This window comes from Chrysemys picta, chromosome 2 (assembly GCF_011386835.1).
Source record: "Chrysemys picta bellii isolate R12L10 chromosome 2, ASM1138683v2, whole genome shotgun sequence".
NCBI classification, from domain to species: domain Eukaryota; kingdom Metazoa; phylum Chordata; order Testudines; family Emydidae; genus Chrysemys; species Chrysemys picta.
The window spans coordinates 150066997-150127944 of NC_088792.1; the positions used below are offsets into that span (position 1 = coordinate 150066997).

A 60948-nucleotide genomic window follows, 5' to 3' on the forward strand; every position below is an offset into this window, starting at 1 on the left:
CGATCTAGGACTGAGGAGACCTGGGGTCCAGTCCCTGCTCTGCCACAGCTGCCTGTGACACCTTGGGCAAGTCACTTAGCCTCTCTATGCCTCAGTTTCCCCATCTAACAGCCCTGCCCTGCCTCACAGCGGTGTTGTAGGGAAAACTGAGGTGCTCAGTTACTACAGTAACAGGGGACAGATAAATACCTTCGACAGGGAGGTTTAAGCCCCAGAACCCAGTGGAGGAAGATAAAGGCAAGCGGGCCTCTCGCCATGTTCCCTTTCCAACTCCTTCTCCGGCCATGACACCCACTGGAATAACCATATTCTCCTAGCAGTGCCCTGCGGACCAAGGCAGTAAGGCCATTATTGCACAGACAGCCCCAGTGAGGATCTCAGCCACCTCGTGCCAGGCTCAGGATACACAATGTAAAGAGGGTCTCTGGCCCAAAAGTGCTTCTAAGCAAAAATCCCCTTCCCACCGTGCTGCTAAGGGTGGCAGAATTGGGCCCCAGACGAAGGGCATATGGAAATATCTAGCCACAAAGGAAGACAGACGTTTGGCCAATGGAGATCGTGTTAACTGTGGAGCTGAGCTCCCTTGGGAATGCCCAGACAGAGGCTTGTTACTGGGTCTCCGTACGATCAATAAGGCTCTGGCATCACGGGAACCGGAGAGAAAGCGACACAGGGTCACCGGCGAGTCGGAGGCTCGCCAACGTTGGTGAGTGGTATCGTCAAATGCTTGGCCACACTTTGGTTCATTAGGAAATATGCGCAAGAGCCCAAATAACCAGCGTCCGTCAGGTTTATTGATACGGTCCAGGAAAAAGGTTCTATAGGATACCCATCTCCGAGGAGCCATCCCGGGAAGATATGCTACGTTCACCCCATGCAGAAGGTGGGCTCCTAAAGTTACTCCTCTACAACTATCTTTAATTTACGCCCTGCTTGTTTACCAGGAAAAGGTACCAGATATGGCATTTGAAACTAGATCCAACCAATTAGCTTCTGTATTGTTTTTCTGATCCCATGAGGTACCGTTCCCTTTGTTCTGTACCCACCATTCGTTCCATCTCATAATGCATCCAGCACCTTTATCTTTGATCTGGGTAGATGCCTCGCAAGTACTAAGGGCCATCTATAAAACCAGGGAGAGGAGGTTGGCCGATGGAGGTTCCTGTGACTGTGGGGCTTGTTTCCGATCCTCTGTCCGTTCACGTATCCGGGCAGAGTTCCTCTGGGCGGCGTCCACTGGCTCCCTTGACGCCTTTGAGGAGCAGTGGGCGCTGTCTGGGGTTCTCTGCTCGGTGTCCCCGTCAGGTTCCACTTCTTTTGTCCCTTTGACCGCACTCCTGTCCCTGTTTTTACATTAGTTGCCCCCCATAATTATTTGAGTTCCAGGCCCTGTGGATCCTCCCCTTAGGCTGGGGGGGATCCTTTAGCAGTGGGCGGGCTTACACCCACCCACTTCCTGGACCCCAATAGGTACAGCGTGAAATAGTGGACAGCTTTGCAGAAATGGGTTTCCCTACCTGTGGAGGGGTGATAGCATGTATATTCCAATTTTGGCACCAGACCACCTTGCGATGGAGTATATCAATAGGAAGTACTAAGGGGCATGAGGACACCTCCAGGGATAAACAGGCTTGGGAGGGTAACTACCTTTCGGTGGCTATAAGGAACCAAATATATGTTCTGATCCTGACAGTTTTCCAATCTACTTAAGCCAAAGCTTATGTCAGCTAATGCAAAGTGTTATGGGATACTTCGCATAAGTGAACAGGTTTTACAACAAAGGTACAGGCTTTATAGAACTATATAGCCATATAACTGCTATATTAATACTTAATGTGTGTACTTAATACCTATATATGCTAGCCAGCGGACGTTAGTCAACACCAGATGCAAAGCAGATGCTGTTGATCTTAGGCCTTGAAAATGCAAAAAGCCGCTCCCCTCCGTTCCCACGGGGATGGTGGCCAGTGGCGAAAACGGCACCAGTCATGAGGGGGCAACGGGGAGCGGCACATTCACATCCGCTGAGACTTGAGGAATTGGTGGGTTTGTTTCCCTTCTTTTCCCTCCGCCTTTGTGCAAAACAAAAACCCCACAAGCAAACACCGTGCCCAGGGTGACTCGGTCAATGACACAGGGCAGCCGACCCAACACACCGTCCGTGAACTGTACCAGCTGACCCAACGCACTGCGGCCACGCCCGAGCCAACGCAGAGCTGTCTGATGGTGTCTAGGGTAGGTAAAGGGGGGGTTCTTTTTATTATTTGTCATGTATATTGCGGTAACACCCAGGAGCCCCAGCCATGGACCTGGACCCCTGGTGCTCAGTGCTGTACAGACACTCAACTAACATGTGTTTCTAACCTGGACCTAAGCACCATCTCTTCCATAGTGTAGACGCAGATTATCTATCGCCTTTCACCTCCTTTTCACAGGTTAAGGTCAACAATGGGGGAGAGGGGGATGAGCAGCCATGGTACTAACCCCAGTCCGACCGTGGCCTCTTTTCCCACCATAGTGTTGTGGGGAAAGGGGAGGAGAGCTCCAAACCCCTCCATCGCGACGTGCCGTGGTCTGGCTCTGGCAATCAGCCAGGAGTTAGCGATGCTGCGGCTACAGCAGGAGGCATTTCGGGGGTGAGCTGGGCAGGGATGAGGAGAGGGAGGGAGCTGGCAGTTGAAAGCTCGCCAGCTGAGCCCCTGGAACACACATACACACGGTCCCTGAGTTCCCTTTGAGTGACAGAGCTTCCTCCAGTTGGGGCTGGACTCCCAGATAGCCTGGGCTAGCAGCCATCCCTTGTTGCCTGGTGGAGAATCAGCTGTAGCAGTTTGCACCTAGCCACCTGGGCACATATAGCCACCTGGGCACTCTCCCAACTCTGGGACCAGGCCCAGGAGACCGGGGAGGGACTTGGTGTGGCTATGAGATGCCGACACTGTGTTGTGAACTGCCTGCCTCGCTGGGCTCTTACCCAGGCGCAAATCAGGAGTAACTTCGCTGAGAAGAAACAATTGTCATGGCGTGGAACGGGAGGGCGAGAGGCCAGACTCCATCCGTCCCCCGGCTTCGAAATCAGAGCCCTGGGTCTCTGCTTATGCTGGTTTTATATCAGGGTGTCTCCACAGATGTCAGCAGAGGGCCTGTCTTGATAGTTACAAGCATGGGAGAGGCGAATCGGGATCTGTCTTCACTGAGTACAGGCCTGGTCCAGCATTGTTCGGATCACTACGTGGCTGCTATCGGGGCTGCACAGTACAGGGATACACAAGCTGGTCTAGGCTTCCCCTTCTTGGGCGCTGGACACTTGGCAGGCTGGTGCGTTAGTCCCGATCATGCCCCAGCGCGCTGAGCTACGTCCGGACAACGGGATCTCCATTTCCCCGGCGTATCCCCTCCCACACGCGTCCATGACCGGAACCCCACTCCGCACCTCTGGGGGACAAAGCCGATCACAGCTCTGCCCCAGGTGCAGCGGTCAGGTCAGTAACTGGCTCTTAAGAATCACTCGGCCCTTCAGCGAGGGGAACACATCCAGCCGCCGGCTGCTCCCCAGGAGCATGGAATGTGCCAGCTCATTACTCCCAGCTGCCTCCTGCCTCTTTCGCTCCCTGCCCTGCGCCCGCCAGCAGCCTGGGCTGGTATTTCAAGGTGGCTAGCTTGTGGGAAAGGACCCACCCTCTCTGCCCGCCCAGGGCTTTGGGCAGGATCATGCCACTGCTGCAGTGCTGGAGAAGGGCTAGATTGTTTCCCAGAGGGATTTCAAAGCTGACCTTGGGCTTTCCTTCTGGGTCTGGGTCCAGGCCCATCTCTTCCCGCCCCACAGCGACTCTGGGTCATGCTGGGGGTGAGAGTATTAGGATACAAGACCTCCCCCAGCACTCAGGGCTGTGAAGTCCCGGGAGCTCTAAGCGGACAAGAGGCAAGCTGAAAATTCCCGGGCTCCTGGCTCCCAGCCCGTGCACCTTCCCTAGGCCAGAGGCCATTCTGCGAGGGGAGGCTCTGGCTTGCCAAAAGCTGCAGGACAGGGAGGCTCAGCCATGCAGCAGTTGGACCATACCGTGCCACGTGGGGAGGGGCAGCATTGGATCAGAACAAATCTGCTCAGGATTCTGGGAGCAGCCCAATAAGGGACCATGCTCAGGGGCTTAAAGGTACCCCCACGGGCAGCACGGCGCCCGGTCTGGGCTGCAGCACCGCTGTTTGTCAGAGGAGGCCCAGGGGCAAGGACTGTTTGGGCACTGGGGGAGCAGGGTTAGCGGCACAGGCCCGTAGCTCGCCCATTTGGGGAGGGGGTTCGGGGGGCACAGACTGCAGCTCTTTGAAGAGAGGGCTTGGGATACTGCCTAGCCCGGCTGCATTCCCCTCAGCAGCTCTCTCTGCGTTCTTGGCTGCCGAGCAGCCTGGGGCCGTACCCTGAACTCCTGCCAGACTAAACCTTACATAAGCATTTGGGAAGTTTGGGTTGGCCAGAACCAGAGGGGGGGCTGCTGGGAACCAGGGCTGGGAATGCTACCCACAGCCTGAAACTCGAGCTCTCGCCCTCAGCAGGCGAGCGCCCTGGGTCTGCGGCAGGCTCTGTGCTCTGGCCAGAGGGGGGCTGGGGCTCTGTGCTGGGGGCTAAGCCAGAATCTGGGGGCTGCACATTCAGCTCGGGCGCAGCTCGGAATCACAGACCGGCACCCAAAGCCCGGTGGGAAACGTGTGGCAGCATCCACGCCCTGCCAGCGCTGGCTCTGCGTTCTGCTGGAGGCTGCGGGGACAGTGCTGGCCGGGTGGAGGAAGGGTGCCCCTTGCACTGGGCAGGGCAGCAGGGGTATCCTGCCTGTGAGCTGGGGAGCTCCAGGAAACACTACAGGGGCCAGGGCTTTACTGGCACCATCTGGTCTCGAATTGGGAGCTAATGTGCAATGGACTCCAGCAGCACCTACCCTGGCACCAGGGAGCCACCCAGAGCCCTGTGGCTTCTCCTGGCATCCCAGGAAACTGCTGAACTTACAGGATTCCCGAGAGGTGGAGCAGCACAACCCCCAGCCCGCATCCATGCAGCAGCTTTAGCTGCTGGGCCGTCCCCTGTGCTCCACCAGGAGCCAGAGCATCAACCGCACAAGGAGCGAGGGAAGGCCTGTCCCACCGCTGCATTCATGCACACCTCACGTGTGCATGTGTGTGTGTGTTGGGGGAGGGGGGTGTCGGCTCCTAAACCAGGAGCTGCAAGCAGAGGGTCTTTGGCAGGGCCCAGCACCACTTTGTGGCATGTGACTAGCACGGCTGTTCCCATCTCGCCAGCCCAGGAGCGCAATGCTGGATGTCTCAGAAAGCCTGGGGGGAACCGGCGGCTTGAGAAACACGAGGCAACTGGAGGGCTCAACAAACCACAACAGCCAGAGGACTAAACACCCTGCAAAGCACAAGGCCTGAGGCAGATGCTCCATGTAGAACAGACACGCGGTACCACTGCTCCAGCCGCACCTCAGGAGAAGGGGCAACGCTGGCACTGCCACAGGCTCACGGCTCCTCCATGCACAGTCCCAGGGACTGCAGGGAGGGTGCAGACAAACATTTGCAGGGGGCCAGCCTGCTTCAGGCAGCGCTGGGGCGGACAGCGCCTCCTCCTCCTCATCACCACCCCTCCCCAAGAAACCAGCCAGCCGAGCTGGGGGAGGTTCGTGGGGACACATGGTGGCAGCAGAAATTCCCTTGCATTTCTCCAGTTGCTTTTAAAACAACCCTGCTGCATGATGCCAGGCTCTGCAGAGAGCTGGAGGGAGCTGGGCGCAGCCTCCTCCAGAACGGCGCTGCTGCTGCAGCCCACGCACCCAGCTGTGATCCGCAGCAGCTGGAACTTTCCAACGCATTGGCCACAAATCCATGTCCTGGTGAGCCCGGGCCTGTTGGTGCAGCATGGGTCCTGTGCCCACCACTGGCAGCCAGCCAGCAGCAGGGAGAGAACTCCGCTCCACGTTCTTTACAACAGAGCAGGAGAGGCTGGTCCACATGGGAGATGGCTCGCTTCTGCAAAAAGGTGATCTGCCAGGCATACCCCATCCTGCGCAGGTTACCCTGCAGCAGGCCAACACCTCCGCCCATTCAGCCCTGCCTGTCCTGCGGGGACAGGCTCTGATTTGGAGGCTGGCGGCACATGGCAGGCGGTTACAGCCGGACCATGTTCGCCTCCAGCACGCGGGAGAGACGCCTTTGCTTTCGGACATGTGCCAGGCCCATCCACGTGCAGAGGTACTTACGTGGCCCCCGTCGCCGCAGTATCCGGGCAGCCTGCTCTCCGGCGTGCCGGGCCCAGGGGACTGTTTTTATGGTTAGCGACAAAAGGGGAAATGGAATCTTTGAAGTCACATGTTTCAGGCATTCCGCACGTGGTGGCTTCGTTGGTCACTAATCTCCTAGGACCTAGAACGTCCTGGGCCTTTGGAGAAGCACCTCCCCGACTTCCTGAGAGCGGCATTTTCCTCCAACCGCCCAGAATGACAGATCCTGGGGGGATCCCAGCGTGCAAAGCTATCGTCTTCTAAAGCACACATGCCAGTCGTGCAATGAAGTCGTGACATGTGCTACCAAAGCTGTCAAATAGAAGCTAGCCAAAGGTTTCACAAGTGCAGGGGCACCAAAGATGCTCCCCGCCTGGGGCACCGTTTTCTCTAGGGCCGGCCCTGGGCAGGGCTGTCAGGCCCATGGCACAGATGGGAGCTGACCACAGGGAGGCCACCCACAGCGGACTGACCCACGGCACACAGGAGGGGAGGGGGAGCAGGGAGCAGACCGACCCATTACAGAGGGGGAGCAGGGAGTGGACTGACCCATGCCTCACTGGGGGAGAGGGAGCAGGGAGTGGACTGACTGACCCATCGCACCTATGGCTCACAGGAGGGGTGGGGGAGCACGGAGAAGACCAGCCCATCGCAGAGGGGGAGCAGGGAGTGGACTGATCCATTGCAGAGAGGGAGCAGACGGACCCATGGCTCACACGAGGGGAGGGGGAAACAGGGAGCAGACTGACCTATTACGGAGGGGGAGCAGGGAGTGGTTCAGGGAGCGGACTGGCCCATTGCACACAGAGGGGAGGGAGAAAGGTGGGAGCAGATTGACCCATTGTTCATTGAGGGGCAGGGGTGCTAGAACAATTTTTATAGCAGAGGGTGGGGTTGTGGCAGTGCTGCCCGTGGGAGCCAGCTGAGGTCACTCAATCAGGGTGAACTGCAAACAGAACGGGGCAGACAAACCCCAAAAGCTGGTGGATATTCCAATACTTAGATTTACCAAGCCTGCACAAAACAGCCTCTGTATTACCTCACTGGTTACTCAGAAGTCCAAACAAAGCAGTTCCCTTAAAGCACCCAGCCTCAGGCCTCCATCCAGACACACATGTCAAACATATGATGATTAATTCTGAAAATCTTATTTCATCATATAAAAGAACAGGTTCTCCCAATCCCAAAGAATCAGGCCCCAGACCCAGGTCCAATTATAATTTAGATCTGACCCAAAATCCACAGTTATAGCCAATTCTTATTAACTAAACTAAAATTTATTAAAAAAGAAAAGAGAGTGTTGGTTAAAAGATCAATATACAGACAGACTTGAATTCAATTCTTGAGGTTCAGATACATAGCAGAGATGAGCTTGTAGTTATCAAAAGTCCTTTTAGATATAATCCATAGGTTATAGTTCAATGTCCATATTCAGGGTGACTTCAGTAAGTGACCGGAGATCTCAATCCTTATGGCTTAAGGTTCCCCCTCTTGAAACCCAAAGCAGATCTGAGATCAAACAGGATGGTGTCCCAGGGTTTTTATACACTTTCCAGCAGCCTCTTGGCCTGAGAGAAAAAGCTTAATCTTCTGTCTTCCAACCATCCTGGCAATTAGCATAGTGCAATTTATCCATGACAACAGTTCATATACAGTTTATCACAACCTTCAAAGAGACATATAGACAATGATACTATTTCACTCAAGTGTCATCATAAAGGTTAATATTCCTTTTTTGATCTTTGAATCAAAGCTATAGCAATAGACCAGACTTGTTTGCTTATATCACAAGACCTGAGCAAACAGCTCCCCTTCCATCTCTAACAATGCAGACTTGCATTTCATAGCTCTATTCATTTACAGAGCTTCCTAACCAGTCTCTAAAGTTGGGCCCTGGGTCAGGTCAGTCCGTGAGTGAATTAACTCTTTCTGGCCCTGGCCTCTTTCAATGAGATATTATATCACACACATAACGTCACAGGGGTGCTGAGAGCCATTGAACCAAACTGTAAACCCTGGATATAATGGAAACTACATCAGGTCGGGGGTGGGGCAACCCCCCAGCACCTCCAGTTCCAGCACCTATGTGGAGGGGTGAAGGAAGGAGGGGCACCACCACCCTGAATGGCTGGGCTCTTTCTGCTCCCCCCTCCCGTCCCCTCCTGTGACAATGATGTTGGCTCCTGGGGGAGGGTGGAGAGCTCAGCCTGCTTTCTGCATGGGCTCTGATTGGCTGCCTGCCCCTCAAGGAGGCAGGGCAAGAGGGGGGCATTCCCCCAGCCATGTGTTCTGCTCAGCAGCTGGCTCCAGCTGTGGCCATGTGATCTGTGTGATCTGCGCCCCCTGGAGCCCAGCTGTGTGAGCCCTGGCTGCATGGCCAGGAGGGGTTCTCTCCCCACTGACCCAGGCTGTCGAGCAGCTGATGGGGCATTACCCACATCCCCCTGGGGCAGGGAGGGAGCCTGGGAACCAGCGACCAGCCAGCAGGCACTAGAGAGCACACCTGGGCTGCGTAGGGCCTGCCCTCAATTGCCTTTGGGAACTGCCCGCCCCGGCTCCCTACATGTAGGCCAGCACCCCCTGTCTAGGGTTACCATATTTTAATTTAAAAAAAGGAGGACACTCCACGGGGCCCTGGCCCCGCCCCAACTCCGCCCCTCCCACCCAACTCCGCCCCTTCCCCAAAGTCCCCGCCCCAACTCTGCCCTCTCCCCTGAACGCTCCGCCCCCCTGCTCCTCCCCCTCCCCTGCTTCCCGCGAATCAAATGTTCGTGGGAATCCTGAAACAGGGAGGCAGCAGGTAAGCTGGGGCTGGGGCTGGGGCTGGGGCTGGGGTGGGGCGCGGCACGGTCTGGCCCACCCGGCCGGGTGGCTCCCTCTGGCGGCCGGCCGGCCCAGGCCAAGAGGCTCTGGCCCCGGCGTCTCCCGCCCGGCTCGGCTCGGGTCCCTGGGGCACCGGTCCTGGTTCCGGCCGAGCGGCTCCAGCCCGCCCTGGCCCCGGCGGCCCCAGTGGCCCCGGCCCCCAGCTGAGCACCGCCGGCCCCAGCGGCCCCAGCCCCCTTCCAATGGAGGGGGCGCAGCGGTTCATGCATCTCTCCAAGCCGGCTGTCAGACTCTCCCTCACCTGCCTCTGTGGGGAACAATGCGCAGCGCTGGGCCTCCCCGGCCTGCAGCCTGATGGGCCAAATCAGACACTTCTCCACTGATGCTGGGGGAGCAGACCATAGAAAACCCACACACACACTGCGGAGCCTGGGGGATCCCTCTCCATTGGCCCTGCCCCTCCATCCCAGTGCTCCCAGATCCCTCCAGGTGAAACCCATCTAGCAACCAGTATTGCTGCTCTCTCCCCTCTCTCCTGCCCCATTTGATTAGCTGCCTCTGCCAGGCCCTGCCGGCCACCCCAGCCTACGCCAGTGGGTGTGGAGCAGGGAGTGGGCTGGGGGCAGCTGTTGGATTTCCTGGCCGGGGCCGAGGAGCAGAGGCAGGGTCCTCCATGGCTGTGGAGAGAATGAACCACAGCTGGTCGTTCAGACTGATTCAATGACAGGGCTTCATCTTCTGGGGGTGTTGCAGCACGATAGGGCCACTCTCACCATAAGGGCCAGGTTCAGAGTGCCTAGTACCCCCACAGGAGTCACAGTGCTGTCCCTGCTCGAGAACAATGGGATATCCCCTCTCCTCCATAGAGAGGGATCTGGAATCAACTCTCCCAGTGACCACACTGGGGAGGGGATGGGGCCGGATGCTGCTAGGTGCCGGTCAGCGAGAGCAGTGCTGTGGGGTTAGCACCACTGCACGGGGCAGACCCCAGCTCCCTCCTCCTGCAGCACATCTCAGGGGCTGACGCCTGCGAGAGGCAGAGGTGCTTGTGGGGGCGCTGCCCCCTGCTGGGACTACCCCGGCGCAACAATGGTGTTGCTGAGACCCCCCAAGCTGGGCACAGCTGCACGGGAGAGCGCCGAGCAGTCTACACCAGCTGGGTTGGCTCAGGGGAGCAGCTGTGCTGTCTGACCCGTCAGCCCATGCTCTCCGAGCACCTGGCTAGGCAGAGCAGGCCGCTGGCTCCGCAGGGAAGAGAAATGACACATTTCCCAGGGCTCCACGCGCCGGCCGGAGAATCCCTCCCTGGGCCCCTGCCCGGGAGCAGGCTGGGCCTGGCTGATATCAGCGGGATATCGAAAAACCGGTCCCTTCCCGCCCCAGGGGGGACCCCAGCGCCAAGTGCAAGCGGCAGCTAAAGCAATCAGCAGCATCGCCAGGAGTCAGGGCCTCCTCCGTGCAGTACGAGCGGCTCGAGGCAGAGTCCAGAAGGCTCTCTGGGTGCGGCTGGCAGCCCCGTTCCCCGGCCTGCCCGGAGCCCCATGCGGGAGAAGGCTTTGGCTCCAGCCTCAGGCATTTTTCTGTCAGAGAGTCATGGGGAAGGGGAGGGAGGGGAGAGGATGTCCTGGCTCGGTCTGTTTGAATCCTTAAGAAGAAGCCCAAGGAGGACCGGGGCCTGGTGCAGGGTCTGGTTGGAGTCACTCCATGCTCTCTGGGGAGTGGCCTGTCTCCTCCTGGCACAAAGGATGCACTGAGCTGAAACAGGCCCAGTGGGGGGCTGGACCATCCAGACGCTGCAGGGGGAAAGGAGGCCATATGCTTTCAACAGGTGGCCCTCGGCGCACGTTTATCACGTGCCCAGCTGGAACCAAAAGAAGCAGGTGAGTCTGGGGTTATGGCCACCTGCTGTGGGCACTGGGTCTGACCCCGCAAGCGGCCACGACCTCGGCCCTGTGACTGCCGAGGGTGTTGGTGGCACTGAGCCCTTGCCGCACGTGTGCACTTGGACAGCCGCGTGGAAGGATTTGCACGGTTCCAGAGGAGCGAGCTCAGCCAGCCTTGTTCCTGTGGCTGAGACCCGCTGATGAACTCGCTGCATAAGGAGGATTTGGCACGTTTCCTTCAGAAGAGCGTGCTCACAGGAGCCAGCCCCGAGCCTCCCTGACTGACACACACAGCACTTCGTTGGGCTGCTTTGCAATGTAAGAAGAAAGGGAAACGCAATTGTGAAAGAGTGGGAATTTTCTGTAATGTTTTGTATGGCAACTGCCTCAGTTTCCCCTATGAGCTGCATTGCCACCTAGGGGAAACTGAGGCACAGACAGGATTCATACCAGATATTACAGCAAATCCCCACTCCGTCACAGTGACCCCCCACTGCGGGCGTTTGCAGGACGTTTGGCCCTGACTGAGATCATGGTGCTAGTGTTGGTTTTTTTTTTTTCTGACTGTCAAAAATTGTGGATGAAATTTCACCCCAAATACCGGTCAGCGTTGGGAGAGATCAGCCACACACATTTGTGAATGCTGCTTCCCCCCCAGCTAAGACACCGTGGGGTCTACTCGGGGGTCAGCCTAGCTTGACTGGGTAACCGTCAAGCCAGAATCAAACCAGCACCCTATGGATTGCCACAGGAATTGAGCTGCCAGCCGAGCTCTTGAAGACAACAGGTACAGCATTTTTTCCCAACCCCACGGGGATTTGAACCCATGGCCTCAGAAACAAGAACCAGACCAGTCTGCTACCTCGGTTGTGAAACAAAGACAGTGATTTTTCCTGACTTCGGGCTAGTTGTACAGAGCGGTGGGATTGTAAATTGCTGGTCAGGCCCATCAGTGGACGAGAATTCCGCATCTTTTGAATCCTACCTCTGAGCTTCGTCTGTCAAGCAGCAGGTCCAGAAGCGTCCTCCCAGTCAGCGCCGTCCCAGAAAGATGCTTTTCCGATTTTTGTTGGTAGCCCTCGCTATGTCGACCTTTCCGTCATCCTGGAATTTTAGGGAAAGTCCAAATCCTGGGGAGTGAGAAACTTTGCAAAACCAGCCAGCAAATAAATACATCATCTCATCATCACCGTCACATGGATTTTCATTCACAAACATTCCGTGAAAAAACATCGAGAAGTCCTTGTGGCACCTTAGAGACTAACAAATGTATTTGGGCGTAAGCTTTCGTGGGTTAAAATCCACTTCATCAGATGCATGGAGTGGGAAACACAATAGGCAGAATATATACAGACAGTACATGAAAAGATGGGAGTTGCCTTACGAAGTGGGGGGTCAGTTCTAACGAGATAATTAAAGTGGAAATGGGATATTATCAACAATTGACAAGAAGGGGTGAATACCAAGGGTGGGAAAATCACTTTTGTAGTGCTAATGAGGCCAATGCAATCAAGGTGGCCCATTTCCAACAGTTGACAAGAAGGTGTGAGTATCAGCAGGGGGAAATTAGTTTTTGTAGTGACCCATCCACTGCCAGTCTTTATTCGGGCCTAATTTGATGGTGTCCGGTTTGCAAATGAATTCCAGTTCTGCAGTTTCTTGTTGGAGTCTGTTTTTGAAGGTTTTTTGTTGAAGAATTGCCACTTTTAAGTCTGTTATTGAGTGTCTAGGGAGATTGAAGTGTTCTCCGACTGGTTTTTGGATGTTATAATGCTTGATATCTGTTTTGTGTCCATTTATTCTTTTGCATAGAGACTGTCCGGTTTGGCTAATATACAAGGCAGAGGGGCATTGCTGGCACATGATGGCATATATCACATTGGTAGATGTGCAGGTGAACAAGCCCCTGATGGCGTGGCTGATGTAGTTAGGTCCTATGATGGTGTCTGTTGAATAGATATGCAGACAGAGTTGGCAACAGGGTATTCACCCTCCCTTGGTATTCACCCCTTCTTGTCAACTGTTGAGAATAGGCCACTTCCACCTTCATTCAATGGGCTCGTTAGCACTGACACCCCCACTTGGTAAGGCAACTCCCAGCTTTTCATGTGCTGTGTATTTATACCTCCCTACTGTATTTTCCACTCCATGCATCTGATGAAGTCAGTTCTAGCCCACAAATGCCCAAATAAATGTTTTAGTCTCTAAGGTGCCACAAGGACTCCTCGTTGTCTTTGCTGATACAGACTAACACAGCTACCACCCTGAAACGTTCCATGGTTTCACCCAGAGCTGAACTGGGGGCAAAGCCCATGAATGATCCTGGAAAGACACTGGGAACAACAGGCCAACGGCTTTCAGTTTAAAAACTAGCCGCAAGTGGAGATAGGAAACCCCCAACCTCTGCCTCTGAGCGGGTCTGTGCCCATGGAACTGGTCTAAGGCCCAGGACACATGCATCCCGTTCCTTCTTCTCTGAATTTAGCCTCCCGGCTACCGTGGGGGCTGTTAGGAGTTACGTGGGAGGCAGCATGGCCTAGTGGATAGAGCACCGGCTTGAGTTCTATTCCTGGCTCTGCTGCTGGGTGACCTTGGGCAAGCCATTTCGCCTCCCTGTGCCTCAATTTCCCCATCTGTACAATGGGGATAACGATAGTGTCCTCCTTTGTAAAGCACTTTGAGATCTCCTGACAAGAGGAGCAAGGTGGTGTTATAGCCATTGACAGGTGGGGAAACTGAGACACAGAGCGGGGACTTGACCTGGCCAGAGTCATCCAGCAGGCCCGTAGCAGAGCCAGCAAACCCAGTCATCCTGTGCTTTGGTCACAGCTGCTCCTAATGGAGATCTGAGTAAACAATGGGCTCTGATTAAAACCACATTGCTGCAGACAGTGATGTAACTTTTGGCCTCACAATCACTTGAAATACCAGCTTCCGTGTTTCCTTGGTCGTCACTGGTTTGAGCTGGAGGCGGGGGAGAGTTCAAGCGACAGCCTTCGCCTAGGGGTCAGCTATCATGGGGGCTTGGCCCTGAACTTGGCTTCAGACTCAGGTGCGTTCCGAGGGACACCGAGGAGATGTCTACGCTGCAATCAGAGAGGGTGATGGCAGCTTATGTAGACACACCTGAGCTAGCTTTAATCTAAACCTGAGTGCCTCCTGCTGCTGGGTTTGAGGATTGGCAGGTTCCTAGCCCGAGAATGACCCCGCGTGAGGACAGTCCCACGAGGCAGGGGAGAAGTGGGAAACAAGCCAGGTTCAAGGATGACAGGTGGCCACCTGATCTGGACTGTATGTCGAACCAAGGACAATGGGGAGGAGCCAGGTGCCCTGGGAGAGGAGCTATGAGCACCAGGGAGGAGCCAGGTGTGCTGGGGAAGGAGCCAGGTACCCCAGGGGAGGGGCCATGTACCCCAGGGGAGGGGCCATCTTGGGAGATGTGAGAAAGAGGAATGGTTTTTGGAGGGAAGGAAAGTGTTAATAACCAGGTGCCAGTTTTTCCGCTGCTCCATGGGGGCGCTGGCCCCGAGGGCACAAGGAGCAATTAGCAAACTGGCTCCCCTCCCCACCTGCTTTGCAGTCCCTGTGGGAGCCGAGCAGGGGCCGAGCTCTGTGCGAGCTCATTGCTCCATGGACCCCGCTGGCCCCGGAGAGGAGCTGGGGTCACGTGCAAACCTGGTTCTCATCGGGGAATGGAAAATGTTAGGAGTGGAATCAGGTCCCTGCAGGGGCGGCGGCAGCCTGGACTCCAGGCCAAGCGCATAGCTGGCTCCGGGAGGGCTGCAGGGCAGAGCTAACACAGCTCAGAAAGCAGAGAGGAAGCCCTGGTCCTGCGGGGGCCGGGGGCCACAGTGCACGGGGTTGCCTCTGCATCCAGTGCGGGGAGCCCGCTAGGCAGGCAGCGAGAGTCACCCCCCAGTCCTCGGGCTGCTGCTGCAGGAGGAAACCAGGCTGACTTGTCCCTTGGGCCCCAAGAGCAGGGGGTGCAGGGTGCCAGGCACCGCCACGCCCCAATGGGGCAGACACCCCTACCCAGCATTGGGCCCTGGAGCATGGCAGCCGGCACTTGGTTCTTCAGTCTCCACCACTGGACTCTCCCGTGGACCCCAGACAACCCCTGGGCCTCTGCTCTTGGGAGAGAGGGGGGCACAGTTTTGGATGCCCACCTTGAAACCCCTGGGGCCAGAGGATTGCGATGCCGGTGCCCACCAGGCCAGCGGAGGGCAGGGGGAGCTGCAGCGGCTCAGTGGTGTTGGAGGATCTGGCCTGAGAGGTCTTAAGAGGAGGGCATCCAAAACCAAAGCCACATTTGAGCCCTACCTGCCGGTGCCATGCCCAGGGGTAGCCCAGGGAGCTGCTGGCAGAGCTGAGACCACCCCCAGTGCCCTGTGGGCCTTGCTGATGAGCCCGTTGTTCCTCTCTCGGCCTTTGGCCCAGGAGACCGTCGGGCACAGGCAGTGAATGGGCAGGAGGGAGACCCGCACCTGAATGCTCCACTGTGCTGGGCAGCTGAGGGTCTGGGCTGCTGCCTGCAACCCCTGGAGACCTCTGGCTCCTAGCGAGACCCCAACCTCATCAAGGAGGGGCTGGGTTAACAGTCCTGGGACTCCCCTCGCACCAGATACCAAGGGACGCCCAGACTGCTCTGGAATCCAGCAGGCAGACACAGGCTGGATCTGGCCCAGGTGCTGGGGAATCCTGGTTCTTTTGCTCTAGAGTGGCCCCTGGTGCTCCTGAGGGGGGAGCCCAGAGGAGCTGGAGCCCGGTCCTGCAGGGAGACAGCCAGGGACTCAGTGGGGTGTCCCATTTCCCTGAGCCCCCGGAGCCAGCCACTCCCCCACAACCTGCACGGGAACAGGGGCCGTTCCCTTTCCCCCCCCAGTGCCAGACTGAAGCCAATCCCTTCCAGATGGGCGGCTCCCCAGCCCTGCACCATGGTAGGAGCAGACGGCTCTGAGAGCAGGACGGTGGCCCCCATGCCACTGGCAGCTCTTCGCCCCTGCCGCTGAGCACTGCCCCGGCTGCGTCTCTCACCCAGGACTCAGGGCTGCTTCTGATCAAGGCTGCTGGCCGTTGTGCCCAGACCACACAAAAGCCGGGGGTGCAGCTGCAGCTGAGCCAGGCCTGCCTGGCGCATTCCCAGCCTGCCGGAGAAGTGGGTCTCCCCACGGCACTTGCCCTCAGCTCAAAGCTGGGACTCCCGGGGCCATGTGCAGCCCCTGTGGTAGGCTGGAGGATCTGGGCTTCTCCTGCATCCCTTGTCTCACATCCTGCCTGAGGCTGGGCTCAGGCACTGAGAACAGAGACCCTCCTTGCCCTCCATCTGCTCAAGGATGACACCGTTCCAGGGGCTCATGCCAGAGCCTCGTGGGGTGGGGGAGGAGGCGGTAGGGACGGGCATTTCTCTGGGTCTCAGCCAGTGGGGTGGCCCCTGCCCACCTGCAGCTCGCTCCTGCCCACCGGTGCCCATAAGGCTGGCTGGAGGCAGGGAGCCACCCCCACCCCAGGTCAGAGCCCAGTGACCGGGTGTGGCTAATGGGACCAGATCTCGGCTTGGCTTTCATAGGAGAGGACGCCCTGTGCCATAAGCCAGGCCAATGTCTCTGGAGGCCTTCTACACCCCCGGTCTCTCATGGGCCCTTCTGCACCCCAGATCCCTGTATGGCTGACTCTGCACCCTGGATCCCCCACCTGGCCCTTCCACACCCTGGATCCCTCAGGGGCTGCTCTGCACTCCAAATCTCCATGGGCTGATCCACACCCCAAATCCCCACAAGGGTCACGGCACCCTGGATCACTCTGCACTTCAGACCCCCTCCCCCAGGCTGCTCCACTCTCTGGATCCACCGTGGGTTGCTCTGTGCCCCAGATCCTCCCCCACCCTCCCCAAGGGCCACTCCATAACCCAGATTCCCACACACGCTGCGCCCCTGACTAGCCTCCCCACCGCTGCTCTGCCACCCCCGTGTGCCCCTGTCCCTTGGCCAGCCGCTCGGTCCCTCCAGCCCCGGTCACAGGCCTGTCCCCAGGGTCTCTCCGACACCCAGACCAGGCCAGTGCAGTGGGCTCTGCAGCTGCTGTTTCTCCAGCCAGCTCTCTGGGGCAGCAGCTGGAAGCCCTTTGGAGCTCCGAAAGCTGCCAGGGACCAGGCCCAACTTCTCCTGTGACTAAGAGCCGAGGCATTTGCCGCAGCCGCCCAGAGCCTGGGGCTGCGCCTGGGTTTGGCAGGCGAGGCCTGGCTGGCAGAGGTGCCTCCTTTCTGGGGGTTGGAGGAGACTAGGGCCGGGAGGAGCCAGTCACCCTGCACCCCTCCCTGGGTCTGGGGGAGTAAATAACGCCCCAGACATACTGGGCCTGGGGCATAGGGGTGAGTCCTCCCTAACCCAGTGCAGTGGGGCGAGGTGTGGGTTGGTGCAATCAGTTCAGTTCTCTCGCCCTGCCCCAGGCATGGACCCCGCTGTCACTGAGCCGGATTGCTGTGATGGGAGCAGGACTCCGCCTGCCCGGTGCGTCTCCTGGACACCGACTCCCACCCTGTTACCCCTACCCAGCAATGGGACCCTGCAGCCCACTTGCCTTAGGTCCCCAGGGCCAGGGCCAGTGCTGACCACCCCGCCCCCCCCCAAGCTACCCCAGAGCATAAACACAGCCTCTCACGGCATGCCACCCGAAGGTGCAAATGTTTGGGGTTCTCTCGTCAAGGGGCCACATGGTGCATCACAGAGGCACCTTGCACCGGCTTCGGTCACGCACTTTACTTACTCGCACAAGGAATACACAGATCTGTACAAGAACAACAACCCCTACTATCGTGTCCCTGCCTCGGTTTCCTTCCCACTCCAGGGCACACTCTGGGCTGGGGGTCAGGGTCCTCTAGGGCCATCCAGGAGCCTTCTGTTGCAGCCCATGGCTTGGGTCCTGGAAAATGGAGCTTTCTCCCCCAGCTCTCCTTCCACGACGTTGGCCCACCACTCCCCTTCCCACCCCACCTCTGCATTTCCCCAGACCCACCCAGCCAATGGGGTTTTCAAGCCCACTCTCAACACCATGGTGTCTCCTTGGCCTGGCCTACACTTAAAGTTGGTTCGACAACTCCGTCGGTCGGTGAGAACAGCCCCGTAGCTACACCCTCGGCGTAGCAACAGCTGCGTCAGCAGAAGAATGCTTCCATGGACGGAGCTACCATGGTTCCGGACAGTGGTGTTCCTACACCGGTGGAAACCCTCTTCCGTCACTGTGGGCCACCTCCACGTTACAAGGGTACATTGGCACAGCCACGGCAGCAGTGTGGTACAGATGTACCCTTTGTGCTGCTGCTTGGTGCATTTCCACTCACTCCACCTCCCCAGTCCTTTCCACACCAGGAGAAAACAGCATCTCCCCTTGCCCCAAGGTGCTTTACCCTGAGTTCCAAAGTCCCTGGTCTCGCAGGGCCCTGCCAGCCATGACGGATACATGGTGACTTTGGGGCCTCCTGCTACAGCGATTTTCACCCCTGCCACTTCACAGCATCCACCAGGAGTCATCAGCTGCACAGACACATTCCCCAATCATCACAGTCGCTGTAGCAGGGTCGTCACCTCCAGAGCGGCCTGGGGAGGCCCTGCAGCAGCCCTGCCTCAGTTTCCCCTCACCTGGGTTTTCCCCATCTCTCCTGGAGATTTGCATGGCTCCACCCTTGGTCCCAGTCATTCTCAGAGTTTAGCCCCCTTCCGGCCCTGCTGGGCTCTACAGGCAGCTCTCCCCACCAGCTGGGAGCCCAGGTACAACAGAAACCCAGCCTGCAGCTGGGTCCAGAAACCACCTTGAGCATCTTCCCTCTTCCTGCTCTTCTCCAGCAGCAACCCCCTGGGCTTTTCCTGGGGTTTGTCCTCCTGTCTCAGCCCCCACCACACTGGAGTCCTCTCCTTCCCTGCTAGCTCAGAGTCCCTGCTTGCTCCACTCTGTTTCTGCAGCCATCTGCCACCACCCCTCTGCTTTCTCCCCTGGCCTCTGAGCTAGATAAGGGAGTGGGCTGGGTCACATGACCCACAAGTCACATGACCTTTTTAATTCTCCCCACCTGGGGAGGTGAGCTAACAGTGCTGCAGGTGGAGCTGGGGCCATGTCCCCAGAAAGGGGCTAGACACCCTGTGACAGTCACTCTCAAGCAATAAAATGGGGGGACAGCATGAGCCCCAAGGATAATCCCTGAGTCTGGGGGATTCTACCCGACACCCATCCCTTACCCCAGACACCTAGGCAGAGGGTGATGCACTGAACCTGGGTGTCTGTGGCAATGTCCTGTGCCAGGTGTCCAGCTGGGATGTGCCACACCCACCACCCATGTCACATCCAACGTGGCAAAGGCTGACCCGCCCTCCCCATCTGTCCTTCCCCCATCACATTTTGGCACCAGCTTTGCGGTGCCAGCACTGAGCATATGGTGCCAGGAGGCACTGATCAGGGCTGAGTTTGGGGGCCTGAAGGCCACACTCTTGAGGTCACACGCAGGGCTCCCCGCAGCCCCGCGCTCAGGGAGCTAGTGGACCCAGGCCCGCTTGGCACAGGAATGAGGGCAGAGGAGGAGACGAATCATCCTCAGCATCTGGGAATGCCAGGCACACGCGAAGTATCTTTCCCAGCTCTGAAGAAGAGCTCTTTGTGGCTCAAAAGCTTGTCTCTCTCACCAGCAGATGTCGGTCCAATAAAAGCTATTACCTCCCCCACGTTGTCTCAGGAACACCTAGAGACAACAGATAAATCCCTCTGTGAATTGCCAGAGGCGGGCTTGCATCTAATGCAACGAGCTCTGTGCTCTCTTGCCTAAACCCTCCCGTCTCTGGCAGCGGGGCTCTGCACTTGGAGAGCCATCTGTCATGCGTCACGCTTTGCGGGCATTGGAGAGACGAGAACTCATCTTAGAACTCACCGCTTCTAACCCGCTGACTTGTGGTTCTCTGTGACGCAGCAGAGGGAACCGGTGCATGAGTGCTACAGAAGTTGTCCTGCCCTGGAGGTTTCTCTAGCCAGAAGCACCTTTCCCACACTGGTGCACAGGGTCGGATACACCCCAGGGAATTAATGAAAATTATGCAACATTACACATGTATTTGTTTACGGTTTAAATGCAGGATGTAGCCTCGCTAGGGAGACATGGAGGCCAACTTTCATGAATTTTGTATTTGTATTGCTCATTTTATCAAAGCTATTAAAGCGCTTTATCATCAGTTAATGAAAAATTGGACCCCAAACTGACCCAGCATGCGGGGTTTGTAAAACTAAAGAATAGTTGTTAAATAACGACTCTTGAAATTAATGCTGCTTTTTGTACTGAATTAGGGCCCCAAAACATACTTTTTCAACCACGATGCTGGCGGGCACATCTCTTCAAAGTCCAAGATCGGAGCCCGGGAGGGGAAGTGCCCGGCTGGGGGTGCAGGATCTGGAGGCACGGGGGCTGCCCGAAGCCGGTAGCGCTCGGGCAGCCCGGCTCTTAAACAGAGCGGGGGCGGCTGGAGCCTCCAGCCGCGGGGGCTGTGTGTAACTGACACAGTGTCAGTTACACAGAGCCCCAGCCGCTGGAGGCTCTGTTTAAGAGCCGGGCTGCCCCAGAGCTACCGGCTTCGGGCAGCCCCGTGCCTGGAGACCCTGCGCCGCCGGAGCCCGGGATGGGAAGTGCCCGGCTGGGGGTGCAGGGTCTGGAGGCACGGGGCTGCCCGAAGCCGGTAGCGCTCGGGCAGCCCGGCTCTTAAACAGAGCGGGGGCGGCTGGAGCCTCCAGCCCCCGGGGCTCTGTGTAACTGACCCAGTGTCAGTTACACAGAGCCAAAGAGGAGCAAAGCCTCCAGCCCCCTGGGCTGTGTGTAACTGACACAGAGGCTCTGTTTAAGAACCGGGCTGCCCGAGAGCTACCGGCTTCAGGCAGCCCCCTTGCCTCCGGACCCTGTGCCGCCAGCCGGGCACTTCCCCTCCCGGGCTCCGGCGGCGCAGGGTCCGGAGGCACGGGGGCTGCCCGAAGCCGGTAGCGCTGGGGCAGCCCGGCTCTTAGAGCCTAAGAGGAGCAGAGCCTCCAGCTGCGGGGGCTCTGCTCCTCTTCGGCTCTGTGTAACTTATACAGTGTAAGTTACGCAGAGCCGCCGGAGCCCCGGAGGGGAAGTGCCCGGCTGGGGGCGCAGGGTCCGGAGGCATAGGGGCTGCCCAAAGCCCGAGCGCTACCAGCTTCACGGTTTGCTGGGCAGCCTCCAGACCCTGCGCGCTGGGGCTCCAGCTGCGCTGGGGAAGCGCCGGCCGGGGGCGCAGGGTCTGGGGGCTGCCCGGCAAACCGTGAAGCTGGTAGCACTGGGGCAGCCCTTTCCCCCTGGCTGGGAGTGGGAGGGAGGAGGGGGCGGAGTTAGGGTGGGGGAAGGGGCGGAGTTGGGGCGGGGCTAGGGGTGGGGAAATGGGCGGGGCCATGGCCCGTGGAGGGTCCTCTTTTTTTATTTATGAGATATGGTAACCCTAATATCAGCAAGATAAAAGCACACCTTTTCAGGGCTGTCTTTCACCAATGGTGCAAACCGTGCAATGCAATTGTGAAGGGTGTAGCAGACTTCATCATCAGTCATTTCATCAAAATGAAGACCTCCTCCATTTTGTCCCTAAGTTTATTTTGCTCACTGTTGCAGACATCTGTGGCTGGTAACTTCCTGGAATTGCACCAATATTCTTGACTTGAGTGTTAAGAAACTGTCAGAACAGAGGACAGTCTATTTTAGATGGTGGTATATTTTCACTGACCCAAGTTCAGCTCCAATTACAGATAACATCCAACCGCTCTTGTTGTGCAATAGTTGTTGTGTTGAAACAGGGTGAAATTGTGCTGTATTTTATGAGATTCTCCTTGCAAATCTTACTTTCTCGTTAAAGGCTTCTGTGATTTGTTCAGATGGTTTGCAACAGCTGATTTTCGCTCATGGTCTAGAACAATGTTACACATTTTGCAAAAGTGTTTTCCTCCCTCTTCAAATACTTCTCCAGGAAAATCTTTTGCTCTGTCCTTTGCTGGTATATTTGCAAAGTGAGACCTTTCTTGTGGCATTTTTGGTCAAAACTGTTTAATGCTACCTCTATCCTCCACATGATCTGTCATTTTACTATATCCTTTTCGTTAACGGTCATATTACGCAATATTACATGCCTACGCATAGTGAAACATGTTATGCAGGCGCATAATTGCGTCATTCTCTGGGATGTAATGGAGATGTGCTAAACAACATTTTCTTCTCAATCTGTGTCCGTGGCTTGTATCACAGATTCATATGTTCCAAGGACCATTGTGATCATCTATCTGACCTCCTGAACAACACAGGCCAGAGAACGTCTTGAACAAAATTCCTAGATCACCCAATTTTGATTTTAAATTTGTTAGAGATGGAGAATCCACCACGACCCTTGCTAAATTGTTTCAAATGGTTAATTACACTCACTGTTTAAAAGGGATGCCTTATTTCCATTCGGAATTTCTCTAGCTTCAATTTCCAGCCATTGGATCATGCTCGACGTTCCTCTGCTAGATTGAAGAGCCCATTATTAAATATTTATTCCCTATGTAGGTACTGACAGACTTGGGATCAAGTCACCCCTTAGCCGTCTACCACTGTGCCCAGGAAATTTACATGGCAAGTTTATTCTGCCATAGGCACCATCCTCCAGAAAAACAGCTCCCGAAGGGCGACTGTGCTGCTCTGTTGTTGATACAGAGGTAGCCAAACGGGTGCGGTGGCTCTGCTGGATGCAGGTGGGATGTTCTCCCATCGCTCCTCTTTCCCATGGAGTGGTCTGAGCCAGAAGCTGAAGATTCCAAGTCTGATCCTGGGTTGATCTGATCCTGGGGTGATCGCTGTAGTGCCCACGTGGATATTCCGTGCGTAAGGGGTTGGGTCACTCATGACTAGGGCATTAAAGCTAAGAGACCCCAGACACTCCAACGAGCACCTAGGCACTAAGTGTGGCTAGGCAGGACACCCATAGATAGATAGATAGACGGGGTGGATGGGAATAGATAGATAGATAGATAGATAGATAGATGTGTATGAGGAGGAAAGAGCTCTGAATTTTATTTGTTTAATTTCAGCAGCTGTACTTTTCATCAGTCTCACAAAACATGTTTCTCTCTCCTGTTTGCATCCTCCAGGCTCCAGCAGGTCAAGTTTCTTTTCCATTGTAGTTACTTGTATTTATTTGGCAAAATTACAGAATTTAATCCAACGAAGCAGTTCGCTCATCTTTCTCCATAATACGATGTTTGGGTCAAAAAATCAGGTTTCTTTTCCACAGCCAGGCCACCGGGCCCAGCACACTTTTGTGTGGAGAATTTTCACAGTGAGGCTCATTAACCGTTAGAACAACTCGCCCGGGGACATGCAGGTTTCTCCATCTCGAGGAATCGGGTTGAATGTCTCTTTCGAAGAGGTCGTCTCTAGTTCAGCCAGTAGCTGCAGGAATCACTGAGCAAGGTTCTCCGGCCCGTGCTACACAGGTCACACTAGATGATCACAATGGTCCTTTCTGGGCTTGGAAGCTGTGAAACTGATAGCTCCATCCGCTAGACGCGAGCCTTGGCAGAATGCTGTGAATGTAGACCCCGACCCTCTGAACGCCCGTTGAACTCAATGGAGAGCTCTTACTGTTTCCGTCATTTCTGCAGTAGGGTTCTCCCGCGTCGTGTGGCCCCCTGCATCCCGCTGCACACACGACACCCAAGGGTCAGGCCATCCTGCCAGCCAACTGGCTCTGAATTTGCAGTGGAAGTGAGGAAGGGCCAGAGAACGTTCCCGCGCTGAGCCCGAGCGTGGGCCAGGGACCATAAGCCTTGCTGCACACTTTCCCCTGGCCATGATTTCTCAGCACTCCTCAAACCCCAGGGGAACCGGCGGTGTGCACAGAGGGGGCTAGGTGTGAGCAGCCACCCAGCACCCCACCCTGGGCTCTGGGACAAGGAACAGAACAAGCGTGGGGGACCTGCCTGCTGCAGCACTACAGACGGAAACTCCCTCTGCAAATGCAGACAGAGTCACGAGGAAACCAACTGACCATGACTGCCGAGCCACAAAGGGGAAACCAGCAACGCCTCCCCCTGAGTCCCCCCAACCCTTCCCCCCCAGAGCCTCCCCATTCCCCCACTCCCCCTGAGTCCCCCCCAACCCTTCCCCCCCAGAGCCTCCCCATTCCCCCATCCTCCCAGACACTCCCTGATCCCCCCCACCCTCCCCCAGAACTTCCCCCATCCCACCCCCAGAGCCTCCTGATCCCCCTCCTATCCCACCCCAAAGACTCCCTGATTCCCCCAACCCTCCCCCACCTACCCCCAGCCCACTTGCAGTCCCTCCCCTGATCCCAGCACAGCTCCCCCACTCTGCCCAGTGCTCTCCATGGAGGGAGGGCGACACCCTGTGGTCCTGGTGGGGAAGCGTCGGCATCATTGCTCTGGGCTTCCTTTTCCAGCCATACCATCAGGGGCTCGTTCACCTGCACATCTACCAATGTGATATATGCCATCATGTGCCAGCAATGCCCCTCTGCCATGTACATTGGCCAAACCGGACAGTCTCTACGCAAAAGAATTAATGGACACAAATCTGACATCAGGAATCAAAATACTCAAAAACCAGTGGGAGAACACTTTAACCTGTCTGGTCATTCAGTGACAGACCTGCGGGTGGCTATATTACAACAGAAAAACTTCAAAAACAGACTCCAAAGAGAGACTGCTGAGCTAAAATTGATATGCAAACTAGACACAATCAACTCCGGTTTGAATAAGGACTGGGAATGGCTGAGCCATTACAAACATTGACTCTATCTCCCCTTGTAAGTATTCTCACACTTATTATCAAACTGTCTGTACTGGGCTAGCTTGATTATCACTTCAAAAGTTTTTTTTCTCTTAATTAATTGGCCTCTCAGAGTTGGTAAGACAACTCCCACCTGTTTATGCTCTCTGTATGTGTGTATATATATCTCCTCAATATATGTTCCATTCTATATGCATCCGAAGAAGTGGGCTGTAGTCCACGAAAGCTTATGCTCTAATAAATTTGTTAGTCTCTAAGGTGCCACAAGTACTCCTGTTCTTCTTTTTCCAGGGGAGCTCATGGGCCGGTGCCTCACTCCAGCTGGGGGGCCTGCTAGGGGCAGGAGAGAGGTTCCAGTCTCGGACAGGGGGTTTCCTTCACTGTCATTATTCTTCGCACAGGAAACAGATAAGGTATAGGGACACTCATCTTCCACTCTCCTTGCCTTCCCAAACTGCTGACTAGATAAAGCCATCAGCTCACAAGACTGCCTAGGCTCATCCAAAATCTCCTTGTTCTCCTCTCCCTTCGCTTGATCTAATTCCAGATTTACTTCTGAGACATTAGATAGATATTCAGAAACTTCATTCACAGCCAAACAGCTACTTTCCAAAGACAAACTTTTGGAGAAACCCTCCATAGGCACAACCTTAGGATCAATCCTCTCTTGTGCCTGGTTTGTATTAACTTGACTGACCATAGCTTTAATATCATTTCCAATCATAATATCCTTAGGGATTATGTCTTTTACTCCCACAACCATGGTGCCCTCCAATCCCTTCCATTTCAGGTGGATTTTAGCCAAAGGCACCCTGACAAAATACTTAGATAAGGCTACAACAGTTACATCTTCACCTGGCAAATAATCTTCCTTCCTGACAAGACTTGCTTTAACCAGAGTAATATCTGCTGCGGTGTCCCTCCATGCCATACACCTCACTCCATTAACTTCTGCACTGCTAATAAACTCTGCATTATTTCCCCCATATTTAGCTCTAATGTGAGTTTTAAGGTCGAATTCTTCCGAGACCACAGAAACAGCATTTGCACACAGGGCACCAATGCTGGGCTCTGTGTGGCTTGCCTGTGAGTTTACAACAACAGGGTTAGCATTGGCCGTGGCATTTGGGGTTGCTGGTTTTGGGCCGCCCTTCAGTGTCGGGCAGTCTGGTCTCATGTGGCCCAGGATACCACAGTGATAGCATGTAACCTGTTCCATCCTGGGATGTGAGTTCCTACCCCCCGGACCTCCTTGAACTCCTTTAGAAGAGTCAGGTTTATTTTTAAATCCTTCCCTCCTCTTGAACTGGGGAGAATGGTGATCAGTTTTCCCCGGGGTTTTACACCCTTCTCGAGCCCTGTTTTGGGTATGGGCATCCGCAATCTCTGCTGCCCGTAGGACTGACTCAGGGTCCCTGTCACACACAGCTGCTCTCACATTGTCCGGCACAATGTCTAAGAACTGTTCCAAAGTTATTAAATCCAGCAGTTTTTCAAAACTCCCATGAACCTTGGCTCCCATAACCCACTTTTTAACAAAACCCATCAGCTTATGAGCACATTCTACAAAAGTACAATCCTTAGACATTTTAAACTCTCTAAACTTAACTCTGTAAGATTCAGGAGTAACCTTGAACCGCCTTAACACAGAATCCTTAAACCGCTCATAATTTAAGGCTTCTTGTTCCCCCAAGTCATTAAACACCTCCCTGGCTTTTCCAGTCAGTCTGGTCAGCAGGACAGGCATTCGCTGACCCTCAGGGATCTGGTACAGATTGCAGAGGCGTTCAAAGGTAGACAAAATCTCCTCTATATCCTCAGTATCATTGTAAATGGGACACATCCTTTCCCAGTTTTTCTCATGGTGGGGGGGAAGTGGAGTACCAGGTGGGGATGACTTTCTCCGCTCTTCCATTACTTGGAGCTGAAGTCTGGCCGTCTCCTGTTCCATCCTGTGAGTCTCCTGTTCCATCCTGTGAGTCTCCTGCTCAGCAGCGAGCAGCTCTAGACGTCCCTTATGAGCTCTCTCTTCTCTCTCATCAGCCTCCTTCTTTCTTTGATCAGCTTCTTTCTCTCTCTCAGCAGCCTCTTTCTCTCTCTCAGCAGCCTCTTTCTCTCTCTCTCTTTCTAACTCTGCTATTTTTTGCTTCTCCAGCAATCGAAGATCTGCTAGCTTTTGTTCATGCTCAAATTGCAGTTTACTTGTCACCCTTTGCATCCTAATTTTTTCTGCATCTTCTGCAGCCTCAGGTAAGGGCTGTGCTCTTGCCCCCTGATCACTGGCTATTAACAGATTTCTCAGTTCTTCCTTTGTAGCTTTCTTTCTAAAGCATATCCTCTTTTCTGAACACAAATTTTCCAGGGCTTTTTTGCCAAGTCCCTCATATGCTCTTTGCTCAGCCATTGCAGCAGCTCTTTAACCAACAAAACTCTCAATCCCAAAATTCAAATTTGGATAGCGTGGGGTTCTGACCCAAAGCTTAATTGACCTGGTTCTGTGGATCCAAGCACGACTACGCCACTGTGACAATGCGGTTCTGGCGGAACCCAACTGAGAGTGCCAACTCAGGACAAATTGCTCAAATAGGGCAGTTACAGCCCAAGGCTGGGGTTTTTCCACCTCTAAGGCAAACCAAACCAGCCAGACTAAGACTTCGGTCTCACCCCACTGGCTAACCGCAAGTCTCACAAGCAATCTCCTTAGACACTCCAGTTTCCCAGTATTACCACCAGTGCCACACGTTATGGGGACAAATGGTTATAAAAACCAATACCCCAGTAAAAGAAAAAGGTTCTCCTGATCCCAAAGGACCAAGCCCCAGACCCAGGTCAATGTACAAGTCAGACCTTACCCACAAATCACGCTACTGCCAATCCTTTAGAATCTAAAATCTAAAGGTTTATTCATAAAAGGAAAAAGATAGAGATGAGAGTTAGAATTGGTTAAATGGAATCAATTACATACAGTAATGGCAAAGTTCTTGGTTCAGGCTTGCAGCAGCGATGGAATAAACTGCAGGTTCAAATCAAGTCTCTGGAATACATCCCCAGCTGGGATGGGTCATTCAGTCCTTTGTTCAGAGCTTCAGTTTGTAGCAAAGTCCCTCCAGAGGTAAGAAGCAGGATTGAAGACAAGATGGAGATCAGGCACCAGCCTTATATAGTCTTTTCCAGGTGTAAGATCACCTCTTTGTTCTTACTGTGGAAAATTACAGCAAAATGGAGTCTGGAGTCACATGGGCCAGTCCCTGCATACTTTGCTGAGGTACAAGGCGTATCTGCCTTCTCTCAATGGGTCCATTGTATAGCTGATGGTCCTTAATGGGCCATCAAGCAGGCTAGGCAGAGCTAATCTCAGCTTGTCTGGGATGTCACCCAGAAGCATAGCATAAGTTTGCCATACAGACAGTATAGAGCCAATATTCATAACTTCGACTACAAAACTGATACATACATATAGACAGCATAATCATAACCAGTAAACCATAACCTTGTCCTAGACACCCCATTTGACCCCCTTTATACAAGATTTGGGTGCCACTACAGGACCTTGGTTGCAACCATGATCTATATGGTCCCAGTTTAGGTCAATAACGTCACACCCCCAACGCAAAATTGATGCAGGAAGGGATGACACAAACATCACTGACTGCATCCCAAGAGCTCCCCATCCTGGGTTCTGTCTCACTACAGCTAGTATTGGGTTAGAAGCCGTACCAGTGTATAACAGAAATGGTTTATCAAAATCATGTTCAACCACATGATTGAACCTCTTTACAAACTCAAGGTAACACTTAGTTAGAACAATAGTGGATTGGATCTGCTCTGGCAGCATGGTTCCTGTATGTGCCATGTGATCTTGCCAAGAGCTAAAGAAAACTGCTACTTTATCCATACAAGCTTGGGCAAATGTTTGGAACCCAATTAACATCGAATAAATGCAGATATTAATGTTCTTCATAGTCCAGGAGTCTTGGCATTTAGCCATGAAAGCAATATGGTAGTGTGCCTCAGTCTTCCTTTTCATACAGCACATTAGGTCTGGAATGTCTTTTCCCCTGTGAAAAGTTCCCATATTGTTTATAGGCATTACCTGTGAAACCCCAGTGTAACAAGGCCTTTTAACATAACGTGTGTTTTCATGTATTCCTTTTAACATGTCCAAGGGATTCTCCAAAAGATTAGGCACATTGTTAATTACAAAATTTAGCAATAACAACAAGTTCATTGCAAGTGTCCATCTACAGTCATGTTTGTCATGCCACACCTTTGGCTCAATACCATTGGAGTTTGGGCATTTTAGGGTTAACCTGTGGCTTCCCTTTGCAAAATTCAGTTTTCTCTTTCCTCCTTGTCCTGCAGGATCAAACCCCGATTTCTCTTGCTTAACAGAATTCACTGGCTGATGGGGTGGGCCCTCTGTGCTAACAGCTATTAGCAAGTCCTTCCTTTCCCAGCCAGGCAAGTAATTTGCACTACCCCAGACCAGAGCCAGTCCACCAGTTTTCATATTCGTAACTGCTATCATCTCCAAGGCTGGACTCTGTCTTAAAGAGATACCACACAAATCCAAAGAGTCTGCGGGTGAGAGTTTGCTTGCTCTCCCCCGCATCCTCAAGCATTTAGCCATAAAACTGCTCTGCTCTGACACATCAGTAACCAAATCTGTCCTCAAACCCTGAAGCACAAACTGCTCATTTAAAGAATCAGAAAGGAGACATTCCTGTTCCAACACCGTTGTCTCCCCAACAAGTTGGCCCCACACAGCCACTCGGTTATAGGGATGCCTCAATTCCTTAACAACTTTTACTTCCTCTGAGACCTTCTCAAAGCTACCCACACTGGATCTTTTAAAAGGAAAGTCAGAGGATCCATTCACAACAGACAATTTTTTGGCTGCTAGGAACTGAAACTTCCTTGATTAAATCACTCTCACACCCTTCAGTTGCAGGGAACTGCTTGCACCGAGTACCATGAGGATTCCTTTCTCCAGGAGCTTTTCTAAGCAGCAATTCACCCCTCACAGAAATTCTGCCCTTACCCTCTTCACCTAGGGCTTGCTCTAAAGGCACACTTTCCTGAGCAACAACAGACTCTGTCTGGGTCTTACTTACATTCAGGATCACCTCTGGCCCATCAGGCAGATCTCTACACAATCCCCTTTCAGGTGAACCCATAGACTTCCTAGATAAAAGGTTAGAAATACTTCCCTTCTCTTTGCCACACACCAGCTTAGGAATTTTTTCCTTTTTGCTACAAGTTGTTAAACTGTCCGTAGGTAACACAACCAAATTACCTTTCTGCTCTCCTTGTGCCCTGGCTAGGGTATCACCCTGATCAGACAGAGTTGTTACACCCTTCTCCAACCACACATGAGCAACAGGCCCAATACAAGCATCAGAATTGTCTGGTCTCTGGGATTTTGCTAAGACACTAACTGGATGCAACCTAGTTACGGTGCCATTCTCCCCAGCAGATGCAAACTTAGGACCATTCCCTTCCTGGGCTTTAGTTGAATCCAGAACCAACTCTGAGACAACTAAATTACTGTCAACCATCACAGGCCGAAAGGCACCTTCTGTCTGCTCCACAGACAAAAAAGAGTTGGAGATGCATTTTTCTTTACTAGACATATAATTTGGGATTTCATTTCCCTTGTCCCAGCACACCGGGCTGTTCACAGACAACTGCTTGGAGACTGGGGTAGCTTCCTCCATAGGCAAGTCAATACCCCTGACAGACACAGGCACATTTCCTTCACTGTCATTATTCTTCGCACAGGAAACAGATAAGGTATAGGGACACTCATCTTCCACTCTCCTTGCCTTCCCAAACTGCTGACTAGATAAAGCCATCAGCTCACAAGACTGCCTAGGCTCATCCAAAATCTCCTTGTTCTCCTCTCCCTTTGCTTGATCTAATTCCAGATTTACTTCTGAGACATTAGATAGATATTCAGAAACTTCATTCACAGCCAAACAGCTACTTTCCAAAGACAAACTTTTGGAGAAACCCTCCATAGGCACAACCTTAGGATCAATCCTCTCTTGTGCCTGGTTTGTATTAACTTGACTGACCATAGCTTTAATATCATTTCCAATCATAATATCCTTAGGGATTATGTCTTTTACTCCCACAACCATGGTGCCCTCCAATCCCTTCCATTTCAGGTGGATTTTAGCCAAAGGCACCCTGACAAAATACTTAGATAAGGCTACAACAGTTACATCTTCACCTGGCAAATAATCTTCCTTCCTGACAAGACTTGCTTTAACCAGAGTAATATCTGCTGCGGTGTCCCTCCATGCCATACACCTCACTCCATTAACTTCTGCACTGCTAATAAACTCTGCATTATTTCCCCCATATTTAGCTCTAATGTGAGTTTTAAGGTCGAATTCTTCCGAGACCACAGAAACAGCATTTGCACACAGGGCACCAATGCTGGGCTCTGTGTGGCTTGCCTGTGAGTTTACAACAACAGGGTTAGCATTGGCCGTGGCATTTGGGGTTGCTGGTTTTGGGCCGCCCTTCAGTGTCGGGCAGTCTGGTCTCATGTGGCCCAGCATACCACAGTGATAGCATGTAACCTGTTCCGTCCTGGGATGTGAGTTCCTACCCCCCGGACCTCCTTGAACTCCTTTAGAAGAGTCAGGTTTATTTTTAAATCCTTCCCTCCTCTTGAACTGGGGAGAATGGTGATCAGTTTTCCCCGGGGTTTTACACCCTTCTCGAGCCCTGTTTTGGGTATGGGCATCCGCAATCTCTGCTGCCCGTAGGACTGACTCAGGGTCCCTGTCACACACAGCTGCTCTCACATTGTCCGGCACAATGTCTAAGAACTGTTCCAAAGTTATTAAATCCAGCAGTTTTTCAAAACTCCCATGAACCTTGGCTCCCATAACCCACTTTTTAACAAAACCCATCAGCTTATGAGCACATTCTACAAAAGTACAATCCTTAGACATTTTAAACTCTCTAAACTTAACTCTGTAAGATTCAGGAGTAACCTTGAACCGCCTTAACACAGAATCCTTAAACCGCTCATAATTTAAGGCTTCTTGTTCCCCCAAGTCATTAAACACCTCCCTGGCTTTTCCAGTCAGTCTGGTCAGCAGGACAGGCATTCGCTGACCCTCAGGGATCTGGTACAGATTGCAGAGGCGTTCAAAGGTAGACAAAAACTCCTCTATATCCTCAGTATCATTGTAAATGGGACACATCCTTTCCCAGTTTTTCTCATGGTGGGGGGGAAGTGGAGTACCAGGTGGGGATGACTTTCTCCGCTCTTCCATTACTTGGAGCTGAAGTCTGGCCGTCTCCTGTTCCATCCTGTGAGTCTCCTGTTCCATCCTGTGAGTCTCCTGCTCAGCAGCGAGCAGCTCTAGACGTCCCTTATGAGCTCTCTCTTCTCTCTCATCAGCCTCCTTCTTTCTTTGATCAGCTTCTTTCTCTCTCTCAGCAGCCTCTTTCTCTCTCTCAGCAGCCTCTTTCTCTCTCTCTCTTTCTAACTCTGCTATTTTTTGCTTCTCCAGCAATCGAAGATCTGCTAGCTTCTGTTCATGCTCAAATTGCAGTTTACTTGTCACCCTTTGCATCCTAATTTTTTCTGCATCTTCTGCAGCCTCAGGTAAGGGCTGTGCTCTTGCCCCCTGATCACTGGCTATTAACAGATTTCTCAGTTCTTCCTTTGTAGCTTTCTTTCTAAAGCATATCCTCTTTTCTGAACACAAATTTTCCAGGGCTTTTTTGCCAAGTCCCTCATATGCTCTTTGCTCAGCCATTGCAGCAGCTCTTTAACCAACAAAACTCTCAATCCCAAAATTCAAATTTGGATAGCGTGGGGTTCTGACCCAAAGCTTAATTGACCTGGTTCTGTGGATCCAAGCACGACTACGCCACTGTGACAATGCGGTTCTGGCGGAACCCAACTGAGAGTGCCAACTCAGGACAAATTGCTCAAATAGGGCAGTTACAGCCCAAGGCTGGGGTTTTTCCACCTCTAAGGCAAACCAAACCAGCCAGACTAAGACTTCGGTCTCACCCCACTGGCTAACCGCAAGTCTCACAAGCAATCTCCTTAGACACTCCAGTTTCCCAGTATTACCACCAGTGCCACACGTTATGGGGACAAATGGTTATAAAAACCAATACCCCAGTAAAAGAAAAAGGTTCTCCTGATCCCAAAGGACCAAGCCCCAGACCCAGGTCAATGTACAAGTCAGACCTTACCTACAAATCACGCTACTGCCAATCCTTTAGAATCTAAAATCTAAAGGTTTATTCATAAAAGGAAAAAGATAGAGATGAGAGTTAGAATTGGTTAAATGGAATCAATTACATACAGTAATGGCAAAGTTCTTGGTTCAGGCTTGCAGCAGCGATGGAATAAACTGCAGGTTCAAATCAAGTCTCTGGAATACATCCCCAGCTGGGATGGGTCATTCAGTCCTTTGTTCAGAGCTTCAGTTTGTAGCAAAGTCCCTCCAGAGGTAAGAAGCAGGATTGAAGACAAGATGGAGATCAGGCATCAGCCTTATATAGTCTTTTCCAGGTGTAAGATCACCTCTTTGTTCTTACTGTGGAAAATTACAGCAAAATGGAGTCTGGAGTCACATGGGCCAGTCCCTGCATACTTTGCTGAGGTACAAGGCGTATCTGCCTTCTCTCAATGGGTCCATTGTATAGCTGATGGTCCTTAATGGGCCATCAAGCAGGCTAGGCAGAGCTAATCTCAGCTTGTCTGGGATGTCACCCAGAAGCATAGCATAAGTTTGCCATACAGACAGTATAGAGCCAATATTCATAACTTCGACTACAAAACTGATACATACATATAGACAGCATAATCATAACCAGTAAACCATAACCTTGTCCTAGACACCCCATTTGACCCCCTTTATACAAGATTTGGGTGCCACTACAGGACCTTGGTTGCAACCATGATCTATATGGTCCCAGTTTAGGTCAATAACGTCACACCTTGACTATGAAAGAACTGGCTGTGGCCAGAGTAGCTCTTGTCCAGCTGGCCAGGGTTATGCTTGGATCGGCGTCCCCTCATCACTCATTAATGGAGGACCAGTTTTCTCTGCAATGCACCATTCATCCCTCGCCCACCAGCAGGGAGGCAGCGCTGTTAATGCAAATGAGCATGGCTTTATGGAGAATAGGGATTGTTAAATAAACTTGTGGTCGTTCTTTGATGAGATCACAAGTCGGGTTCATAACGGTAACTGTGTTGACATAAATACTTAGATATGTTAGTTTTACTTAGATTAGTTTCTTTGGGAGCGAGGACGGTTTTGTTAGTCTGTGTTTGTACAGCGCCTAGCACAATGGAGTCCTGGTCTGTGACTGGGGGATCCAAGATGCTACCATACTGTAAACAGTAAATAATAATGTACTTGGATTTCTGTAGGGCATCAGTGCTGCACAATGTTCTGATCAAAAAGTAGCACAGCGCTGAATCGTTATGGGACCTAATCCGTGGGGTAAAAACTGGCTAACTGATAGATCTCAACATGGAACGGTTAGTGGGGAATCGTCACTCCAGAGGGTGTTTCTAGGGGGGTTCTTCAGAGATCTGTTCTTGGGCCAATGCAGTTCCATATCTTTATCAATGATCTGCAAGGAAATATGCAGTCATTGCTGGTGAAGTTTGCAGATGACGCAGACTGGTGGGGAGATAAATAATGGACCTGTATTCCCCCCGCTGGGGTTCACTTCGACTAGCTCCATCGAGGTGGGCTCCGTTCCAGAGCCTTGTCTCCACTAAAAAGCAACAGAGGGTCCTGTGGCACCTTTGAGACTAACAGAAGTACTGGGAGCATAAGCTTTCGTGGGTAAGAACCTCACTTCTTCAGACGTCTTGCATCTGAAGAAGTGAGGTTCTTACCCACGAAAGCTTATGCTCCCAGTACTTCTGTTAGTCTCAAAGGTGCCACAGGACCCTCTGTTGCTTTTTACAGATTCAGACTAACACGGCTACCCCTCTGATACTTGTCTCCACTAGGAGTTCATTGTCCCGGTGTAAAAAACACCTTTTCTGAAATGAAGCCATAGTCACAGCCTCTCGGTTTAGACCCAGCAGGGCGTCTGCTCTGCATAGGGCCTTTATCGTTGGGATCACAAAGCTACTTTGCACAGCACTCAGGGAGCTCTGTGTGATGCATGTCTGGCAGCATCGATTACCCAGCAGATAGCTTATCTGGGGAGTTAACCTCCCCCACCAGCACAGCCTCTGGTTTCAGAACTGCGTCATTTCCATCCCTTCTCCCACATGGGGGCTGGGTGGCCAGCGCCCATGGCGCTCTCTCCTTTGTTGCTCACTGTGATGAAGTGGGGGAGTTTCTTATTTTCCGTGTTTCCTATGGGGAATTTTCTTGGTTTTCCAATGGTTTGCATGCAGAGGGGGTGGGACTCAGTTTCCCTAGGTGTTACTGGTTTAACGAGGTGATGGGAGAGGGAGTTTGTTGTTACAGAGGACCGGAGAGGGAACTTGGGACCCCAGCCGATGGCCTGGAGAATGGAGACCCCAGCAACTGGTGACCTGGAGGTCCAGCCCAGGAGTCACAGCCGGCTCTGGCCAGTGGGAGGACAATGGGCTGCGAAGAGAGCAGAGGAGGCCCAGGCGACCTTGTTTACCTGGAGAGAAGACAATGGACAGAGGTGGGGCTTGGGGCTGGTGATATGGGATGCCCAGCTGGGAAGCGGGAGCTCTGGGCCGGAGGAGGGAGCAGGCAGAGCCCACCTGGATGCAGGGAGACTGGGATGTGCTGTGCTGAGGGAGGCCAGGCCTGAGGCCCTGAGAGTTTCCTGTGCTGGGTTCAGACTCTCAATAAACCCTCCTGTGTTACACTGGCTGAGAGTCACTCCAGTCTGGAGAACAGGGGGGCATTATTCCCTCTGGGAGTGGAGGCCCCGGGAGTCCAGAGCGAGTGGACTCCCTGAGGGGGCCCATGGCGAGAGACAGACATGCTAAGGCTCAGCGAGGTGTGGCTCCAGGAGGCGGAGGGACTTAACCCCTGAGAGAGAGTGGACCCCCGAGATGGGCTGTCTCACTGAAAGGGACACCCCCCACGGACTGCACGGGGCCAAGAGTGGGCACGATCTGTGAAGGGAGCCTCTCGCTCTTTGGGATTCAGTTCCAGTTCCCTGGCACGATCACCACCACATCCCATTTCTCCCCTCCCCACCCCCTTTTAACTCCTCTACCTTCTCTGCTGAGCTATGAAAACCACCCCGCCAGATCGTGGTCCTGTGCCCAAGGCCACAGTTTCCTTCATTTATTAAACCTCCTTCCTCTTGTGGCCTGTTTCCCTGCTCTTTGCATGTCTGCCCAGCACACGGACACCCCTCTCCAGCTCCATCTGCTCCAGCAGGACTCGATCTTCTGCCCTAGTTTATATACAGCACCAGGTGCTGCAGCAGAGATGAGGGTGGTGACAGGGCTGGGCTAGCAGGGGCCGTGGGTTGTGAGTGAGGGGCACTGGCAGCGCTGGGGGTGGGGCTCAGGACTGGAATAGCAGGATGCAAAGGCAGTATGAGCCCATTGAGGGCCCGGAGCAGGAATATTCCCCCTCCCCAACACATATCACATACTAATAAACTTGTTATCCAGTACACGTTCAATGAAATGAACAGTATTGGAAAGAAATAACAATGAAACTACATCAACGGTGTCTGGCCTTCATTAAAAGCGACGTCGCCAGCCCTTTTTCGATGCAAAGTCGCCAATCACGTCATTGCACAACGGTTGTCTTTCGAAAGTGTTTCTCAACCTGGGGGTTGTAGCCCTTAGGGAGGTCGGGGGACGGGTTTAGGCGGGTTGCAAGTGGAGGGCCTGCGTTAGAAGGTGGGAAGCAGGGCCATTGCCCAGGGCCCCTCTGGCCGGGGCTGAAGCATGTAACTTAGCTTCGCTGGGCTGTATTTTCAGATCTGTTTGAAACCCGTTTTTAAAATGAGTAAAATACTAACCCAGGCCAGTGTTTCTAACAATAACACTAATGAAAAGCGAATGGAGGCCCCCCTTGAGCTGCCAATTGCTGATGCCTTTATGCCCAGCACAGGCAATGGCAGGCTAGGGGGCAGGTCAGGAGTCAGACGAGTCACTGGCCCAGCAGCGTCGGGTTCTCTTTCTCCCCAGCAGCCACAGAGTAGCGAATTGCTGGAGAGGAACAGGGTGTGGGCGAGGGATGGCCCCTCCCAGGAAATCTGATTTTAAACTCCTGTGGCTTAAGGTTTTGCAGTACAGGCTGACGACTCCCCCGGTGAGTAACTTTGCTCCTCCGCTGCCTCTTCCTGTTTGTCGCAGGCCTGGTTAGGCAAGGGGAAACCTTCCAGTTGTGGTGCAGTAATTGCGCGTGAGGGGGTGACCCCTTCTTGTGCAGGGCTGGGACCCAAGCAGGGGATCAGGGCTGGCTTATCCGGGCAGAGGCTCCTTAAGTGTTTCCTGGCAGCCTGGCTTGTTGGCTCAGTTAGCTGCCTCTAGCTGAATCCCCGGGCAGACGCCTCTCCAGTGTGTGCCCCCTCCTCTGTCATTTACAGGGCGCTCAGCACTGGAGCCCGACTCCCCCAGGCCAGGCAGGATCAGGGCAAGCATCCCCCGCTGGGCCAGGAGGGACAGTTTGGGTTGGCCGTATTCCTGGAGGTTTCGTCCCATGACATAGTCCTGGAGGGCTGGCAGCACTAGGCGGGATGGGAGGTCGGTCCCCGGACAGCTCTACCCTGTGCTGAGGCTGCCGACAAGGGGGCCAGCTGCAGGGACGCGCCCGGGTTTGGGGGCGGTTGGCCTGGCTTGTAAAGAGGGCAGGATCCATCACTGCCGAGGGGCACTGTCCGGCGGGCGGCTCGGCCAGCCCTGAGCGGGGCTTACCCAGGGCTCCGGGGCTCGGCCGCCCCTGCTGTCAGCAATGCAGCGCTTTGCATCACAGGCCAGGCTGCGCCACCTCGTCAGAGGAGCGGGGATTTAGTGGTGAGCCTGGCATCCGTGCCCTTCTGGGGGCTGCAGGCAGCCACTGGCTCCCAGGCTGTGCAGCTCGGGGATGGGCATAAAGCCAAGAGCCCCAGGGTCGAATCCAGCGGGCAGGTGGGGATCGGGTGGGCCACGCAGAGGGCACCAGGAGGCAGGGGTGCTGGTGGGAGCGGGTGTGGGGAGCTGACTCTATGGCTGGCAGCCGTCCCATCTCGGCAGGATGCGTGCGGAGGAGGCAAACGGCTGGAGATAAACAAGCCTTCGGAGCGGAGCTGGGCACAGGCCCCCCGAGGGCGGCTCGGGCTGGCAGGGAGGCGGGTGAGAAACGCGACACATGATTGACCACAGTGGGCTGTGAAGTAACAGGGAGTGTGAGAGGATGTCAGAGCCAACAGGGAATAACACACAGCACACCCAGCCCCGCCTCGCCACGGCCAGCGCTGGGCGGCGAGGGGGGCGGGGCTGCTTTCTCTGGGCCAGCGCCCACCCTGACACGGGGGTCCCTGCACCCACACGCCCGGCCCCACCTCCTCCTTCCTCTGCCTAGCTGGGGATGACTCAGCAGCAGCCAAACCAGTTCTGTTACCTTCTCGGTGTGCAGGCCGGGAGGGGCCCACGGCCCCCAGCCCAGCCACGGGGCAGAAGCCCTTGCCCGCCGGCATGGCGGGCACCTCCTGGCCAGGGAGCCAGGGTGTGCCTGGCCCTCTGTCCACCCGGCCCTAATGCTAACCAGCTCCTCTCTCTCCCCAGGGCCCTGTCACCATGTACACGGCGATCCCCAAAAGGTACCGAGCCAGTCGCCCCGAGTCCCCCCAACCCCAACCTCTGGATTTACCCCTAACTCCTGCCCCACACCCCTCCTCACCTGGATTTTCCACAGCTCCTCCCCATCCCCTGGAGTTATCCCCATCCCCTCCCCCACACCCATCCCAATCTGGATTTACACCCATCCTGCCTCTCCCACCCTCAGCCCCTCCTCCCCAGCCCTCGCACCCCTCTCCGGATTCACTCCAGCCCCTTTTCACTCTGGCAGCGGCTCCCCCTTCGATGCCTCGGTGAACCAGCCAGGCCTGCACATCTGGCGGGTGGAGAAGATGAAGCCGGTCCCGGTGTCGGCAGAGTCCAAGGGCATCTTCTACTCGGGGGACTCCTACCTGGTCCTGCACAACGGGCCGGAGGAGCAAGCCAACCTGCACATCTGGATCGGTAAGAGCCGGCTCTCCGGCATGGCGGTTCGGGCTCCTGGCCAGCCCTGTGGGGGGAGGCAGCCTGGAGGGGAGAAGCGGGATGCTGGGGCCATGGCCCAGCTGAGGCTGCCGGCACCTTGGGCCATGCCCGCCCCCCTGAGGAAGGGAGATTTGCCCCCTCATGAGCTGGGGCATGGTTCCCCTGACAGTGCCGGTGAGCTGGCGGCCTGAGCAGAGACCGCAGGACCTGGGGCTGCCCCGCCTCTTCCTCACACCCCATAGGGGACAGCGCCCTGGCTGGCAGAGACCAGGGTCTGAGCTCTGAGCCAGGGCCCGGAGCTGCTCTTCTGGGCTAGCAGGGGTGTGAGAGCCCAGCCAGGGCCTGTGCTCGGGCTCTGCTCCCTGCCCTAACCGCACTCCCTGGCATGGCACTGCCAGCCCCCTTCCCGCCTGGGGGCTCCCGTTATGGGGTGAGGGGACTTCAGGCTCCTCGGGCTCTCCGGTGAGCACATCAGCCTGGGCCCCCTGGCCATCCTGTAGGGCTCCCCAGCCCACAGCGCAGCCAGCCCTGGTGCCAAGGGGTTGCCAATGTTCTAATCGCGGAAAACCAAACACCCCTGTCCTGCCCCGAGGCCCCGCCCCTTTCCTGAGGCCCCGCCCCCACTCACTCCATCCCCCCTCCCTCCGTCGCTCGCTCTCGCCCACCCTCACTCACTCCCTCGTTTTCACCAGGCTGGGGCAGGGGGTTGGGGTGGCGGGAGGAGGTTCGAGGCGTGGGCTTCAGGCGGTGCTGACCTCAGGTGGCTCCTGGGAAGCAGCAACATGTCCCTCCGGCTCCTAGACGGGGGGCAGCCAAGGGACTCTGCACGCTGCCCCCAACCCTGCAGCTCCCATTGGCTGCAGTTCCCGGCCAATGGGAGCTGCGGAGCTGGTGCTCAGGGTGGGGGGAGCACACGGAGCCCCCCTGGCCGTCCCAACGGGCAGGGAGCCTGCCAGCCTTGCACCAACCGGACTTTTAACAGCCCGGTCAGCGGTACTGACCAGAGCCGCCAGGGTCCCTTTTCAACCAGGTGTTCTGGTCAAAAACTGGACACCTGGCAACCCATGGCACCGGGGCCGGGGCCCCTGCCAGCCGGGTGGCAGCTCAGCCATTGCTCTTCCTCCCCCGCCGCGCCCAGGCCAGAGCTCCTCGCGGGATGAGCAGGGGGCCTGCGCCGTGCTCTCCACCCACCTCAACACCCTGCTGGGCGAGCGGCCCGTCCAGCACCGTGAGGTGCAGGGCAACGAGTCCGACGTCTTCATGGAGTACTTCCCCCACGGCATCAAGTACCAGGTACTGGGGAGGGGCCTGCCCCAGATCCCCAACTGCCCCCCAGCCCTGGCCTGCCCCGTCTGACCCCCTCAACCCCGGCCTGACCCAGATGACCCCCCCCCACCCCAGCCTGACCTGTCTAACCCTCCCAACCCCAGCCTGATCCATCTGACCCTCCTCAGCCTGATCCCTCCCCAACCTCGGCCTGACCCAGCCTGACCCCCTCCCCAACCCCCAACCCTGACCTGACTTGTCTGACCCCTCACCATCACCCCAGGCCTGCCCTGCTTCCCCCTCTTGACCCCTCAATTGCTCCCTTTGCCACGGGTCAGCCCCTGCCTCCCCTCCCCCGACATCCTGACCTGCTCCATCTGCCCCCAGCTAGTCCCCCTGCTCCCCTCCCGGCTGGCGCTCAGGGCCCCTCTCTGTCTCTGCCCCTCAGGAGGGCGGTGTGGAGTCCGCCTTTCACAAAACCCAGTCCAGCCAGGGCTCCGTGCCCATCCGCAAACTCTACCAAGTGAAGGGCAAGAAAAACATCCGGGCCACCGAGCGGGAGCTGAGCTGGGCCAGCTACAACACCGGGGACTGCTTCATCCTGGACCTGGGCGACGTAAGACCGCACCGGGGGCAGGGGCCTGGGCGGACACAGGGGATGGAGGGGATCGGCCAGGGCAGGTGACGGGTGCATTAGCACCCGGGGGTGGAGGGGGATCAGCCAGGGTGAGTAGTGGGTGCATTAGCCCCAGGGGTGGGGATGGACTGGCCGGTGTGCGGGGGCTGGGTGTGCATGGGGCAGGCGGGCAGAGGCGCTGGCGGGTGACGGCGTTGGCATTGCTAGGTGGGTAGCAGGGAGGTTGGCAGGCGGGGGGTGAGGTAGGTAGGCCGGGCGCTGGCGGGTGGCGGCATTAGCGTTGCTGGATGGGTAGCAGGGAGGTTGACAGGCGAGGGGGTGCGGTAGGGAGCCCGGGCGCTGGCTGGCAGGTGTATTTCCATGCGTGCCCCTCTCTCCTCTCAGACTATCTACACGTGGTGCGGGGAGACATCCAACATCCTGGAGCGCAACAAGGCCCGGGACCTGGCGCTGGCCATCCGGGACAGCGAGCGGCAGGGCAAGGCCCGGGTGGAGATCGTGTCCGACGGGGAGGAGCCGCCTGAGATGATCCAGGTCTGGCCAGCAGGGCTGGAAGCAGGGCCTTTGTTGCTCTGGTCCTGCCAGGGTGGATCTGGGGAGGGCTTGGGGCATGGGGGTGGGGCTGGGATTGGGGAGGGGGCAGAGGAGACGGGCTGGAGACGGGGGGAGAGGGTGTGGTGGCGCTGGCTCTGAAGGATTTCCCTTTTCCCTAGGTGCTGGGTCCCAAGCCCGCTCTGAGGCAGGGCAGCCCTGAGGAGGACGTCACGGCGGATCAGAAGAACGCAGGGGCAGCTGCTCTCTATAAGGCAAGGCCCCCCCCCCCGCCCCATCTTCAGAGCTCCTGCGCCACCATGGGCAGGGCACCCTGCCACAGGCTGGGCACAGCGGGGCACCGGGGAGCAGGGCTGGGGCTGAAGTGGGGAGGGGCTGGTGCTGCAGGCTGTGGTGCAGGCTGGGGAGCAGGGCTGAGGCTGTGGGGGTGGGGGCTATGGTGCAGGCTGGGGGCTGGGGAGGCGCTGGGGCTGCTGGCTGTGGGGGTGGGGGCTGCGGTGCGGGCTGGGGGGAGCTAGGAGCTGCAGGCTGGGGGGCCGTGGAGCAGGGCCAAGTGTTGCGTGGGGGCTGTGGAGCAGGGGGCTGTGCTCCCTGGGGTGGGTTCGGCAATGTAGGGGGAAGGGCGCTGAAGGGATCCGCCTCTCCCTGTCCCCGGCAGGTGTCGGACGCGACGGGGAAGATGAACCTAACCAAGGTGTCCGGGAGCAGCCCCTTCAGCCAGGGCCTGCTCTGCACCGACGACTGCTTCGTCCTGGACAATGGCCAGTGCGGCAAGATCTACGTGTGGAAAGGTACCGGCCCCCGGGGCACGGCCCGCCCGCAGGGGGCCAGCTGGCTCTGCAGGGGGGTAGAGACACACGGCCCGGGTGGTACCAGCGAGCCTCAGTGGGGGGGTGCCCCAACCCCACCTCTCCTCCCACTCACCCCACACCCAGCCCCACTTCCCTTCCCCTTTGCAGAACATCCCTGTGGCAAGCAGCAGCAGCAGCTTTCAGTGTACACACAGCTGGCTTTAATGCACTGTGGCAGGGGGCACCAGGCAGGGTGCAGGGCAGAGAACGGGTGCCACTTACCGAGCCGTCCTGTCCCGCCCGTAGGGATCCAGGTGGCCGAACCCCTCGCGAGTCAGTCTCTTGTGGGTTCCACTGGCTCTAGGAAGGGTTGGGCCAGGATTTCCCTGCCTGTCCTGCCCATGAGCTCCCCACTGAGCCCTCATCCAGAGCCGGCGTAGCCCCTCTGCCATCTTCCCCTCCAAGGTGGAGCCCGTGCCCACCGCCAGCAGCCAAGGCTTTCAGAAGCCAGCTTGGGGTCCCCTCTGGAGCTGCCTTTCAAGGGGTCTGGGTTTTCAGCAGTGCCTGAAAATGTGGAGCAGGTTACGGAGCCAAGTGAAGCTCCCCCTTCCCTCCCAGGCTAGATCCTCAAAGGGATTTAGGCACCTAACTCACTGCAGTCAATGGGAGTTAGGTGCTGGAATTCCATTCAGGAGCTGGGCCTCGTTGCTCTGGAAAATGGCGGGCGTTCTCACGAGTCAGCGATGGCACCTGGCCCACCGGGTCACTGTCTCAGCTGTCACCGTGTAGCTTGTGGCTCTTGGCATAGGGCCATGCAGCAGCCCGGTGCACTATAGTCAGCGCTGCAGGAACGTCACACCCAGTCCCTGGGCAGGCCTCAGGCAGTCCCTCATGCGCGCTGCCTGCGCGGTATACACCCCTGCCTGGCTTTGCACGTGGGACGGCCCTGCTGGCGAAAGCTCCCGGTCTGCACCTGCCTGGCTGAGCGGAAGCTGTTTCACTGCGGTCCCCTCACGGCTGCCCCCACGCCAGGCTCTGCCACGCCAGGCCCTGCCTGTCTCTGCCAACAGGGCAGCTGGCAGACTTCTCCGTTCCATGCCTGGCACCCAAGGAACTCGGGGACCACCCTTCCCTCCCCAGGCCCCGGCCGGTCTGAAAGCCCCTCTCTGTGTCTCAGGGGCTCCAATGGGTAGTCATTCCCCAGAACGGGGCAGGAGATGCCCTGCTTTCTTCCCCTCCCTGAGCCTAGTGCCCTGCTTACCCCAGCCCCTGAGGGGCAGACTCCACACCAGACGGGCCACACAAGGGCATTTCCCGCTCTCTCTTTGCCCCGAGCTCTGCCCCCATGGGTGGCGGGCCTGATCCCCCTACTGGCCAGAGCTCACAGCCCGGTGGTGGGGGACGGATGGAGGCACTGCAGCCGTGTTCTCACTGCCCGGCCATGCTGCCACCTTCCTCCTCTGCCTGCATGGGCGTCCCCACTAGCAGCCCTCCACCCCTTGGGCTTCCTGCTTCTTCTGAGCAACCCCGCTGCGGTTTGAGCCCCTGGGCCGAGTCCCCAGCAAGGGAGCCAGGGTGATCTGCATCCAGGGATCCTGCCAGCCCTGGCCTGGCCCTGCTCCTTCCCACTGGCCTGTTCTCCATCCCTGCCATCTGCCCCACAGTCACTCTGCCCAGGGTTAGCACCAGACCCTGGGCACCTCCCCCAGTGCCGGGGTGCTCAGCAGAGCACTCAGCCCTGTCCCCCCAGACTTGTCCCCTCTGTGCGGGGGATCGGCTGCCCTGACACTCCCGTCCCTCCGGGCCAGGGCGCAAAGCCAACCAGCAGGAACGAGAGGCAGCCCTGAAAGTGGCTGAGGATTTCATCTCCCGTATGAAGTACTCCCCAAAGACCCAGGTGAGTGAGCGCTGGGCCTCAGCGGGCTCCTGGGGAAGGGAAGTGGGGAGGTGATGGGGGGCTCCCTGCCAGTAGGGGGACCAGATACCAAGTGTGAAAAATCAGGACAGTGTGTCGGGGTAATAGAAAAGCCATATATCAGAAAAAGCCCTGAATATTGGGACTGTCACTATAAAATCAGGACATCTCTGGGTGTCTCTGGGCCTTTGCCGGGCTCGCTGCCCCGGCCTGGCTTCCCCCTACAGAGAGCACAGAGATGGTTCCCAGGGCCCTTCACCCCAAGGCAGCTCTCTCCTCCCATGCAAGGGGGGTGTCTTTGGGACCCCACCATGCCCCCCCACCTCGTGCTAGGAGCACGGGACTCTCCCCACCTCACCAGTCTCTGTCCCCATGTTGGCTGCAGGTGGAGATCCTGCCCCAGGGCCGTGAGAGTCCCCTCTTCAGGCAGTTCTTCGCGAGCTGGAAGTGAACCTGGGGCCTGCCCCAAGGCTGCCCGGTGCTGCTTCGTCTCCAGGCCTGCCCTCCGCGCTGTAGCCACCAGGCATCTCATTAAATGACTTGTGCGGGGACCCGTCTGCCTCCTCTCGCCTCCTTCCCTCGGTCCGGGCAGCCGTGGCCTTTGCTCTGCCCTTGTGGGGGCTGGGGAGGGCTGGAGAGAGATTTGGAAGGGCAGGACCTGGAACCAGGCACGGTGCCGTTTTCCCCCTCAGCCCCGGTGCCAAACAGCGATGGCAGCTCCTGGCCTCCGGGAGTGTGTGCGCCAGTCCAGGCCTGAGACGTGACAGCTGTCCCCGGGGAGGGACGTGGGGAATGAGGGTCCCCAAGCGAGGGATCAGATGGCTGGGGGCAGCTCCCAGGCACTGACGCTGAAGGAGCCCAGGAGCTAACATAGCATCTCCCGACTGGGCAGAGGCTGAGCGGTGTTTGGCCACCACATGCCGGAGAGATCCTGCGAGGGGGGGACTGTGGGAGGCCACGGCCGCTCAGCAGATCCAGGCTAAGGCAGGGGATGGAGAGAGGGGCCAGGCTCTGGGAGCTCATGTGGGAGGTGGGGCAGGGTTTAGCAGAGTCCAGCTACAGTCTGTTACTGTGGGAGGCTGCCCGGGGCTGGAGCCAGCGACCGGAGGCCAAAGGGCTCTCTGCTCTAGAGCTGCCCCTTGCAACCTGGGGGGCGTCTCTGAACAGGGCCAGCGCCAGATGCTTCAAAGGGGGGAGCCTTGCTATGGGGCCAGGGACTCAGCCTGGGGCACGGGCACCACAAGCCATTGGTTGGCCTGGTTGTAACAGAAGTGCTGGCTCGAGGCTGCTCCCACTCTGGGCCTCACGGGGCTGTGGCCGGCTTCACCTCTGCCCCCAGGCCGGAGGGCAGCCCTGGGGACGTGGACGGGTGTGCGAACGCACTGGCCCAGCAGGGCTCGGGCTGGGCAAGAGAAGCACTGAGCAGATACAGTCCCCGGGGCCCCTTCGACCTGCCACCCCATGGGAGGGCCAGGGGGAGGAAGTCCCCTCTGGGCAGGAGGGCAAAGGGCCAGGTCCCATCCCAGGGGCAGGTGGCAGCAGCTGCTCGGGGCTCCTGGGTCATTTTGGGCACAGTGGGGCTGTTTGCCCAGCGCCGCAGTGGAGCCAGCAGCTTCATGGGACTCGGAGAAGGCCCCGGAGGAAGTGGGGGGGGGAAAGGGAGGAGGGGGCTAGCAGTGCGCATGGGGCAGGGACTTTCTCTCACCGCCGGGGGGACACGGCCCCTGGGCGCTGAGTGCCACCACCAGAGCACAGAGGCCAGCTGGGAGCTGGCAGGGTGTGGGGCAGGGCCAGGGCACCTGGTGTATAATTTAGCTTCCTGGTCTGCAAGCTAAGCTGGAGTGGAGCATCCACCCCTCCTCTCCATTCCTGCCCCCAGGTCAGCACTGAGGGGACCTGAGGCAAGGCGGGCTGGCGGGGGGGGGGGGGGAGATGGGGCGATGGTCGGGGGGGGGGGGAGGGAGATGGGGAGACAGAAGTTGAGGGGACAGAGAGCTGGGGAATGAAGGGGGAAGTCAGGGCGACGGAGAGCTGGTGCCCCGCGGCAGGAGCTGGCATCATAGTGAGTGGATCACGGAGGGCCCATCACTCGGCCCCCTGCACTGGGTGCGGCTGACACCTACAGGACACAGGCTGTGGCCGAGGTGCTAAGGCTAGACCCTGGCTGGCGCCGGCCCAGCTGGACCATCTGAGCACCCTCCCATCCAGCCTCGAGAGGCTGAAGGCCGTTAGTGCTTGTCCCTTTCCCCAAGCGAGCGGAGGAGGTCTGTGCTCCTGCCCCAGCTCTGCCCCGGTGGGCGGTTAGCAAGCACAAGACAGGCTGGCCAAGCCCGCCCGGCCGCTCACCCAGGGACCCGTCCCATGCCGCTGCCTGCAGACAGAGCACCGCGGGCCGCCCCAGGGAACGCCCTGACTCGCGGGTATTCGCGCTGCCCAGGCCTCACACCCCTGCAGATTCCCTGCACCCGAACCCAGCCATCAGCACCCTGGCCTGGTCTGCTGCCACCAGGACTAGTCTGCAGGGCATGGGCGGCCCCAGCTGGCAGCCTAGCCAAGCCCCCGCAGCAGCAGCAGCGCTGCCAGCGTCCAACCGAGCGTGGCGCGGGGGGCCGAGCTGAGGCACACGCAGCGCTCCACTTCCAACGGGGGGCCCCGCCAATCCGGCTGCAGCTTGGCTTCCGTGGGGGGGCTGGTGGGGGCGCTCGGTGGCGGGTAGAGCTCCCCGGTGCAATCCAGCCAGTCCCTGGCAATGGAGCGAGGGTAACCCGTCTCCAGCTTGAGGCTGTGCCGCTCCAGCTTCCAGTACTGCCGGCCCTTGAAGGCATAGACTTCTCCTGCAGAGAGACAGGCGTCATGAGTGCGTCAGGGCTCTGCGAGCGGCTAAAGGCTGGGGGAGAGGGCACAAGGGGTCCCCTTTAACACGCAGGAACTGGGGGGGGGGTGGAGACAGAGCAGGGAGTCTCCATAGGGCACAGGGAGTAACCCTTTACTTGGGGGGGCAGAGCGACAGGTTGGGGAGTCTCCATGGGACACAGGTGGGGTCCCCTTTCACATGCAGGAACTGAGGGACTGAATCACCACGAGGCAGGGGGCCAGAGTGAGGGGGGCGACTCACCGTCACTCCCGCTCAGAATATCGTCCACGGGGGTGGGGAGCTGCCCCCCGAGTGCAGTGTGGGTGGGGGACCCCTCGTCCATGCGCCCCGTGGCCTCGTCGTAGGACCACTGCAGCCCGCCCTTGAAGAAGTAGGTTTTCCGGTCGTGAGGCCGCGAGAAAGCGGCATCCACTCCCCCCTGGGGCAGGCCGAAGTCCGTGACGGGGCGCGGGTACCCCTCCTCCACGCCGTTGTCCTTAAACACCCAGTAGAGGGGCCCTGAGGAAGAGGGGGGGTGGTGAGCGGGTGCCAGGCAGTCTGGCGCTGAAGGGAGCAGCCGGGGCACAGGAGACCGCTGGGGAACCCGCCCCATTCCCCTGCAGAGGCCTCTCACTTAGCTATGAACCAGAAGATGAGATACAGGGGGATTGTTTATGGTGGTCCTGCAGCCCCACCCAAGGGTGCCTGGCGTGGGCTGCCAGGGGATGGCTGAGCCTGCAAGGGTGGCATGAGGGTGTGTTCCACCCCCAGGGCGCAGGACGGCTCCTCGCCATGCCCTGGCTGGCCCTGCGGTGCCCGTCACTCTTGCTGCCCCGTGCCCCTGGCTCTCACCACTGAAGAAAAGGATCCGATGGTCCGTGTGCCTCTCGTAAACAGCGTCCACTTTGCCCAGGCTGCGGGGCAGACCGCGCCAGAAAGCCGCACTCAGTGCGGGGCGCAGGGAGGTGAGGTGCCGGCCGTGGGTCAGACGCCAGAAGTACTGACCTGGCTCGCGGGGGAGACAGGAGGTTAGCGGCTGCCCCCTGTGCTCAGCAGCATCAGTCCTGGGAGAGCAGATGCCACAGCTGGGGCCCCCGATTCAAGGAAAGCCCCCAGCCATGCAGCGCTAAGGGGCCCAGGGGAGAGATGGGCCCCGGGCTGGGCATGGTTTGGCAAAACTGGCGCAACCCCTCGAGCGTGGGTGTTGCGTGGGGGCAGCTGCTGGGGTGGCTGAGCAGAGCCCCTCAGCCAGGGACAGACTCAGCCCCCTGCCGGCCCATTGCCCCTCAGGAAAAGCCTCTCCCAAGCCAGGGGCACGAGGAGGTGGTGGGGCCACCCCCTGGAGCTGAGGGACAAGGGGCCTTTTCCTGCCTACAGCTGGGAGCTGGGGAAGGCCTGGGGCATGGAGGCAGCACAGGGCTGCCAGGCGTATGGGGCTATTGGCACAGCAGCCAGGCCGGGGGCCCCATGGGGCGAGGGCTGGGGCCCCCGAGAGAACAGGGAGGGAAGGGGCGGGTCTGGCAGCACGGGCGGGGAGGGGGGAGTGCAGGGACACAGGGGAACCTCCACCCTGTCTCTTCCCACACTCGCCGGGATGCCCTCCCCACTGCACCCCATCCACATCCCACCCCAGGCAGCGCCGCCCCCCGGCCTTGGAGCGTACCCCCTGCTGGAGGTTGTGCCCCCACAGGCCCAGCCCTCGGCTTTCGCCTGGGGAGCTGCCCCCCGCCACAGGGCGAAGAGGCAGCTGGTCCCACAGGCGCCGGGGTCACCCCACTACATCATAATACCAGCATGTCCCCCCCCATCCTCCGTGGGGCAGAGGGAGCTGGCCGGTCCCACACGGAGTGCAATGGGCCGATCCCCCACGCGCAAGGACAGACCTTTGAAAAAGAAGGTTTCCCCGCGGATCTGGGCGACGGCGTCAATGCTGGAGGAGCAGCGATCTGGGAACTCCTTCTCCGACCTGCCACGGCAGCAGGGAGCGCGTCAGCAGCACGCGGTCGGCTCCCCTCCTGCCCTCCCACGGCTCCCAGGGGCAGGCAGAGCCATGAAAATACCCCCAGCCTGGCAGAGAGGCTGGGGCTGAGGCTGTACCTGCGTCGGGTCACCCCATGGGACCCCGCACCTCGCTAGCCCTACTCCCACCTGACAGCATGGCTGCAAACCCCACAAGGGCCTAGGTTTGCCAGACAGAGTCAGACCCGAGGTCCTTCTAGCCCAGTGTCCTGAGGTGTAGGAATCCCGCAGTCGCAGGTGGGGGACAATCTGTCCCCCACTTTAGGTCTCCAGTAGTTAGAGATGGGCAGGTTTATGAGGCCTTCCAAAAATGTTATCATCCTTAACTGTGATAACTCTGGAGAGTCCAGTTTATCCACAGAAACACCCAGCCCCTGCTGGATTCCGGCTGAGTCTTGGCCTCACTGACATCTTGTGGCAATGAGTTCCACAGTCTCATCACACTGTGTGAAAGAGTTTTCCCCCATAGCAGTGCTGAATTCCCCACCTTTCAACTCCACCGAACGTCCCCCTGCTCGGTGGCAGGGGTGGCCAACCTGAGCCTGAGAAGGAGCCAGAATTTACCAATGTACATTGCCAAAGAGCCACAGTAATAGGTCAGCAGCTCCCCCATCACTCCCCGCTCCCAGCGCCTCCTGCCCACCGGCAGCCCCGCCAATCAGTGCCTCCCGTTCCCTCCCTACACCTCCCAATCAGCTGTTTCATGGCATGCAGGAGGGTCGGGGGTGGAGGGGGAGGAGTGAGGGCAATGCAGGCTCAGGGGAGGGGGCGGGAAGGGGTGGAGTGGGGGCAGGGCCTGTGGCAGAGCCAGGGGTTGAGCAGTGAGCACCCCCCGGCACACTGGAAAGTTGGCGCCTGTAGCTCCAGCCCCGGAGTCGGTGCCTAGACAAGGAGCCGCATATGAACTTCTGAAGAGCCGCATGTGGCTCCGGAGCCCCAGGTTGGCCACCCCTGCTCCATGAGAACGGACGCCCTCGCGCCTCCTGCTCTAAACCAGCTGTGATTTTAGATACATTTATCCTGCCCTCTCTTACTCGTCCCTTTCTATGGGAGACCTCCCCCGTCGTTTCAGTCCCACTTCAGAGGAGAATGTCTCCAGCCCTGGATCGTTTTCCTGACCCCTCTGAGATGGGTGCCCAGGTCCCTTTCCCGAGAGGATGCTGTTAACCCAGGACCCTGCTAGGTGTCAGTGGCACGTGCCGACACTGACTTACATTTGCCAGCGTGCTGCCCATTCACCTGACTCTGGATTCGGCCAGGGGCCGCTCAGCGCACAGGCCTAGAACCAGGGGTTCCCCGGTTCTGAACGAACTGGATACACCACGGAACCCACTGGGGACAGTGGGAGCTGCTAGCTGACCCCCGGGGATCCCAGCCAGGCCAGGCCCACACCCGCGTGAGGGGGCTTGGGTCTGAGTGCAGGGTGGGGAGGGAAAAGGGATGGTCTCGGCTCACCTCAAGGCAGGGAAGTCACGGGGCAGCGACGGAGGGTCCGGGAGCAGCGATGATGCCTCCGGCTTCTCTGTGGAATGCAGAACACGGCTCCCTGGATGCGGGTGAGAGCACGTGGCCATCAGCCTCCCCACAGTCCAGCCACCACATCCTGCAGTGAGCCAGCTCTCAGCCCCACACAACGAGCTGCAGGTCAGCGCAGCCTCTCCGGGCAGCAGCCCCACCCCGACAGCTGCTTTATCCACACTGGGGATGGTCCCAGCTCTGCTCTCCCATGAGATGGCAGTGCACCCCAAAAATGAGCTCCGAGTTCAGCTCATCCAGCGCTATCTCGGTGCATGGGACACAGACTTGCCGGATTGGCCACCCCACCGGTGCTAGTCCTCTTTCAGAGGCCTGTTTGCAACAGCTGGGCACAGAATCCGGGCTCTGGCTTGGAGACTGTCCCGGAGACACAGCCTGGCATTAGAGCCGGGCAGAGAGGGCTCCCACCCCAGTCCCACCCCGGCGGGCCATACCGTAGAGCCTCTGGATGTCCACGCGGTCATCGGCCTGCAGCTGGTACTGCAGCGGGTCGCCCACCGGGCCCTGGTAATACGGGCGCATGATGGAGCGCTTGGAGGGCGAGTGCGCCAGGCCCAGGCTGTGACCAAACTCGTGCACGGCCACAGCAAAGAGATCCGTCCCATAGTCATCTGCAAGGGGAACAGGGGAGTGAGGAGCCTGGCATTAGTGAGGGGAGAGGCGGGCCCGGACGGAGCGCTCCCTCCCTGTCCCGGGGCCCACCTGGCGAGCGGAAGGTCCAGTCCTCATCGCTGTCGAAGTGCACATGGCCAGCACGCTGGGGGTCCCCGGGGAAGAAGGCGTGGGCCACCATGCCCCCTGGCCCATCGAAGGGGTAGCCGTCCTGGTGGTCCAGGCGCAGGAACTCCACCGAGACGTCGGCGCTGGGCCGGCCCACCTCGTGGAAGGTGAGCGGGGCGGCCTCGCTCCACACCTTCAGCGCGTAGTGCATGAGCGCACGAATGGTCTCCCGGCTGAGCCGCGCCTCCCGCGGGTACGTCTTCACCCTGCCAGGCGGAGCGCCAAGAGAGGGGCCCGTGGGGACCGGAACCAGGCCCACGGTCAGGAAACAGGCACAGCCACGAACCAGCTGGGGGTGAGCAATCTGTGCCCCTCACTCTGACCCACAGCCCCTGCTAGTCCAGCCCTGGGCTCCCCTCCAGCTCTTCCAGTGCCCCTCACTCCCAGCCCACAGTCCCTGCCAGTCCAGCCCTGGGCTCCCCACCCCACAGCTCTGTCAGTGCCCCTCACTCCCGACCCACAGCCCCTGCTAGCCCAGTCCTGGGCTCCTCACCCGCCAGCTCTGTTAGTGCCCCTCACTCCCGACCCACAGCCCCTGCTAGCCCAGCCCTGGGCTCCCTGCCACAGCTCTGCTGGTGCCCCATTGCTCGGGCATGGGGCAAGAGCACACCCCAGCAGGTGCCTCTGCTTCCTGCAGCAACAATCCCAGCGAGCGAGGTGGCGAGAGCTTGGAGGCCCCCGGACTGACTCTCGGGGGAGGGAGGAGCTGTCACGGGGGCGGCTGCACCGGGGTCGAGCTAACCCCTAATATGAGCGACGGCCCGTGTGTCACTGTCTCCATTTTCCTGGGTCCATTTGGGTCTTTGCCATTTAATAGGGAAACCCCAAGGCTAGAGCGAGGGGGCGTGTGGGGAAACCAGCGTGGATTCTTGCGGATCAAAGCCCTTGGTTTTCCAATCAGAGCGTCTACGGGCACTGCTGGGCAGGCCTGTCTGCACGTCGCCATGCGATACTGTGCTGGTTGTCAGCTCCTGCCTGCATGTCTAACCTCTCCGAGACCCTTTGCATTGTCTCCCGGCTCCCCCAGCTGAAGCCAACCCCCAGTTCCCACTTCAGCATCATCTGCAACCTCTGGGTTCTGCTGTCACTGCTTGATCAGCCTGGCGCCTGCATCCCCATGGGATCGCTGGTGACCAACCTGGTCACCCTGGTAGTGGCAGGTCAGCACCCCCTAGTGTTACACTCTAACATTATTCCAGAGGAAGACCCTGCCCTACTGCACCTGCCAGGGCCAGGACTCCCCTCCGAGTGCTGACCCCAGCCCGGCCCTGCTTTGCTCACACGATCTGAGAGGACTGCCACCCAGGGACCTGCGACCCCAGGTCCCCTTATGGCCGGCAGAGCAAATCCAGCAAGCGCTGCCCCTGGGCAAGGTGGCACAGGTATCCGATGCACCCGCAGGGCCAGTTCTGCCACCTCCCATGCAGCCATGTCTTCAAAGGAGCTCACACCCCACAGCTCCCATTCAGGACAATGAAAAATCCCCCCCTCCCCCTGTCACGGAGTGTGGGGGAGTCAGGGCCCTGCACCCCGCTTCCTGAGATTCACCGTGACTCTCAGCCAGCCAGTAAAACAGAAGGTTTATTAGATGACAGGAACACAGTCCCAAGCAGAACATGTAGGTACAACCAGAACCCCTCAATCAAGTCCTTCTGGGGGGTTTAGAGAGCTTAGACCCCAGCTTGGGGTTCCCTGCATTGCACCACCCAGACCAAACAAACTAAAAATCAAATCTGCCCCGCTCCCTGCTCCATCACACACCCCCAATAATGGGGGCTCCTGGGCACCAAGGAGTTTGGAAAATCTGGTGCCAACTCCCTACGCAGCCATCTGGCCATGGTACTTCTGTGGCCCCTGTGACGAAGTGGGGGATTTTCTTGGTTTTTTTTTTCCAATGGTTTGTGTGCAGAGGGGGTGGGACTCAGTTTCCCTGGGTGTTACTGGTTTAAAGAGGTGAGGAGAGAGGGAGTTTGTTGGTATAGAGGACCAGCAATGGAACTTGGGATCCTGGCCAATGGCCTGGAGAATGGAGACCTGGTATCCCAGCTCGGCCATGATAGCCGGTTCTGGCCAGTGGGAGGATAATGGGCTGGGGAGAGAGGACCCCAGTGACCTGACCAACCGGTTCCAGCCAGAGGGGGCCAGAGGACGGATGAGAGAAGAGGCGGCCCTGTTTACCTGGACACAAGACAAAGGACAGAGGCAGGGCTTGGGGGCAGGGGATATCGGATGCCCAGCGGGAAAACAGGGGTCTCTGGACTGGGGAGAGAAAGCAGGCAGAGCCCACCTGGATGCAGGGAGACTTGGATGTGCTGTGCTGAGGGAGGCCAGGCCTGAGGCCCTGAGAGTTTCCTGTGCTGTGTTCAGACACTCAATAAACCCTCCTGTTTTATGCTGGCTGAGAGTCGCTCCGGTCTAGAGAACAGGGGGCATTATTCCCTCTGGGAGTGGAGGCCCCGGGGGTCCAGAGCGAGTGGACTCCCTCAGGGGGCCCACGGCGAGAGACAGGTGAGAGGTGCGGTTCCAGGAGGCAGAGGTGCTTAACCCCCAGGAAAGAGTGGACCCCCTGAGAAGGGCTGTCTCACTAAAGCGGGTTCTCCCCAGGGACCGTTTGGGGCCAAGAGTGGGCACAACCTGGGAGTCCGTGACAGCACCCATCACCGCAGCCTGTGAGCGATTCACTTCTGTCAATGGATTTAGCCTCACAACACCCCTTGGGCTGTTACCCCCACTGTGCAGATGGGAAACTGAGGCACAGAGCGGCAAAGCGACCAGCCGAAGATCTCGCAGAGAGTCTGTGGCAGAGCAGGGAATTGAACCCAGGATGCCGAAGTCCCTGGCTCATGCTCTCACCTCCCTCCCCATGTGTAGCCCTGCTCCAAACGGGGTTCTGCAGAGGCCCAGGGTCCACCCCATGCAGACTGCTGCAGGCCCAGGGCCTTGCGCTGCCTGTCCCTCAGAGGGGTTCTGCAGACAAACCCTTGTTGTTCTCTGGTAATGTGCCCTCAGTGCTCAGACACCGATGCTCTGCTGCTTACCGGGCTCAGAGCTAGCAGGGTTTTCCTCTTGACGTGTGGGTCGTTATTTTACGCAGGGCAGCAATGGGTTTTAACCAGCCATGATGTCGTTATCTGTCGAGTGGCAGCGCCTGGGAGCCCTGGTCATGGACCAGACCCCCCCCCTCCGTGCCAGGCGCAAAACTAAAAGCCAAGGCAGCCCCTGCACCCAAGAGCTGACGGCCTCTGTACCTGCCAGATGATGTTTCTGCCTCTTTCAGAGGACTCGGCCCCCAGGTTTGCTTTGTTCCAGCTGGCTTGTACCTTCCCCGCCCCCTTCCCAACTTCCCCCACACTAATTGCTAGCAAATGCAGCGGATTGATTAGCCAATTTCCTTTAACTCCCAAGAACACAACTCAGCCCAGCTGCTTTATACACATTTTGTCCATGCTCCCTTCCCCATTCTCTAGCCACTGTTATTTGGGTATCTGTTACTGCTTAACTGTCCACTTTTCCTCCGGGTGTGGGGTGTCCGTGCGTGTGTCTTGTGTTAGAGGCAGGTTTAAAAACCCCGTTCAGTAGCTCAGCCTTTTGGAGCCCTTGTTAATTTCATTACCAGAGTGTGAGAGTTTGGACAGCGCTGGATTAGGGCTAGGAGAGCGGGAGGGGTTTATTTAGCCAATCCCCGATTAACACACTTTGCTGAGCGTGTCTCTGAGCAGCCTGGATGAGTTACACCCCATGAGACGCAGTGGCACTGGAATGCCCTGGGTGCCTAGCCATGAGGTTTGCTCCAAGGTGCCCTGACGGGGCTGTGTTGGCCTCACGTCCCAGGCCAGTTGGGGAGCAGGGATCTGACGACCGCCAGAGCAGGTTGGTACCTACTTCCAGGAGATGTTCCTCTTGGTCCAAGCCAGGCCTACGCTCCGCCTGCCCCGACTTTTCCTCCTCTTCCGCCACAGCCTCCCATTCCTCCTCTTGGGCAGCTTTTCCGGGAGCACATCAGGCAGTGAGCAGCGTGGCGTCCGGATCAGCGCCAGCGTGGCATCGTCTGCGGAGGGAAACACAGGTGCGTCACCGGCCAGCAGGTCAGAGCGCCGCCTGGGACACAGCAGTGCAGTGAGCTGTCAGTTCTCAGCTGGGGGTGAAGCGAGCCCTGCAGGCAGACTGCCTCTTGGAGAACAGCCTTAGGGGAGAGCCCACTCTGCACCCACCTGGACCCCCAGTTGAAGGAGCGCCTTGTAGCTATGGCATAGCCCTGGGCTGGTGTGAAGGGGGGCACTGGCTGACTCATGAGCTGGGTCACAAGGGCCCTGCTGAGCCTGCTTTCCCTCAACATCCAGGCAGGGGTCCCAGCGATGAATCCTATCCAGGGGGCTCATGGACGGCATCTGGGCCGACAGGGCAGCGTGGCAGGGGAGGGTTAAAGGAGCCGGAGTCTCCCCGCTGAGAGGTGGATCCCGGACCAGACAGACAGAATTCGGGGGTTCCCTTAGCAGAGCAGGGCGGGTAGCCACTGGGTGCAGGGATGGTCTGATGCAGAGGGGTTGCCATGCAGACGGGAGCAGGTTGGCAGACTCAGGAGGGGCTGGTGAAGATATGAGAGAACCAGGAGAGGAGCCCATAGAGGGACAATGTGGGGTCCAGGTGCTGCCGGCAGCGGCCAAGGCAGGGTGTAGTGTGGGTGATGGTTGGGCTGGGGCTGCAGGCTGGCCTGGAGCACTGCAGGTTGTCACAGGGCTGCAGGCAGGGATGACAGAGGGGCTGGGGACTGCAGGCGGGGACGATGGAGGGACTGGGGGATGCAGGCAGGTGCAGGCTCTGCATACCTGGGATCCCAGTCTCAGGGATGCCCGCGAAGCGCTGCATCACACGGATGGCGCTGGTCACCGCTTCCCAGGTCTGGAGCTGGCCGGTGACGGGATCAGCGGGGGGGAGGTAGCCGTATTGCATCAGCCAGGCCTGGCAAGGAGCACACACACACGGGAGAGTGATACCGTCGCAAGCACCCAGCCCGCTCAGCTTCTCGGAGCCACTGGCTCTGGTGCCCCACCTGAGACACAGACCAGCCGAGCTGGGCACCCCAGAAACTTCTCCCCTCAGTGACCAACTCTCCAGGAGAGCAAAGGCCCCACCCCCTTCCCAGCCTGGGTTCGAATCTCGACTCGAGACAGTGTCACGGAGTGTGGGGGAGTCAGGACCCTGCACCCCTCTTCTTGGGATTCACCGTGACTCTCAGCCATCTGGGGGGCAGGGAGCTTACACCCCAGCCTCGGGGTTCCCTGCGTTCCACCACCCAGCACCAAACAAACTAAAAACTCCTCCAGCAGCTCTCTCCCCCCTGCCCTCTGCTCCTCCTCTCCTTTGTTCAGTCTCCCGGCCAGAAGGTGTCACTTCTCCCCACCCCCCTCCTGGCTCAGGTTACAGCTCAGGTAGCTTCCTTCAAGGGAAGCCCCCCATCCCCAATGTAACTCCCCTGCAACATTCCCAGGTCAAATCCACCCCGTTCCCTGTTGCGTCACAGACAGCAATGCCCATTTGTCCACACATCAGGTCAGGTCCACACCGAAGTGATGTGCCCAGGGCTGGGACTACAGGGGGCTGTGGGTCGGGACTGAGGGGCACCAGGAGAACTGTGGGGTGGGGTGGAAGTGCTGCGTGAGATCCTGGCCTCCACACCCCTTTCCTCCCCAGCCGTTCGGGTAACTGGAGGTTGGGGAAGGGGGGAGGAAGCAGAGGGCAAGTGAACGTTATCAAGAGGACAGATTAGGCCCCCCCAGCCCCATACGCATGGCTACGTGGGACTCACCACAACCTCCCCGCTCTCATCCGCCGGGGTGGGCACAGGACGGGCACTGGTGGGCAGCACTAGCAGCGAGAGCATCAGTACCGCCTGTGCCAAGATGGGGGGTGTCGTCATCTCTTGCCGGAGCTCCGGGTGGTGCTGCTGCTCCATGGGGTGTTTGCCGGGCAGAGGTGCTTCTCCCACCTCCATGCGCCTCCCGCACCGGGCCTGGTCTGCAGGGCGGAGAGCCCTGATCCACGATGGGGGCTTCTCGGTAGCTTTATCTGCCAAGTCTGGGCTGGGGAGCTGGAATCCCTGCTGCCTGGAGCCTCGGCATGGGCATCGGGATCCGGGACACTGACATCTCTGCAGCTGCAGCCTGGCCTCCTGCATCGGAGAGGGCACCAATAGACCCAGCTGAGAGCCCTGCTCAGCTGGGGAGTGTCCAGGGACCATGCCTGAGCTCCAGTGATGTGAGATTGAGTGGGCAGCAGACCCACTGGGAAACGCAGGGGTCGGGACCGGCTCCGTGTGGGATTTGCTCAGACCCCACGAGCCCGTGGAAGCAGCAGGGCACTGGGACCCCAAACCGAGAGTGCCCCCAAGCAGCCAGGCACCGTGCCAGCGAGTGGCACCAGCAGCAGCCCAGTGGGGGGCTAGTGAGCTGGTACAGGTAGAATTGCTAGTCCGGGGCCAGGTGCACATCGACAGCCAGGCCTGGGAGATGCCGGGTACGTGACACCAGCCCACGGGGGCAGCTGTCACTGCAGCAGGGCGTGGGAGACTCCACAGCCCGGCAAACGGGACACCCCACCTCCAGCGTCCCCAGCTTGGTGCTTGCCTGCTTGGAGTGAGGGGAAATGGGGTGTAACTAGAACAGGTGCCACATTCCACCAAACACCCCCCTGCTGCCACCCACCTCTGCAAACTCCAGGACACCCCTCTCCAAGGCTGCTCCCCCCTCCAAGGCTGGGAGACCTCCACAACTGGCCTTACTTTCTACCCCCTTTTGACAGGAAAGAAACCCCAAGCTTGTAACTGGGCAGGAAGCCGGCTTGTCATCCCGGGACAGCCCCAATTCCTGCATTCCCGCCCCCTAAGCCTGCATGCCCGGCTCCTGGCATACCTCACCCCACCATGCTGCAGCATGGGCCGAGAGATGTGCCGGGCATCCCAGATGCAGCAGGGCTGGGCTCTGTTGGTCCAGGAATGGGAGCTGGTCCCCCACTCCCAGGGAGCAGGGTGGGTGACTCAGTAGTGGGCACTTTGCCCTCTGAGTTGGCGCTGACCCCACTGCCACAGTGCTGGACTAGGGGGCACGGGTGACTCATTAGGAATAATACATAGTGGGGGCGCTCTCCCCTCTGAGTCAGCGCTGGCCCCAGTCCCCCCACACAATGATGGGGGGGGTGCTGCACTGCAGGGGGTGGGGAAGGCCCTTCAGCCTGGGAGTAGGGGGGGCTGGAACAATTTGTAGAGTGGGGGTGCTGAGAGCCATTGATCCAAACTATGAACTCTGTATACCATGGAAACCACTTCCAGCCAGGGGGGCACAGCCACACCCCTTGTTCTGGCACCCCCACTTCCTGGTGCTGCAGGAGAAGCCAGCTTCTAAAACTGAAGTGCTGAACTCCCCCCCCCCCGTTGCTGTGCATGGGGAAAGGGCTGTGAGGCTCCACCCCAGACACAGCTGCATCTAAGGAAGGAAGGACGTGTGGGGGTGTGGTCATTAGCTAACACGGAGGTTCTCAGGCTGGGCGCTTGCGGCTAGTTTCTAATTCTCAGTTGCTACGTCTCATGACGGACTGTCCTGTTGTAGGCCGGACTGAGAGCAGGGCTGTGCCAGGCGCTGTACAGACATGCAGCAAGAGATAGGGAGCAGGGTTGCTCTGTCACTGCCATGGAGGGCGGGTCGTAGGCAGTGACATCCCAGATGCAGCAGGGTGGGGTGGGGAAGGGGTTGGAGGGTCCCGCTGTGGCTGGGCATATGGCCTCTCCCCCTCCACCCCCCACTCACCTGGTCCCGAGGTTGCAGCCGGGCTCCCCCAGGGCGCCCCCGTGGGCAGGGTCCCGTTCCGCTCGCGACCTGCAGCGGCTACCCGTCCCCTATCCTGGGGCCGGCCAAGCTCCCCATGCGCCTTCCCCGGAGCCGCACCCCCAGCGCCTCGCCAAAACGCCCTGCGCCCGCGGGCGGCGTTTGGAACCGGTCCGCGCCCTGCTGCCAGGGGCTCGGCTTCCCCTTCTCAGCTCCGCTCCGGCGGGGATCGCCCCGGGCCGAGCCCAGCCTGGTCTCTGCCCCAGCCCTGCGTCCTTCCCCGGGGCTGAGGCTCATCCCGGGTTCTCTCTGTCCCGCACCAGCCTGTCCAGCCACTCGCCAGCGCGGGTGGACGGAGCTACGGGGGAGGGCGAGGGCCGGCTGGGAGGAAGGGAGTGTCCGGGAACGGCTTAAAGGGACACTCCCCCCGTCTTCTCTCCATGGGGCTGCCCTAACCCAAACCCGCTTCACAACCAACCGGGCCAGCCAGGGAGGGTCACCTGCTTTCAGCAGACACCGAGCGAGGAGCCATCGTGTGCGAGTGGGTGCAGGTGTGGATATGGGTGTGTGAAGGATGGTGAGTGTGCAGGCGTGCGTGTCTGTGTGCACACCTGGGTATTAGCCAGGAGGGCGAGGATATGAAGACGCAGCTGTCTAAACCCCCAGAAACCCAGGGCAGTGATCCATGGAGGCCTGGGTGGGGTCCTGGGGTAGGTGCCGGAACTAGGAGTACAGGGGGTGCAGCAGCAGCACCCCCTGGCTTGAAGTGGTTTCCGTCATAGGCAGGGTTTACAGTGGGGTTCAGTGGCTGTCTGCACCCCCACTCTACAAATTGCTCCAGCAGCCCTGGGGCCTCGGTTAGGCCTGGAGAAGGCTGTAGAGGTGACAGTGGGGAGTCCCTGCTGGGGAGGAGTGGGGGCCGTGTCCTGGCAAGACAGTGAGTCTCAACCGAGACACCAGCTTTTGCCAGAGCAGAGAAAATCTAGCTGGAGCCTTAAGAAATCTTAACAGCTCTGACTGCACCTTGGGTGAGGGGACAAGTTCCCGAGGGAGGGAGTGGAACTAGCCTCCTGGGGAAACACAAGGCTCTGACTGGAGCTTGTTGATCAGGGATGGGTTATGAGACAACAAAGTCAATGCTGTGCTGGGGGGCGGGGGGGAAGGGCCCATGTCCCACTGGGGGTCCCTTCCCATTGGCAGGAGTCTAGGATTCTCTGGCTAGGATTCTGAGCTGTGAGGAGAGGCACTGCCCCAGGAAAGTCTGGCCTCGTTATTCAGAGAGCTCGCAGACCCTGAGCTTGCATCAAGACTGGAGGTCTCTTTCTAAAAGAGCCGCTCTACCTCATCCAAGAGTTGGTGAGTCGGACGCAGCAGTCACTGGGGAGAGTCTCTGGCCTGGGTTATGCAGGAGCTCAAACTGGTCTCAGTGGTCCCTGCTGGCCTGGAAATTTGTGAAATGGGGAGAAACACGGCTGTGAGGATTGGAAAGCATTTGTCCGCTTCTGCCCGGGCAGGTTGCGGTTGGAGAATCCCAGTGAGGTCTGGGGAAACTCTACAATATCCCCTTGTCCCTCTAGGAGGCAGTGCTTGATTTGATGGCCAGTTTCACTCTCTTCAAGCCCCAGCTCCTGGAGTCAGGTGGTCACGTAGGAATCTCAGCTTTCCTTTTTTTTAAAAGACGTTCCTAGCTCTCCGGATTGCAGAGGAACATTTGACCCCGACAGGCGCGTAACCCAACGGCCAACAGAAAGACCCTGACACTTACTGATTATTTTTAAAAAATTGCCTGTGTT

The 60948-nt window shown here is 57.6% G+C and overlaps 2 protein-coding genes across 4 annotated transcripts; one reads left to right on the plus strand and one right to left on the minus strand.

The window, feature by feature from the left end:
* Window positions 1-36893: 36893 nt before the first annotated feature.
* On the plus strand, window positions 36894-44700 carry CAPG (capping actin protein, gelsolin like). Of its 2 annotated transcripts, none has more exons than XM_005313089.5 (10): window positions 36894-37057; window positions 38512-38546; window positions 38795-38967; window positions 40127-40281; window positions 40703-40870; window positions 41276-41425; window positions 41605-41697; window positions 42102-42234; window positions 44043-44131; window positions 44535-44700. In XM_005313089.5, exons 1-10 carry the CDS (start codon window positions 36983-36985, stop codon window positions 44598-44600), a joined length of 1137 nt encoding a protein of 378 aa, XP_005313146.2. In that variant the 5' UTR covers window positions 36894-36982; the 3' UTR covers window positions 44601-44700. The 2 variants fall into 2 exon arrangements, with proteins under 2 accessions (XP_005313146.2, XP_023955385.1); XM_024099617.3 differs by lacking the exon at window positions 36894-37057 and adding an exon at window positions 37315-38079.
* On the minus strand, window positions 40755-59625 carry LOC101943651 (matrix metalloproteinase-17-like). Of its 2 annotated transcripts, XM_005313093.4 has the most exons (11): window positions 59138-59622; window positions 57145-57507; window positions 56165-56297; window positions 55221-55386; window positions 51261-51544; window positions 50993-51169; window positions 50478-50568; window positions 48887-48969; window positions 47856-48008; window positions 47265-47522; window positions 40755-46983 (listed from the first exon to the last, which is right to left on the minus strand). In XM_005313093.4, the coding sequence occupies exons 2-11, from the start codon at window positions 57328-57330 to the stop codon at window positions 46697-46699; spliced, it is 1818 nt and encodes a 605-aa protein (XP_005313150.2). In that variant the 5' UTR covers window positions 57331-57507; window positions 59138-59622; the 3' UTR covers window positions 40755-46696. The 2 variants fall into 2 exon arrangements, with proteins under 2 accessions (XP_005313150.2, XP_042715235.2); XM_042859301.2 differs by lacking the exon at window positions 47856-48008 and having other exon boundaries at window positions 59138-59625.
* Window positions 59626-60948: the final 1323 nt, after the last annotated feature.

Excerpts from the sequence above, each read along its gene's own strand:
- CAPG (XM_005313089.5), top strand. The coding sequence starts at position 36,983 with ATGGCCCCTCCCAGGAAATCTGATTTTAAACTCCTGTGGCTTAAGGTT. Across the intron at positions 38,547-38,794 it reads TACACGGCGATCCCCAAAAG|CGGCTCCCCCTTCGATGCCT; the intron begins GTACCGAGCCAG and ends TCACTCTGGCAG. Across the intron at positions 42,235-44,042 it reads CAAGATCTACGTGTGGAAAG|GGCGCAAAGCCAACCAGCAG; the intron begins GTACCGGCCCCC and ends CCTCCGGGCCAG.
- LOC101943651 (XM_005313093.4), bottom strand. The coding sequence starts at position 57,330 with ATGGAGGTGGGAGAAGCACCTCTGCCCGGCAAACACCCCATGGAGCAG. Across the intron at positions 55,387-56,164 it reads CCCTGAGACTGGGATCCCAG|ACGATGCCACGCTGGCGCTG; the intron begins GTATGCAGAGCC and ends TTCCCTCCGCAG. Across the intron at positions 51,545-55,220 it reads AAGAGGAACATCTCCTGGAA|GGTGAAGACGTACCCGCGGG; the intron begins GTAGGTACCAAC and ends TCCGCCTGGCAG.